General features: G+C 34.8%; 1 protein-coding gene across 1 annotated transcript; it reads right to left on the bottom strand.

Annotated features, from left to right (window-relative positions):
* Window positions 1-14389: 14389 nt before the first annotated feature.
* On the bottom strand, window positions 14390-47917 carry LOC148938451 (myrosinase 1-like; the record flags this gene model as incomplete). The annotated part of the gene is made up of 4 exons (XM_089107783.1): window positions 14390-14581; window positions 23610-23732; window positions 27787-27901; window positions 47824-47917. Coding segments are annotated over 4 exons (524 nt in total), but the record flags the coding sequence as incomplete, so codon positions are not given.
* Between the last annotated feature and the right edge of the window lie 2738 nt (window positions 47918-50655).

Genomic DNA, 50655 nt, shown 5'->3' with positions numbered 1-50655 from the left:
GATGGATTTCACCAACTCGGGGTAGAGGGATGGATTCCAGTGATAGAAGCTGCTACACCCTGCTTCAATCTCTTTTTACGTATTCAAACTGAATATTCGTATAACGATGCTTCGAGCTAGTCCTCAAAAAATTGACCACTCCAAATATTGAATCAGAGGATCTGTTTCTTAAATGTAAATAGTTACTTATTTGACACTATTTTCACATTTTTCAATTTGATATATTTTAAGACTCTCCATCCTACTCAGTTTATTCTATAATAATGAGCTATTTATGTTAGAGATTAAGAAAAATTAAATATTTATTTAATTTAATCACTTTTTTTTCAGATATATTAATTTTTGGTGTTATTGACAAATAATGTATTATTCTTAAACATTAATAAAAGTTAATTATTTTCTAATAATATTTCTTACTCATATAAACTCAACTAATTTAAATTCATCGATATAAATTGAACGTCAGATACAATATTCAAAAGTACGAGAAAAACAGATGAAGTCTTACTCTAAATTTTAAAAATCGAAATGGATTTTACGCTAAAACCATACGACCACATAATGAAAATGGCTATGAAATAAAACACGTACAAGAAGAAATTCAGGAAATATGCATTTTTTTCAGCGTGAAATCTTTTTCCATTAAAAGAAAAGTACCAACATATAAATTCTAAGTAGAAAAATAGGGTAGAAACAGATCTCTTTTCGATTTAAAGGACTTCAAACGCGAAAAAGGACTGAACTCAGTCACTAAGCTAGGAGATAAAGTAAGATCACTCGCTCAATGCAATCTAGACAAGATACCTGACATGGAAAAATGCATCAGATATCCAAAGTCCTAAACTTGCTCCTCCTCATATCAATTTTATTAAGCTTTTTTTTTTTTAAATATTCAATTATTTTTTTTCAAATGTTTTAAATATCTTTGTTCAAAAAATATTTTAAACTGCAAAAGTTTTTATTCCTTAGAATAGTCCATTCCTGAGAAAATTTTACTGTTAGATTCAACATTCGGCTGACCACACTTTTAAGTTAAGCACGTTGGAGAGCCCTGTATAGTCTTCCCTAAAAGGTAAGTTAACCCTAAAAGGTTAAAGAATTTTCCTGAAATTACACTTTCAGATCCAACAGGTCAGGGAACAAACTTTCAGGTTCAGCATGTAGGAGAACCCTATATGCTCACACTTAAAAAACGTAAGTTAACCCTAACCGCTTAAAGAATTTCTCTGAAATCACACTTTCAGGTTCAGCATATAGGAGAACCCTAAATGCTCATCCCTAAAAAAAAGGTAAGTTAACCCTAAACGCTTAAAGAATTACTCTGAAATCACAATTTCAGGTTAGGTTAGGTAGGACCCCGACCCTCACTACCCCAACCCCGAAGTAACCCCCGGCCCCAAAGGCCCCCGGGTGTTGTCTGAAACCTATGAGTTTGGGATGAGTTAATTGGCTATTTCAGACTTTTCTGAGCTAAGGTTTCTTAGTCTTTCATAGGTGAGTGTTGACTGAAACTTATGATTTGGGATATGTAATTTGACTATTTCCGACTTTTCATAACTTAGATTTCTTAGTCTTTCGTAGGTGTGTGGTGTCTGAAACCTATGATTTGGGATGTGTGGGTTGCTATTTTTTGAATTTTCTGAGCTGGATTTCTTAGCCTTTCGTAGGGGTGTGTTGACTGAAACCTATGATTTGGGATTTGTAGTTTGCTGTTTTTGACTTTTCTGAGCTAGTTTTCTTAGCCGTTCATAGGTATGTGTTATCATAAAATTATGATTTGGGATGTGGAGTTTGCTATTTAAGGATATTCTGAGCTTAGGTTTCTTAGGATTTCGTAGTTGACTGTTATCTGAAACCCTTAGTTTGGGATGATTAATGTGATATTTTTGACTTTTCTGAGTTAGGTTTCTTAGTCTTTTGTTGGTGTGTGTTGACTGAAATCTATGTTTTGGGATATGTAGTTTGCTATTTTTGAATTTTCTGAGCAGTATTTTTTAGCTTTTCGTTGGTGTTTTTTGTCTGAAACCTCTCATTAGAATGAGTGGTTTTATTTTTTTTTTTTTATGAGCTAGATTTAAGTGACTTTAGTGTGTCTTTGTTTTCAGAAAATTAATATGTTGGATTTGGCTTGTCCTGTTTTGACTTTTAAGAGATAGGATTATTAGTTCATCGTAGGCGGCTGGGGGATGAAACGTGTAGTTTTTGTAAAGTATTTTTTTCTTTAAGGATTTTCTGAGCTAATGTTTGTTAGTCTTTCAAAGGTGAATATTATCCGGAAGTTATGATTTTCGATATGGAAATTACTATTTCGGGCCTTTCGAAGGTAGATTTCTTAGTTTTTCATTGGTGTGTAATGTCTGAAACCTATGATTTGGGATGGGTGGATTTTTAATTTTGACTTTTCTGAGCTAGGTTTCGTAGCCTTTGTTAGGTGTTTGTTGTCTTAAACCATTAGTTTGGGATGACTAGTTTGCTATTTTTGACTTTTCTGAGCTAGGTTTCTTAGCCGTTCATAGGTGAGTGTTGTCTGAAACCTATGATTGGGATATATAAATTACTATTTCTGGCTTTTCTGAGTTGGATTTCTTAGTCTTTTATAGGTGTGTGTTGTCTGAAACCTATGATTGGGATATATAAATTACTATTTCGGGCTTTTCTGAGTTGGATTTCTTAGTCTTTTATAGGTGTGTGTTGTCTGAAACCTATGATTTGGGATGTGTGGGTTGCTATTTTTTGACCTTTCAGAGCTGGATTTCTTAGCCGTTCATAGGTGAGTGCTGTCTGAAACTTATGATTTGGGATGGTTAATTTGCTATTTCCGGCTTTTATTAACTAAGTTTCTTAGCCTTTCATTGGTGTGTGTTGTCAAAAAATTATGATTTGGGAATTTGCAGTTTTCTTTCAGGACTATTTAGAGCTCGAATTCTTCTTCCACCATATGTGTTTGTTATCTGAAACCAATAGTTTGGGATGAGTAGTTTGCTATTTCAGGCTTTTCGGAGCTAGATTTCTTAGCAGTTCATTGGTGTGTGCTTTGACTAAGAATTGACTAAGAATCATATTGACTAAGAATCATATTACTAAGACTAAGAATCAATTGACTAAGAATCATAGCTCTGAAAAGTCCAAATAGCAAACTACACATCCAAAATATTAATTTTCTGACAACACATACCTATGAAAGGCTAAGAAATCTAGCTCAGAAAAGACAAAAATAGCAAACCACTGATCCCAATCATAGGTTTCAGACAACACACACCTATGAAAAGCTAATAAATCCAGCTCAGAAAAGTCAAAAATAGCAAACTACATATCCCAAATCATAGGTTTCAGTCAACACACACCAACGAAAGACTTAGAAAACTAGCTCAGAAAAGACAAAAATATCAAACTACACATCACAAACTATTGTTTTCACACAACATACACCTAAGAAATACTATGAAAAATTTTCTAAGACAAGCCTGAAATAGAAACTACACATCCCAAATCATAATTTTCTGACAACACATACCTATGAAAGGCTAAGAAACCTAGCTCAGAAAAGTCGAAAATAGCAAACTACACATCCCAAATCATAGGTTTCAGTCAACACACACCTACGAAAGGCTAAGAAATCCAGCTCAGAAAAGTCCAAAAAGAAAACCACTCATCCCAAATCATAGGTTTCAGACACCACGCAACCATAAAAGACTAAGAAATCCAACTCAGAAAAGCCCGAAATAGTAATTTACATATCCCAAATCATAAGTTTCAGACAACATTCACCTACGAGTGACTAAGAATCCTAGCTCTGAAAAGTCCAAAAATCAAACTACACCTCCCAAATCATAATATTCTGAAAGCATATACCTATAAAAGGCTATGAAATCTAGCTCAGACATGCCGAAAATAGCAAATTAACCATCCCAAGTCATAGGTTCCAGTCAACACACACCTACGAAAGGCTAAGAAATCCAGCTCAGACAAGTCAAAAAATAGCAACCCACACACCCCAAATCATAGGTTTCAGACACCACACACCTACGAAAGACTAAGAAATGTGGTTATGAAAAGTCTGAAAGCTCAAATTAAATATCCCATATCATAATTTTCAGTTAATACGCACCTATGAAAGGCTAAGAAGACTAGCTCAGAAAAGTCAAAAATAGCAAATTAACCAACCAAAATCATCGCTTTCATGCAACACCTGGGGGTCGGTGGGGCCGGGGGTTACTGTGGGGTTGGGGTAGTGAGGGTCGGGGTCCTACCAAACCTCACCTGAAATTGTGATTTCAGAATAATTCTTTAAGCGTTTAGGGTTAACTTACCTTTTTAGGGATGAGCATTTAGGGTTCTCCTATGTGCTGAACCTGAAAGTGTGATTTCAGAGAAATTCTTTAAGCGTTTAGGGTTAACTTACCTTTTTTAAGGGTGAGCATTTAGGGTTCTCCTACATGCTGAACCTGAAAGTTTGTTCCCTGACCTGTTGGATCTGAAAGTGTAATTTCAGGGAAATTCTTTAACCTTTTAGGGTTAACTTACCTTTTAGGGGTGACTATTTAGGGTTCTCCAACATGCTGAACTTGAAAGTGTGTTCCCTGACATGTTGAATCTGACAGTATAATTTTCATGGCGATGGACTATTCTAAAGAATAAAAACGGTTGAGGCTTAAGATATTTATTGCTTAAACATATTTAAAAACATTTGAAAAAAATAATAATGACATATTTAAAAAAAAAAAGAAGCTTAATCCATTTGATATGAGGAGGAGCAAGTTTATGACTTTGGATATCTGATGCATTTTTCCATGTCAGGTATCTTTTCCGGTATCCATTGAGCGAAATATCTAACTTTATCTTCTGGGTCATGGACTGAATGCAGGTATTGCTCACATTTGAAGTCTTCTAAATTGAATAATGCTATGTTTTTATCACATTTTTTAGTAAGAATTTATCAGTTGGCACGTTTCCCTTAACATAAACAGCTTGCACACCGAAAAAACTGCATATTTCCTGAATTTCCTCTTGTACATGTTTTATTTCATAGCCATTTTCATTATGTGGTCGTATGGTTTTAGCGTAAAAGCCATTTCGATTTATAAAATTTAGTGTTGGACTCCATCTGTTTTTCTCGTACTTATACATATTGTGTCTGATGTTCCATTTATAGCTATGAATTTCACGTCGTTGATTGTCTGGGAGTAAGAAAGCTGCTTCGAAAATAATGCCAGTTGAGGAATATTTCAGACCAATACATTCTGTGTCAATCACACCAAACATTATTATATCTGAAAAAAAAGTGCTTAAATTAAATAATTATGTAATGTTTCTTAACCTCTAACATAAACAGCTCATTTTTATAGAATAAACTGAGAAGGAGGGGGTGTCTTCGATGATCTGAACTTGAAAACTGTGAAAATATTGGCACATAATTAGAGACTTATATTTCAGCAACCGCTCCTCTGAGTAAATATTTAAAGGGGTCAATTTTTTGAGGAATAACTCAAAGCATCTTTATACGAACATTCAGTTTGAATATGTAAAAGAAGATTGAAGCAGGGTGTAGTACCTTCTATCACTGGAATCCATCCCTCTACCCCGAGTTGGTGAAATCCATCCCCGAGCTGATGTGTTCCCCCTTTTCTAAATCACCCAATAAATCTTCAGTCCCATTTACCTTTAACAGCATTTAATCTGTATCCCCATATTAAACCTTAACCCCCCCCTCCCTGGGCCTTTGCACCTTGAACAATATGTAAAAAAAACGACAACATGAGCTTTTTGGAAATTTCTAGTACTGAACTACCGGCTACTCCTTTACCTCATTTATACCGCGGATATAGGAAATTTTATGAAAGATTGTTTGACAATATCATTCGCAGATGATACAGTTTTATTATTCCTTGATGCAAGGTGTTTCAGATTTAATTGAAAAAACTTTTTCGCTTGCTGACCAGCACACCGAAAAAACTGCATATTTCCTGAATTTCCTCTTGTACATGTTTTATTTCATAGCCATTTTCATTATGTGGTCGTATGGTTTTAGCGTAAAAGCCATTTCATTTATAAAATTTAGTGTTGGACTCCATCTGTTTTTCTCGTACTTATACATATTGTATCTGATGTTCCATTTATAGCAATGAATTTCACGTCGTTTATTGTCTAGGAGTAAGAAAGCTGCTTCGAAAATAATGCCAGTTGAGGAATATTTCAGACCGATATATTCTGTGTCAATCACACCAAATATAATTATATCTGAAAAAAAATTGCTTAAATTAAATTTCATTTCTACTTTGTGACTATTAAAAGTGCTACCCACCTCCCCAAAAAAAATCCCAGATTCTTGCCCCCTCCCCTAACTTTAGGAAAATTGTTATAGCTAAAATCGCTAAATTTCGAAGAGAAATGGTTAGACACTGAAGTAAGAAACAATTATCTTTTCAGTTTCTATTTTGTCACTATTAAAAGTGCTAACCCCCTCCCCATCCAACATCACAGAGTCACGCCCCCTCCCCTAACTTTAGGAAAATTAACCCACCATAGATCTATCGCTAATTTGCAGACAAAATTAGCTGACCGCTATTTTAGACATCCACGGAATTACGTAAAAGCACTGAAAACCTCGATTGTCTAAAACCAGCTAATGTATAAAGACAAGAAAAGTGGTGACAGCTAATTATCGGCTTCGCACAGGAGCATTATTTCAAAACAGAACACTTAATAACAACAGTGACTGAAGTCTCAGTTAGAGAAAAGATTACAATATGGAAAAGCTAAATTTTTCGAAAGGATAATTATTTCTTTTTGCGACAATTTGGTTGTAAAAACAATGATGGAGGGGGGTTAGGTTTTGAGGGTAAAAGAACACCTTTTATGTTTTCTATCGAGTATAAAGATTGTAGTGATGTTTGTATTGTATGGTGGGGGAAGGGATTTACCCGAATATACTGGAGGGTGACCACGGAAAATAATTTTATTTTGAAAATAAAAACGGAACTTACATGGTAAATTGAGGTTGCCAATGCTTCTAATTCATCAAATTTATCCATTATGTCAAAATACTTTCTGATAATTTAATCACATTGCATGTCCGTTATATACGAAATCTCAAGGGCGAATTGTTATGTAACGGGGAAATCATATGTAAAAAGCCCTCTGATTGGCTTAGAAGGAAACACGTGATCTAACTGTTTCCTGGAAACTCATAACATTTGCCTCGAGCAACAACAACAACAACAACAAATGCTGTTTCCCATTTTTGGACACCATGACATTCGCCTCGAGCATGTACATGTCCAAAACAACAACAAATGCTGTTTTCTATTTCTGGAAACTCATAACATTCGCTGAGAGCGTACACTTACAACAACAACAACAACATCGACCTTGACATTTGCCTCGGAAACAACAACAAATACTCTTTCCTAGATCATAACATTCGATGAGATCGTGCCAAAAACACACCTGGAGAAAGAGACCTTGGAGAAAGAGGTCATTGACACTGTCCCCATTAAACTATGTAAAAAAGTTGTAGGTGGCAGCAGGGGTGAGGGATCGGAGTAGCACCTCCCTCTCTACTGGGGGCATCTGCCCTCTGATCACTTTGACTAATAAAAAAGGCACTAGTTCTCTCATTTTCCAATCGAATGAGCCCTTTTTGAAGCTTCTACGACATAAGTTTCTATAAAAACATTATATGCCCTAAGGGCATAACTTAGGACTCTTGTCCTGACGGCTATGGCGGGGGAGGGCCTGTCATCCTATAAGACATAGTTTCTAGACCTTTCAACTACGTTGAACAAAATGGCCATATCAAAATGTTGACTGGAAATGTTTGGGGAAATGAAGGGCATGGGGCGGGGGAGATTCTTCCTAAAATTACTTTCGACTATTAAAAGGGAAACAGCCTTTTCAATTTCCAATCCAATGACAACTTTTTGAAGTTTTTACGACATTATATGCCCCCAGGGTATAACTTACAATCTTAGCCCTGAGGGCTGTGGGGGGTTGTCATAATCAAAAACATAATTTCCGGACCTTTCAACTACGTTCAACAAAATGACTATGTCAAAATGTTGATCGGAAGTGTTTGGGGAAATGATAGGCGTGAGGGGGGGGGTGCAATCACCCTCTGGTCACTTTTGACTATTAATAAGAATACTGGCCATCTCAATTCCACATTGAATGAGCCCTTTTTGAAATTTCAACGGCAAAGCATTCTATAAAAACCTTATATGGCCCAAGGGCATAACTTACAACCTTAGCCCTGAGGGCTGCTGGAGGGGGGGTGTCATACTCAAAAACATAATTTCCAGACCCTTCAAAAACGTCCAACAAATGACTTTGTCAAAATTTGGACCAGAAGTGTTAGGAGAAATGACAGGCGTGGGGGGCATTCGCCCTCCAATCACATCTGAATATTATTAAGAGCACTAACCCTCTCAATTCCTGAGTGAATGAGCCCATTTTGAAGTTTGACAACGCTTTCAATAAAAACCTTACATGCCTCCAGGGCATAACTTACAGCATTTGCCCTGAGGGCTCTTGGGGGTTTCTCATCCTCAAAGATATAATTTATGGACTTTTGAACTACGCTGAACAAAGTTGCTATCTCAAAATTCTGATTGAATGTGTTTGGGAAAATGGTGGGCGTGAGAGATGGTTAGTTACCCTCCAATCACGAATAAACTGCATATAAAAACCTTATATGCACCCAGACCACAACTTACAACCCTTGCCCGGAGGGTTGTGAGGGGGGGGGGTTGTCTTCCTCAAAGACCTAACTTCCAGAACTTTAAACTACGTTGAGCAAAATGGTTATCTCAAAATTTTGATTGGAAGCATTTGGGGAAATGGTGGGCGTGAGAAGGGGGTTTGTTGCCCTTCAATTACTTTCGACTTTTAAAAAGGGCACTAGCCCTTTCAATTTCCAATCGAATGAGTCCTTTTTCTACGACATCACTTTCTATAAGAACCTTATATGCCCCCAGGGCTTAACTAACAACCCTTGCCCTAAGGTTTGGGGGGGGGGGGTTGTCATCCACAAAGACCTAATTTCCAAAACTTTAAACCACGTTGAGCAAAATGGTTATCTCAAATTTTGATTGGATGTGTTTGGGGAAATGGTGGGCGTGAGAGCGGGGTTTGTTGTTCTTCAATCTCTTTTGACTATTAAAAGGAGCACAAGCTCTCTCAATTTCCAATCGAATGAGCCGGTTTTTAAGTTTCTACAACACCACTTTCTGTAAAAACCTTATATGCCCCCAGGGCATAACTTACAACCCTTACCCTGAGGACTGTGGGAGGGTTGTCATCCTTAAAGACCTAATTTCTTTAACTCTCAACTATGTTGAAAAAAAGGCTATCTCAAATTTTGATTGGATGTTTTTGGGGAAATGGTGGGCATGAGAGGGGGGGGGGGTAGTTGCCTTCCAATCACATTCTACTATTAAAAAGGGCACTAGCCCTTTCAATTTCCAATCGAATGAGCCCTTTTTGAAGTTTCTACGACAATGCTTACTATAAAAACCTTATATGCCCCAAGGGCAAAACTTACAACCCTTGCCCTGAGGAGTGTGTGTGTGTGTGTGGGGGGGGGGGGTTTCATCCTAAAAGACCTGATTTCGTTGAACGAAATGGATATTTCAAAATTTTTATTGCATGTGTTTGGGGAAATGGCTGGCGTGAGGGGGGGGGGTTTAGTTGCCCTCCAATTACTTTTGACGATTAAAAAGGGCACTAACCCTTTCAATTTTCATTTGAAGGAGCCCTTTTTGAAGTTTTTACGACAACATTTTCTATAAAAACCTTTTATGGCCCAAGGGCATGACTTACAACCTTTGCCCAGAGGGGTGTGGGTGGTTTGTCATCCTCAAAGACATAATTTCCAGAACTTTCAACTACGTTCACCAAAATAGCTATCTCAAAATTATGATTGGATGTGTTTGGGAAAATGATTGGCGTGAGAGGGGGGTTGGATGCCCTCCAATCCCTTTCGACTATTAAAAAGGGCACTAGCCCTTTCAATTTCCAATCAAATGAGTCCTTTTTAAAGTTTCTATGACGAAGCTTTCTATAAAACCTTATATGCCCCCAGGGCATAATTTAAAACCCTTGCCCTGAGGGCTCTGATAGGGTTATCATCCTCAAAGACCTAATTTCCAAAACTTTCAACTGTGTTGAACAAAATGGATATCTCAAAATTTTGACTGCACGTGTTTGTGGAAATGTTGGGCGTGAGAGGGGGTTTAGTTGCCCTCCAATCACTTTCGACTATTAAAAAGGACATAAGCCCTTTGAATTTCCAATTGAATGAGTCCTTTTTTAAGTTTCTACGACAACGCTTTCAATAAAACTTTATATACCCCCAGGGCATAAATCACAACCCTTGTTCTGAGGACTGTGGGGGGGGGGATTGTCCTCCTCAAAGACATAATTTTAAAGATCTTTCAACTACGGTGAACAAAATGGCTATCCCAAAATTTTGATTGGATTTGTTTGGTGAAATGGTGGATGTGGGAGGAGGGTTAGCTGCCCTCCAATCACTTTCGAATATTAAAAAGAGCACAAGCCCTTCCAATTTCCAATCAAATGAATCCTTTTCTAAGTTTCTATGACAACTCCTTCGATACGAAGTGCCCTGGTCTAAAACCAACAAAAAAAAATAAATGCATTGTGCCAACATCGTTCTTTACTTAGGCATCTGTGATCAGCCCTCAGCTCTTTAGCGATGTTGTCAAGCAGCGCTAGCGGGTCGATAAATCCAAAATGAGAAATAATCTTGCGGTTTTTATACCATCTGGGTAAATCTAACAAGAATTTACAATATTTAAAATAGCCTCTCCTTAACTGAAGACGGTCTTTATTCCACCTTAAAGGCTGAAAACCAGAAAAAAATAGAATTGTAGGAGAGTAAAAACTGTGGTTTACATAAACCTTGACGACTATACCTGCCTTTATCTGGTGAGATATAACTATTTGAGATACGAATACACTGCAGAACGCGTGTCAGTGATCTTTCTTCTGACAAAAAAATAAAAAAAAATCCCCATTTTAGCCTACAGGAGCTTGAAACCTCTGACATAGCGTTATACGCTGAATCTGATGGTATGATTTTCATTAAGATTCATTACTTTTAGGCAAATTTTCATAGACTCGTAACCTTTCATGGGTAACACTAAACCTAGTGAATCTTACATATTTGGTATTAACCTATTAAGCCAATTCTTTTTAATTGTACTTCTTTTCCTACCCCGGGGTAGGAAGCATGGAATTAGGTGATATAGATTTTTTTAATCAGGCAGGAAGGATGGGGTACATAGACAGGGAGTAGGGCTCACGATGGATAAGGAAGGCTTATTTATGCTGGGAAGGCATTAAAAATCGAATATTAATCGCTCATTTCATGTCTAGAAAGCTCAGGGTATCAGTTATAATTGTATATGCCCCTGTAGAACCGACTGACAGAGATACTAGAAGTGACTCAGATGAATTTTACTTACAGTTACACGAGCAAATAGACAGGGTCCCAGGTAAAACTTTGGTCTTTTTACTAGGAGATTTTAACGCTCATGTTGGTATAAATAGGGATATAGATGGTATCCTAGCCTAGATAATCTAGTGTAGGAAAAGAAAACAGTAATGGCTACAGACTTTTGCAATTTTGTAGGTATAGCAATCTAGTTATAACCAATACGGTGTTTGGTCATAAAAGGGCCCATAAGTTAACATGGTATTCACGTGATGGTAAGACAGCCAACGTCATTGATTATGTTATAGTAAAAAAAAACTGGCAGGATCAATACAAGATACTAGGGTATATAGGAATGCTGTTAGTGATGTTAAAAGCAATGATCACCATCTAGTAGTATCAAGGGTTAATTTAAAGCTGAAATTTCGGAAGGTAAACTACCTTCCGGGGAGCTATGATGTTGGTAGACCCCAGGATGAAAATTTTAGAGAAACTTTCCAGGAACAGTTGACTAAACTTTAGAGTTTAAAATTTGACAATGTGGAAGATGGTTGGAATATTCTTAGAAAAACCATCTGTGAAGTTGCTAATGGTGTCTTAGGAAAGAAAGTTAGGACTGCAGGTGGGAATATTAGTGAAAAAGCTTTATGTTTAATAGAGAAGAGAAGGGGCTTGTCCAAGACTTATCTGAGTGATAGATTATATGAAAATAAAAGAAACGTAAGGCAAGTGGAAAAACCATTAAAATATAAACTAAGTAGGTGTTAAGTAGAGGCCATGGATAGAACTGCGGAGGATCCGGAAGATGCAGCTAGACGGCATAATAGTCAATCCGGACTTGTCCCAGTTAAAGATAGGAACGGGGCCACAATTAGCGATAAGGGAAGAGTTAAAAAGAGATGGGCAGACCATTTTGAGAATCTGGTAAACCGAACTGGAGTTGCAGGAAAAGACACAGAGGAAAATGAAAAAGTTTGTGAGAATTAATGAAAAGTCCTAAAAAAACTAAAAGATAATAAGGCTCCAGGTGCTGATAATGTAGTAAATGAGTTTCTTAAATATGGTGGCTCTGAGGTTAGAGATCAGTTACTCAAGATTAGGAATGACTTTTGAAAAAAGAGAAGTACCTAACGATTTTAGGAAACCCTTAACTAAACCACTGTATAAGAAAGGTAGTAGGAGTGAGTGTGGTAATTATCGAGGCAATAGTCTGGTCTCTGTAGGTCGCAAATTACATAGTAATATGATACTTTTCAGACTGAGAGATGCTGTAGACAAATAGACGAACAGTGCGGTTTTAGAAAAGGTAGAGGATGTGTCTACCAAATGTTCACTCTTAGGTTAATATTTGAGAAGTGCCTGTGTTGTAAAAAACCTTTGGTACTCAGTTTTATAGATTATGAGCAAGCGTTCGTTTCTGTTCATAGAAGAGCTTTAGTAAAGGTATTATCCTTGTATGATACACCAGAAAAATACGTTAAAGTGATTATTGCTATGTACGAGAATAGCACTGCTTCGGTTAAGGTAGGAAATGAGGTTAGCAGCTGGTTTTGTATTAAATCAGGAGTTAAGCAGGGTTATTTTCTATCCCCTTTTACATGGATCATTTTGATTGACGTGGTCTTAAGGAGAACAGAGAAGGCAATGGGAAACCACAAAACAAATTGGGATAAAAACTCTCTATAGATTATGCTGATGATTTAAGCATCCTAGATGAGAGTGTGAGCAAAAGGAATGAACTTTTAGAAGTTTTGCGAGTTCATGGTGCTAGAATAGGTTTGAAAATAAATGGGTTAAGAAGACTAAGTCACTAAGGCTAGGAATAAGCGATGATGAAAAGGTAATGTTTGGTAACGAAAAGATTGATGAGGTTGGCAGCTTCACTTACCTTGGTAGTATTATTAGTAAAGACTGGCTGTCTTGGCCCCCTGGCTGTTAGGATTCCTATTCCAGAAAAAAATTCTATCCCACGCAAACATTTGTCATTTGTGCTTCAAGATCATGCGTAGTTCTCAAGTCTTTGCGGACTTTTATTAGTTTGAGACTAGACTTTGAAAAGGCTTATTTTGGTCGTTGCTTCCCTATCTTTTTATTGCAAACTTACTTTTACATTTCCACGCATGGGCGCCCACAGGGGGGGGGGGGCCGGGCCCCCCCCGGGCTGAATGATGCTGAACTGGAATTCAGCTTATGGGCGCCCATGTTTCCAAGAAGAATGGTTGCACCAAAACCTTTTGACTTCCTTTTATTAAATTCAAATTTCCATTTTCCACATTTTCATTTGTTAATTTGACTTTGTTTTCATCTATTTCTCCTTCAATAGCTGTTGGGAATGCTGGAAAAGCGACCAGAGGACATGGGCAAAACACAGGCAGAGATGACAAAGACCATCCCGGCTAGCGGTTGCACTCAAATAATTTAAAGTTTCTTTCGCTAGCACTTTCTCTATCATCATCTTTGTAAAAAGGTGGAAACAAAAGGGATTTTAACTAAAACCTACCAAAAAAAGTGCAATACCCGTCTATGGAGGGAAGGAACGCACTAAAAAAAACAGTACAGAAAATTACGAAAGTGTGCAAGCTGACAACCGTGATATGCAAAAATTAAACATTTAAACGCAGAACTCATATACAGAAACATTGCGTATCCGCCACCCCTGCGGGATGACGCATTTGCTCTCTAGGAAATACTTTGCCCTTTCAAAATTAGCGGTTATTATTAGCAAAATTTCCATTAAGGAAGAGTGCTTGGATATTGCCGCGTTGGTGGCGTTGGGGAATTGTTCCCAAAGCCTTCATATGTTTATTTGTATGCCCTACGGTAGTTTTGTTAATCTAATTATAAAAGCCGACTACTTTATCCAATTGAGTTTAGTAAAGGATTTTAGTGATTATCTAAATATTCCAATTAAGATACTCAACAGATTTAACACTTTTGTCACTTACCTCCTTGCTGGTTTTTGAATTCTCTCTCATAAAGCCGGTAAGCCTTGGCATGAGCACGAAGCAGATTGTGAGCAGCAATATATTCTGAAGTTCCTGATCCACTTATTCCTGGTGCAAATACGCCAATACCATATCCCAAATGTGCTACTATATATGGCTCATTTAAAGTGATCCAAAATTTTACCTGTGTTTTAAAAAGAATTGAAATATCAGTTTTGATAACCAGACCACAAAAAAAAAACAGAGTACTAACCCATAAAAAAAATTTTAACTCAAAAACTGTTTGTTCTTTTTACTTGATTAAAATTTTAAGCAAAGAAGTAACTTAATTTTGGCTTCTTTTTACTGACCCAAAATTTGTCTTCGTAATAACTGCTAAATACAATAACGAGTAAATTAGACAGGGTAAATTGGCTTCCCTTTATAACATATACTTAAATTATAATGTTTTCTGCTAACAAAAAAGGATGAAAAATTACGTCATACTCAACAGAATTTGAATTAAAGCAGACTACTAAAATGGATTTGTAGGAAAGTAATTTCTTACAGCCCTCTGATTATTTAATTTGATCTAAAATAGATTTAGATAAGTCCTATAGATTAGATAACTTATATTAGATACGCTACCGATGGTTCCAGGAGCAACAACGTTTCAGGTATGGTCTACGATGATCTAATAAGACAAGTGAATTTCAGACTAAACTCTCTACCTCCATCAAGTTTGATGGTGAATATGAATCTGCTCTCGACAATTGTATTTCAAAAATACATCTGATGTCGTAAGAAAGGTTATGGCGTATAATTTTAAAATAAAAATCTATGATTAGCCATTCCCTAGTGAGGAATGATCTTTTTATGTTCAAACACGGGATTGAACAGAAAAGAATTTACCTTACAAACACCGTTGATAAAAAAAAATCATCCCTAGTGATGATTTGCGTGACATCATTGTTTAAAAAATAATAAAACTAAGCCAAAATTTTTAGTGGAAACAATCGTGTGATCTGCTCAAACTATGCACCCAGCTTCCTCTCAGTTAGTTGGGTATTTATTTACAGATCACTTATGGAAATGTGAAATTTTTTCGCTCTGAGTGTACGAATATTACAACATGGATAGGACTACTACAAGGGGCGTTCAATAATGTATTTCTATGGTCTTGGTAGTCAGTTTTATACGACATTTCTTTCCACTACCCGTTGCCAAATATGTATTATACCGGCTGCAAAATAATCACTGCCTCGAAAGGACTGGACTTATCAAGGACTGAGCAGTCCTTGACCGTCTAGGGCCACGAAAAAAATGTCATGGAAAGTGAAATACAAAACAATTAATTATGCACAAAAGCTCCGAATATTTCGGGCCCACATCCGGGAGCCTTTCTCAACGGAAAAGAATAAAATAAAATAAATAAAATAAAAAAAACTTAACTTACATCACAATTATGTTTTATTGTGATGTAAGTTAAGTTTTTTTATTTTATTTATTTATTTTATTTTATTTTTTTCCGTTGAGAAAGGCTCCCGGATGTGGGGCCGAAATATTCGGAGCTTTTGTGCATAATTAATTGTTTTGTATTTCACTGTTTTATAGAAAATTAAAACCCGTTTTTCTTGTTTAAAAATTTTTTTTGTTTTTAATGGAAAAGCAGTGTGGTCTAAGAAATTATTCATGGAAAGTTTTTCAGAAAAGCTTAGATCTTCAGTGATAGCTGTTGGCGAACAAAACAAAATTCAACAAAGCGGAAAGGGTTTAAAAGGGTACGTGATAGTCATTCAATCATTAATCTCCACCCATGATAAGGTAAAGACATCATTGTCAACGACGACGACAACGACTCTGAAAAATAATAAAAAGAAAAAAGAGGAAAATATTGTTAGATCAAAGAAAGATTTTCTTCATATAAGATAACATATTCTCCTTCAAATAATCAAATTTATCGACTACTTAAAAATTAAAGAAATTCAACACTCAAAATGGCTATTTCAAACAGTTCGTGGTAACGAACTATAAGTGAGGAGCGACCCGGTTCAATAGGAACCGAAAATCTAAAAAACGGAATTTTGATAACAGTAGATACATCAAAGAATCAGACTTTTATGCTGATTTTGAATATATAAGTTTCATCAAGTTTAGTCTTACCCATTAAAACTAGCGAGCCGGACAACATTTGCCTTATTTTCGAAAATAGGGGGAAACAGCCCATGAAAGTGATAGAATATTAATGAAAATCAAACCATCAGATTCAGCGTAACAAAAACCCTACACTGTAGATGTTTCAAGCTCATATCTCCAAAAATGTGGAATTTTGTATTCTTTGCCAGAAGAAAGATCACAGATGCGTGTTTAATTGTTTTCGTTTTTTTTTCAGGGTTGATCATATCGATCCAGTTGTCCTAGAATATCGTGAGAGGGCTAATTTTAGCGGAAATTTAAAATTCTAGTGCCTTTTTTAAGTGACCCAAAAATTGGAGGGCAACTTGGCCCCCTCCCACATTCATTTTTTTCCCAAATTCAGCCCATCAAAATTTTTAGATAGCCCTTTTGTTCAGAATAGTCGAAAGTCTAATAAATATGTCTCTTAGGAGGATCTATAGTATTAGTTATTGGGAAGTATACGGACATTTTCAGGGGGGATTTTTTCTGGTGGGGGGGGGTCAGAGGAGGGGTTTACGTGGGAGGATCTTTCCATGGAGGTTCTTTCTTCGGGGTAAGGGACATTCTATGAAGAGGGCGTCAGATTTCCCAGCATTATTTAAAAACCATGAGAAATTATATAAAAAAAACAAGTTTTTTCAACTGAAAGTAAGGAGCAAAATTAAAACTTTTGTTGCTAGGGGGGTTCACCTTCTAGTCCATACCTTGCTCTTTGCGCTGAAGTGTTTTTTAGTACATTTAAAAGAGTTATCTATTCAAATTAAACGGCCTTTGTGATTCAGGGATTTGTGATTCGAATAATATTCGAACTTTAGCGTAAATGGCCAGGTATTAACTAGGGGACAAACCCCCTCATATACGTAATAATTTCATTTCATTTTAAGTCTTAATGTTGCTCCTTACTTTCAGTTGAAAATATTTGTTTTTTTTATTTAATCAGTATCAAGCATGGCTATAATAAGCAATTTCTTCGCAGTTTCTGTCGGATATTATATATTTTCAAATCTTTTCCAATGAAGATTCTTTCATGGATTTATCATCTACTTTTTGTTGATAATGTAGTGGTCAAAAAATCAAACAATTGAACCCCCACTGCTGCCAAATATCTATCTTATGAGAATTGTAAACTAGACAATGTGTTTAACCAATTAATATTTACAATAGTAGGACAGTGGTAAGCAATAGCAACAATCTATCAAACTATGCAAGCTATATTCAATTTATGTTGATGACTCCAAAGTCTTTTAAGGAATTTCAAGGTCAAGCGATGGGCTGTGAACATAGAGCAGACATGAATACTGATAGTCAGCTAAGGCAGTGGCCAAAGAGAATCATCTGATCAGTAAAGTAAATCATGAGATATTTAATCTACCATAATGGTTGCCCACCTCCCCCAATGCCAAACTAACATAGAGTAAACACTTGCTGCTAGAAATTTAATTTTTAGGAAAACAATTTTTGCAGCATTTGATGAAATAGTTACTCTAGCTTAAGCAAAAGTTCATGTCCGAAAAAAGCAGGTTATGAGCTCTGTTGTTTTGGCAGTGTAATTTGATCCCACATAAAATCACCGCTCAGTATAATATTACCAATGGCTCCACTCGTTACGCTGCTTATCATTTATTAACGATGAAGTCCCGCCAAAACTCGCCTTGCACTTTGTGAAGAATGCTGGTGCCATGAGATCCTTGACTACCTCTCCTTAAGGTTTTAACTTTTTGTCTATTCAATCTTGGTTGCAAAGTCAGCAGCATTTCCCTAGAGATATAATCGTTTGACAAAAAGAAAATCTTATAAAGATTGTTTTAGATTTCTCGGAGATTCAAGGCATGAGCATCGTAAGAACTGGGAATGTGAGCTTAGTGGGTATATTCACCGATGCGTTTTTAGAAAACATTAAGTTATACTGCTAAGTCAATCTGAAACCTACTGGAAGATCACCCCTAACAGCAGTGTTTTGCTGTTAGCAAACATATAAAAATTGAAGTTTACAAAAGAGATCCACATATGAAGAAATATGAATTCTATTGTATGACATATGACTTCAAAAGATATGCAAAAAAAAGACAGTTCCAAAACCTGTTTTGACTCTAAGAAACTCCCGGACAAGACATTAAAACAGGCTTTTACAATGGAGGTATACAATAGATTTGAAGCTCTATCCATACCAGAGGAAACTGAATGCGAAATAGTATGGGAAGCCATGAAAGAATGCTACCACGAAATAGCTAAATCAACCCTGGGCCTCCGTAGAAAACCTAATGACTAGTGGCTGTCCGAGCAAACTTGCCAACTAATAGATGAAAAAAAAAGATGACAATGTCTGTCATCCAACGACAAGTCCCTGATCGTCTTGTTTTCCAAAACGAGCAGTATAGAGCTCTTGACAAAGCTGTCAAGAAAAGTGCCCATACTGATAAGCGAAACCTTCTAGAGCGTATGGCAATGGAGGCAGAAGAAGCAGCAAAAAGACTCAAGAACTGTTTACAGAATCACCAATGATGGCATAGGGAAACGGCTTACAATTAGAAACGGCACTGTCAGAGATCCATTGGGGGTGTTGGTGCAAAACAGAGTGCAATCAATGAACTATGGGTTAATCATTTCGAAAGTTTACTAAATAGGCCCACCCCAAAAGAACCCTCTGACTTTCCAGAGATTCCCATCTTCTCCCTGAATATCAGCCCAGATCCACCTTGTGCCAGTGAGATACTAGAAGCAGCAAAGAAAATAAATATGGAAAATATCCGGGACTGGACCGCATATCTGCAGAGATGATACAGGCATCAATGTCCTAATGTATCTCCCTTTGGTCTTTACTCTTCCCTCAGATTTGGACAACGGCCAAAGTACCATCAGACTGGAAGCACAGAACACTTAACAGTCCTTGAGTCAAGCAAAAAGCAGCTTCAAGAATTACTTAACGAGGTCAGGGTAAAGGCAAACCATCTTGGCCTGCGGGTGAATGCTCAGAAAACCAAATGCATGGCGACTAGTGACTCTTCTCTGTCCATTAAATGTGCTGACCAAAATGTTGAGCAAGATGTCCAGTTCAAATATTTGGGAAATATCATTGAGAACACTGGCTCGATAGCGAAAGAAATACACATCAGAATAGGACAGGACAGGCACCTTCAACAAACTACGTCAAGTATAGAGATCTCAGAGGTTTTTTTAAAGCTAGGTCTTTTCAACAGCAATGTTATGCCAATTCTACTCTACGCAGCAGAAACATAGCACCTGGATCAAGAACAAGAGAGAAAGGTCCTGGCTTTTGAAAACTCGTGTCTTCGTAGAATATTGAACATCCATTTGTCACAGAAGGTGACAAACCAGTCAATCCGTGAAATACGCAACAACCTCTAATAACCGACATCATCAGAGTCAGAAGGTCGAGATATTTGAGCCACGTCCTACGTATGAATGACCATAGACTCCCTAAAGCTGCTTTTCACTGGTAACCACCAGGAGCTCATATCCAGGGAAGAACCAGAAACACAATGCGCCAGACCTACCAAAGAGATCTACGAAACCTGCACACCTCCGTTCTACCAGAATGGGAGGACATCACTGCAGCAGCAAACATGAGGGAAGATTGGCGACTCCTCCTTTATCCCCTGGGTACCTCACGAGGCACAGGCGGATCTAAGATCTAAGGTAGGGTAAAGAGCGAGGTGATGAGGAGGGGACCGCGCCTTTCATATATGGAATAATTTCTGTTCGTTTTAAGTTTTAATATCACTCCTTACTTTCAGTGGAAAATTTTTTTTTTTATTTAATATCCTTAGAGTTCAAATCACAGTAGAAAGAATACACAGTATCGACAAATGCTTTACTCTCCTTTATAAATAAGTGAAACACATTTAAAACCACACAATATTCCTACTCCGCGTTCGCGCATGCACGATTCTGATGTACACATCACAGTATGCCTATGGAAAAACCTGTTTTTTGCCGGGCAGCAACTGAACTAAGGTTGTGACGCATTTTCTCAGACAATATGCGCGTGGTATGAAATGTGTATCATATTTGGAAAAAGAAGCCGCTACAGTATAAAGTGGTTCAAAGGCTAAATAAAACTGATGAGGGATAAAAGGAATTACTTTTGTCATATCTGCCGGGTCATGTTGAGCACACATCACCCCGACCTAAAGGTCAGCACGTAGGGTTCGAAACATCAAGTAAAAGACATTATTTTGCTTTTAATGAGTATTAGTGGACTATTTGGGGGGGGGGGCTGAAAGGTTTTGAAAAAAACAGTTTAGTCGAAGGATTTTTACCTGTGCAACACCCCATTAACAGAGGAAGTATATGATAAATAATTAGCTAGCTTCCCTTTTAGTCAACATTCATCTCTAAGCCAGTGACTAAAATTCATGACAGAGCTATGAGGACAGCTTTCACTAATTGCTGAGGTTTACTTGGGATTTTGGATTCTATTACTCCACTTTTACATATTGAACAAATTGCTATTTTTAGATCACTGTGAAACTTTTCTTATCAATGGTAGTGAAAACCATGTACAGTATGATGGTTGTGATTTTGCTTATAGTACTAAAATAGCATGATCAGTTGACAGGCTAGTATTTTTTTTGTTCAAAATGGGATCTGGTGGGTAATTAAGAATGAGTTCTTTAGTTTTAACAAGGAAATGATCTTTCAGAGTGTGTCGATTGAGATTATGGTAAACAAAAAAATATATATTTATTCTGTAATATACAAGTAAGAATAATAAAAATGGGGGTGAGGTCGTGGTTAAGGGAGATTTTAACTTTGATACCCTGTCATGTGATCATATTAATTGTGAGCTGCGCTTTCAATACACTCAAGAAAAGTCGTCTGGTTTTCATTTTTGCTTCCTGTGCCTTTCTTTGTTATTACATAGTGTGAACCGTACGCATGGAAACTCTTGACCATGCTTAGGCTATAAATTTTCTTACTCACTTCTCAGTAAAAGTAATTGTTTCAAAATGTATTTCTTTATTTTGGCCAAGCCATCGAAATTGTAAATCAAATACAATAATTTTTAATTTCATTGGTTTTTGCATAAGAATCCTACGCCTATTTTCATGGGCTAAAATTAACTTGTAATTAACCAAGTGTTTTAAAAAGCGTTGGTCCAAAAGCGTTGGTCGCGTTTGTACATGTACGCAAAACTGGCTTAATCAACGAAGCCGTACTTCTGGGTATCTTCTCTGGTAATGACAAACCCGACTCAACTTAGGAGGTTATTTCTCCTCGAGAAAGATATAAGCATTGAATCTCACCATTATATCATATACTAGAAAAAAGGGTACTTGTATAGAATCTGGGTAAACACGCGAGAAGTGAAGTTTTGTTAATGCTAAGGAAATAAAACAAAATAGGATGAAAACATAATATTTCAGAAACAAATTTGGGGCATATATTTGCATATAGGGGGTGGAAGAGGGGGGGAGTTAGGCATGGCATAGATTAAATACATAACCTAACCTACTACCTTTTAGTCCCCTTAAACCGCAAAAAACTAAAATTTAAATCTTTGTCACGGGGTGAGCAACATCTTACAAACCTGTTTATCAACTAGGCCCCCTCCCACGCTCATTTTTTCCCAAAGTCACCCAATCAAAATTTTTAGATAGCCATTTTGTTCATCATGGTCGAAAATATTATAACTATGTCTTTTAGGATGACTTAATCCCTCAAAGCCCCCAGGGGAGGCTGGAAGTTATGAACTTTACCCAATGTTAACATATAGTATTGGTTATTGGGAAGTGTACAGACGTATTCAGGGGGAATTTTTTCTGGTAGTGGGGGGTGGGGTTGGGGCGGGGGCTATATGGGAAGATCTTTTCATGACGGAAGTTTTCATGTGGGAAGGGACATTGCTATGAAGGGGGCGCCGGATTTCTCATCATTATTTATAAAAAAATGTCTTTAAGATTACTCTTGTTCGGATATAGGACTTCTGAATGACAGAGTCGCTTTGCAATTATTCAATAATCTCAAATGTCGAGCTCTGCTTTCCCCTGGCTAAGGTTGTTGTTTTTTTGAAATTATTTATTTATAATAAAAAAAAAAAACTTTACTCTGAGATATAGGGTGCTTTGTAATTGTCACCCTTTGTATTCGAATTTATTTATGGAGAAGTCATTATATTCTTAATGAATATTAAAATGACTTTAAGTGCGTCTTATTTATGAATAACTAAAAAAAACTTTTTCTACAAAATGGGTTTTTAAAAGAAATGTAAAGAACTCCATTACACCAAAAATGAGCAAAAATAAAATCGAATAATCTACCAAGCGTGAAACTACCACAAATCAGCATTGATAAATAATGAAACACAAAACAAACAGAAATTTCAATAAATAACCGAGTCAAACTCAAAACGGGCAGAAATTAGCATGAGTAGGGCTCAAAACCCCAATGTTTTCCCAAGGCCAGAACATAATTTGTACTTTACTAAAAAAAATATAAATGTTTTTACTTTTATAACTTTAACAAATCAAATAATATTTTTGATTACTAAATACCAGTATATGTATATTAAACTGACAATGCATATTCATTTGTATTTTTTTCAGTAAAGTGCAAATTATATTCTGGCCTTGGGAAGGCATAGGGATTTCGAGCCCTACTCAGCGCCTCGCTCTTTACGCTAAAGTTACGCTAAAGTTTTTTTTTGTTTAAAAAACTATCAGAAATTAAATAAAAAAAACAAGTTTTTTAAACTGAAAGTAAGGAGCGACATTAAAACTTAAAACGAACAGAAATTATTCCATATATGAAAGGGGCTGTCCCTTCCTCAGCGCCTCGCTCTTTACGCTAAAGTTTGACTTGCTCACGACTCTATTTTTTTTAAACAATGAAAAACTTTAGCGTAAATTACGAGGCACTGAGGAGGGGACAGCCCCTTTCATATACGGAATAATTTCTGTTCGTTTTAAGTTTTAATGTCGCTCCTTACTTTCAGTTTAAAAAACTTGTTTTTTTATTTAATCACATGGAGTAAAATCCATATGACTTCACCCACATTTCACATGTAAACCAAAAATTAACATTTGACTACTTACTCTGTCACCAAAATAGAGAAAGCAAGCTCGGGCATATTCTTCAAACCATGTTGCTATGTCAGCACTTAACCAACCACCTCGTTCTTCTAGGGCTTGGGGTAAGTCCCAATGATAGAGTGTGGCCTGAAAATATAAAAATCTAAAAAGGAACTCGTAGCAAACTAAACATAAATGACAACACCGCTCTTTGCTCTGAAGATTATTTATTTATTATTTTCATACCCTTGCATATTTATGTCCTTGAATGAATTTAATTTAAAGAAAAAGTTTTTTTTCCAAAAAACAAGTTTTACGAAGAAAAGTAAAGAGCTAACCAAAACTAAGTCAAATAATCTTCCAAGCATAAAACTGCCACAAATCACCATTAACAGATAAATGAAACTCGAAACAAACAAAAATTGCAGTAAATAAGTTCAACTCCAAACAAGCAAAATTACATAAATAGGGCTGAGAATCCCCACACCTTCTCAAGACAAGAACATAATTTGCACTTTACAAAAAAGAAGAAAAATCAAATGACTTTGGATTGTCAGTTTAGTATACATACACCGATATTTCTTCCTAAAATTTAAAAAAAAAATTCAATAAAGTTAAAAAAAGACCTTTAGAATGTGTTTTGTTCTCAGTAATGTCGAAGATAAGCGGCAGCAAAATTAAAACGAGTAAAAAAAAAAATCAAGAACAAAGAGATATGCGGTTAAAAAAGCTGCGACAACGAGTAGTGGACTGAACTAAAATGAAAGTGAAGAACAAAGATATATGCAGCTAAAAGATATCCCAAAGTGAGAACAAAGAAATATGCAGTTAGAAGATAAGCGGCCGCGAGAGTTACAACCAATAGCAAGAAAGTAAGTATTAGAATCCGTCAAAAATGAAGTGAAGAACAAAGAATGGTCCTGTTCGAATACAAGCGACATCGAAAATCAGAGTGTGTCATAAATGACAGTGAAGAAGAAAGAAATGTTACGTTGGTAGAACAATGCCATCAAAATCTTTGACGTCAAAACAATATGGTGTAAAACCCAATACCAACCTAGAGAGATGCCCAAATCTAAGCAACTATTGATTACAAGTGATTGGGACCCTTCAAAATTATTGAAGGGTTTGACTTTTGACAAATGACAAGGGCAACATGAATAGGGCTGAGAATCCCCATACCTTCTCAAGACAAGAACATAGTTTGCAATTTACCAAAAAAAAAACAAAAAAAAACAAATGACTTTGGATTGTCAGTTTAGTATACATACACCGATATTTATTCCTTGAAGTTAAAAAAAATTATTCAATAAAGGTAAAAAAAAAAGACCCTTAGAATGTGTTTTGTTTTCAGTAATGCCAAAGATAAGCGGCAGCAAAAATTAAAACGAGTAAAAAACAAAAATCAAGAACAAAGAAATATGCGGTTACAAAAGATGCGACAACGAGGAGTAGACCTAATTAAAATTAAAGTGAACAACAAATAAATATGAATTTAAAAGATAACCAAAAGCTAGAAAAAATAAATATTCAGTTAGAAGATAAGCGGCAGTGATCAAAATGAAGTGAAGAACAAAGAATGGTCCTGTTTGAATAAAAGCGAAATCGAAAATCAGACTGAGTAAAAACTGATAGTGAAGTAGAAAGAAATATTACGTTGGTAGAACAATGCCATCAAAATCTTTGACGTCAAAACAAAATGGTGTAAAACCCAATACCAACCTACAGATATGCCCAAATCTAAGCAACTGTTGATTACAAGTGATTGGGACCCTTCAAAATTATTTGTATTTCCCTCGGAGCCCTTCATTTTTCCCGAGGAAAGAGTAGAGAACAAAGTTGACTCACTTGGACATTGTTACTTTCAACAATAAGCAATATATACAAGCCTGCCACATGCTGAGTGCCAAGGCCCAACCTCAAAATTGGAAAAATAGTTTGTTTTGTTTATTTTCTCAAAACTTACGTATTGACATTTCTGGCCACAAAAATGATCTAAACAGCTCACAATTTTAAGGGAGATTTTCCAATTTTCCCAGGATGGTTGTATCGAACCATATGACATCGTGACGTCAAGAAGAGACTCGCATGGTCTTCATTTGGAACACAAGCGACAATAAGAGTCAATATATACAAGCCTTTTGCGTAGCTGCGACGGGGCCCGGCCTTGAAATCCGCTACATACAATTTGTTAAGTTTAAAACCGTTACACTGAAGGGATTTCTACTGGATGCGTTTTGAAACAGTTTGTGGTAACGAAATGTAAATAAGGAGCGATCTGGCTCAGTAGCAGCCCAAACTCTAAAAAGCGGAAATTTGATAACAACTGATACATCAAAAGAATTAGTTTTTTATACTGATTTTGAATATATAAGTTTCATCAAGTTTAGTCTTACCCATCAAAAGTTACGAGCCTGAGAAAATGTGCCTTTTCTCGAAGAAAGGGGGTAACAACCCCTAAAAGTCGTAAAATCTTAATGAAATTCACGCGATAATATTCAGCGTATCAGAGAACTATACTGTAGAGGTTTCAAGCTGCTATCTGCAAAAATGTGGAGTTTTGTATTTTTTGCCAGAATGCGTGTTTAATTGTTTTTTTTTGTGTTATTTTCTTTCTTTTTCTCAGGGGTGATCGTATCAACACAGTGGTCCTAGAATATCGCGAGAGGGCTCATTCGAATGGAAATTAAAAGTTCTAGTGCCCATTTTAAGTGACAAGGAATTAGAGTGCAACTAGGCCCCGATTTTTACTTTCAGGTTTTTCAACTGAAAGTAAGGAGCAAAGCAAAATTAAAACTCAAAACGAACAGATACTATTACGTATATGAGGGAGTTCGTCTCCTCCTCAATACCTCGCTCTTGACTCTAAAGTAGTTTTAGTAATTTCAAAAGAGCTATTTATTCTAATTAAACGGCCTTTAGGATTCAAGGGTCATTCCTAAAGAATTGGAACAAAATTCGAACTTTAGCATAAAGAACGAGGTCTTGACAAGGGGGAAAACACCCTAATATTACTTATATGAGGAAGTTCACTCCCTCTTTAAGCTAAAGTTCGAACTTTGTTAAATAATGGACAATATAAAATATAATTTGTTTGTGTTATTTTTTGGGCAATTTTAACATTTAGCTTTATCTCAAGCAGCTGATTCCGTATAAGAAAGGCGCTTTCCCCTCCTCAACGCCCCGCTCTTTACGCTAAAAATTTTTTTTATTATTTTAAAAAACAATAAACTTAATACGAACACAAAATATCACGTATTTGAGGGGGGTTGCCCCTCCTCAATAGCTCGCTCTTATGCTAAAATTTTTTAACTTTTAAAAGAAGTTATTATTCTAATTAAACAGCCTTTGTGATTCAGGAGTCATTCTTAAATAACTGGTCTGCATTAATTCAAAAATGCTCAGAAATTAAATAAAAAAAGGGTTTTTTAACTTAAAGTAAACAGCGACGTTAAAACTTAAAACAAACAGAAATGATTCCGTATAAGAAAGGCGCTTTCCCCTCCTCACCGCCCCGCTCTTTACGCTAAAAATTTTTTTGATTATTTTAAAAAGTAGAGTTGTGAGAAAGAGTCATGCTTTCGCGTAAAGTGCGGGGCGTTGAGGAGGGGACAGTCCCTTCTATATTCAGAATAATTTCTGTTCGTTTTAAGGTTTAATATTGCTCCTTACTTTCTGTTAAAAAAAAAACTTTTTATTTTATTTAATTTGGAAAAAGGGTGAGCGGCTAGTTGACCTCCGATCTCTTTTGACTTTTAAAAAGTAAACTAAAACTTTCAGCTCCCAATCAAATGAACCCCTTCTGAAGTTTATACGAGCAGCCCTTTTATAAAATCATATATGCCCCCAGGGCATAACTTACAATGCCTGCCCCTGGGCCTTTGGGGAGGTTTTGTCCACCTCATGGTTTTTGTTATATAATCCTTGAACTAAGATTACACTATTTTTTTTAGATGCAATTGAGGATAAAACGGAGTGGGGCCTATTTGCCCTCCGATCACTTTTGACTCCTAAAAAGAGCACTTTATACGACATCCCCTTCCATCTGAAGTGCCTCTGGAAAAATTTATAAATAAATAAATAATAACACATTGGAGCCATATGGCCTTTACTATAGGCAACGCTATAGCATTGCATCTGAAAAAGAACTATTGAACCTAAACTCTGAGGGCTTTTTTTTAAACTAAATTTTGTAACTTACCACAGGCTCAATATTATTCCTCTTTAATTCATCTATCAAATTGCTATAGTATGAAATACCTTCTTCATTTGGCGTCTCACCGATACCATCTGGAAATACCCTTGTCCATGCAATGCTAAAACAAATATATTTTTATTAAGAATTTGAGATAAAATCTCCTCAGCTATAGACTAAATAGGCTGGAAGTAAATATAAGACAGCAAAAATCTCTGACAACACTCTTTTCTGCCAAGGATAGAAGGGCAGAGCTTTTATCTTTCCATCTTGGGAATAAAAAGGGCACTAATTCAGCACTGTTCTGATCTTAAGCTACTGTGTCATTCCATTCAGAGCGTTAATTTGGCTATCCTGTGCTTTAAAGAAGCTGTCATTATCAAGTATGTAAATGCAAAATAATGGTGATTGTTGAAAAAAAGTTATATCAGCACGATTAACCGATTTTGTTGTTGCATGCATAACACTCAAAACATCTTTTATTAGAGGAACGATTCCTATGGGAACCGGCGGTTGCCACCCTGGAAAATACCTCCCTTCCGTAAAATATCCCTCCCCCGGTGAAAAAAAGCAAACACAGAAAATCCCCCCCCCCGAAAAATACCCCATTCCCCGCGGAAAATACCCCCCGCGTCTGCATGGTATCATCATATAAGTTTCGACTTAAAAAAATAATACTAGAACTCTCAATTACTGATCGAACAAGCTTCCTTCAAAGTTTCTGCAACCAAAAGGTGGCGCTAGTAGCGATAAGGAAGGGGAAGTCCCCCTTCTATAAAGAATAAATTCTGTTCATTTTGGAGGTTGATGTTACTCTTTACTTACATAATAACATCGTAGATCAGAAGTATTCCCATAAATCAAGAGGGATTGAATATCAATTTCATATTTTGATGTATTCTTTTTTATTTTTTTTTGTCCCCCCCCCGAAAGGAAACAAAAGTCGTAGATATGGTTTTGTGAATTATACATCAGTTTCCCTCTTCAGCCTCCTCTTGTCTGTTCTTTAGAACTAATTCTGTATTTATGCGAAGGCTCAATTACAGTTGGGAATAAAATGCACCCTTTGAGGCATCTCTCTCCCTCCCTAACTGCAAAACAATGAGGGAACCCCTTCGTAGAGGTTTAAAGCCCCCATATGCAAATATTTAGAATTGTAAAACATTAGTAAATTTACTGTGAAATTTATTTAGAACTTAGAAATATTTTGGCTAGTTAGAGAGGGAGGGGTATGCAGCAGAGGGTTTAGTTTAATACCAAAACATCCCGGCTCTCAAATAGCCTTAAAATAAATTCAGAATTAGTTCTAAGAAAGAGACAAGGGGAGATTGGAGGTAGAAATTGATTTATAATCCCCAAGAGGATATTAAGGACTTTTATTTGGGGGGTTATTTTTTCGTGGGGGGGACTTTAAAAATCAAACCAAATATATGAAATTGACATTTAGTCCCTTTAAGTGTCTTTGAGCATTTCTGGTCTACGCTGTTACTATGATAGTAAAGAGTACCCACCAGTGGGCAGAATTTATTCCGTATAGGAGAGGGGATTCCCCTTCTTCATCCCCATGTCCATCTCAAACCCATAGAAACTTCGGAGAAAGCTCATTCGATAATAAATTGAGAGTTTTAGTCCTTTTTTATAAGTAAAAAAATGATTAGAAACCAACCAGCCACTTTCAGGGGCCAACCAGGGGCATTTTCAGGGAGTTTTTTTTCTCGGGGACGGAGGGGGAGGTATTTCGGGGATATTTTACGGGTGGTATTTTCCACAAGAGGGGTGTATTTTCCGTGGGTTTAATTTTTTTTTTTGGGGGGGGGGGATTTTTCGGGGGGATAAACGCCCAGACCTGGTTACTATAGATATTTTTAACTCTATACTTACAGTTTACTACCATAAGCTGTTTGATTTATTTCTACAGAGAAGTTTTCTATGGACATCAGTTATGGAGACAATTTCTCCCGGGAAACAAAAATACAAGAAATATAACACATAACTAGAAAAATTATTAACGTCACCGTTTAAATCTGGGTAGAAACAAAAATCCTGGTAGCACATTTTAACCCTATGTCCCTTAAGAAATCCCTGGCAGCATTCATGATGCTCTCCCTCCCATTCTCTCTCTATCTTTGTTCTTGTAGGCTTGTGAATATAGCCTAAAATGTTAAAGATTTTCTGAAATAATAATAAAACACACACAATGCTTCCTATGTAAAAATGGTCAGAAATCATATCATAATTATCTGAAAGCAGAACTGGTAGTCAGAAGGGAGATATCATCTTTTCACCTTTTATCAGCATAAGGAAAGGAAATTTCGTTAGTCGCTATTGAGTGTAAATTATTCAGGGTAAATTATATAAAGGTAAATTAATAAAGGGTAAATTATTCGGAATTCGTAGAAGGTGTAGTGACATAACCTATTCAAAAGAATTCAAAAGAATCATTAGGGCCGTTCTTTTACTCATCTTTGTGCTAAGATCTTACATCTTTTGACAAAGAACGCTTAAAAGTGAAATCTTAGCTATAAGATCTTACATCTTATAGCGTTCTTTTGCAAACGTCATCTGCTCTGATCAGCGGTCTAAGAACAATGATGAGTATATCATCAAAGTTCTCTCATCATTGTTCTATATGGAAGAAAGATGGCGTCCTTCACACTTTTTCCTGACATCAGTGAGCTGTAAGATCTTAGAACAAAGATGAGTTAAAAGAACGGAAATCTCTGCAGAAAGATGTGACATCTTAGATGTAAGATCTTAGTGCAAAAGAACGGACCTATTGCAGAACAAAATTTCAGATCGTTTACAGTTATTGCTCTTAATATTAAACTTTTGCATCAAAAAACGAGATGGCCTTCTAAATAAAAATATACACGCGGAAACTTCAATCTTAGAGATGTCCAAGAAACTCGTCCTGGAATTTTTTTTTATATTATAGCCATAGTTCAGTAGCCTGGGAGAGACAGGTACAATTATGTTACGGTGAAATAGATTACCTATTATTAAAAATTAAAACCAATAATTTTGAATAAAGATTTCGCAATCAATATTTTAACTCATCAAAATGTGCTCAACTGGTTTTAAATTGAACTCTGAAACAAATAGTCTCCTGATTTAAGTTACTTGAGATATAGTTTTTACCTGTAGGAAGTCGTTTGAGATATGAAGGTACTCAGTTTTCTTTTCACGCAAAACTGAAACTTAAGTTTCTAACGAAACTAATAAAATTGATATTTTTTAACTGTAAGAAATTGTTTGAAATATAAAAGTACATTTTTTCTCAAAAGTAAAACTTAAATTTCTAACGAAATTAGTAAAACCGATCACATTTTAATCGTCATTACGACGTCCCTCTGGGAGAAATATAGAAGCCCAACACTTTTAAGTGGTTCAAATGTGCTTAACTGGTTTGATTTTGAACTGTGAGGTTTTAGTTTTCTGATTTTAGTTACTTGAGATATAGTTTTTAACTATAGGATGTCGTGGGAAATATGAAGGTTTATTTTTTTTTCCAAAACTGAAACCTAAGTTTCTAACGAAAGTAATAAAATCGATTATATTTTAAACATTGTTAGGAAGGTCCTATGAGTGAATTAATACAAGCCCCCAAACGCCTTAAACTGATTCATAAAAAACTAAAGCAGAAAAATGTAAGCAGTAAAAATAGACAAATTAAATAAATTTAAAAATAATTGAAAAAATGCAAAAAGATTAAAGAGTAAAAAAAAATTTTAAATAATAAAAGAAAAAGCCTGTTGCGAGCCTGACAAAAACACATTTTGAAGCACTCATTTACATATTTTTCATCGTATTTGAACGGCAACAACATATTTGAAGCGGAAATTAGACATATTTTCACCATGTTTCTAGCAATTATAAATTTTTAAGGACAAATTTACGTGTTTTTTCATCATGTATCTCAATTTGTTCTGTAAAGTTACCAAGAACAGTGAAAATTAAATGAGATTTGAATCGGTTTGATCAATAGAATTACAAATAAAATTGAAAATGAAATTGAGTTATGGATCAGTTTGATCAGTAAAAGTACCAAGAACAAATAAAATAAAAATGGATTTTAATCTGTTTGGTCGATAAGAATACCAAGAACAGTAAAGATAAAATGAGATTTGAAACAGTTTGATTGGTAAAAACACAAGAAACAATGAAATTGAAAAAGCATTTTTATTGATTTGATCGAAAAAAGTAACAAGAACAGTGGAAAAGAAATACGATTTGAGTTAGTTTGGTCTATAAAAGTGGCAAGAACAGTGAAAAAGGATTGAGATTTGAATCAGTTTGATCGATAAAGGTACCAAGAAGCGTAAAAATTATATGGTATATGTATTGGTTTGACTAATAAAAGTACCAAGACCAGTGAAAAAAAAGGGATTTTAACTAATTTGATTGATAAAAGTCAGTTTGATCAAAAAAAGTTGCAAGAACAGTGAAAAAAAAAATGAGATTAGGATCAGTCTGATCGATAAAAGCACCAAGAAGAGTGAAAATGCAATTGTATCTTAATTAGTTTGACCAGTAAAAGTACTAAGAATAGTGAAAACAAAAGGGGGTATTAATCAGTATTATTGGTAAAGAAGCAAGGACAGTAAAAATGAAATAGAGTTTGAATAAGTTTTGCCTGTAAAATTATAAAGAACAAATAAAATGAAAGGTGATTTTAACCAGTTTGATCGTTAAAAATACCTAGAACAGTGAACATAAAATGGTATTTGAATCATCTTGATCAGTAAAAGTACCAAGAGCAATGAATATGAAATTGTTCGGTAAGAGTACCAAGAAGAGTAAAAGTTAAATAGGATTTGAATAGGGTAGATCAATAAAGTACCAAGATCAGTGAAAATTAAATAAGGTTTGAGTAGCTTTGATCAGTAAAAGCAGCAAGAAAAGTGAAAATGAAATTGGATTTGACTAGGTTTGATCGGTAAAATTACAAAGAATACCAAAAATGAAATAAAATTTGAATCGGTTGAAAGATAAAAGTACCAAGAACAGTGAAAATAAAATGGGATTTTAACTGGTTTGATCGGTAAAAGTACCTGGAATAGTCAAAATGAAATTGGACTTTGAAGAATTTTGAACCATAAAAGAGCAAGTAGAATAAAAATGATATGAAATTTGAATCGGTATGATCAATGAAAGTACCAACAATAGTGAAAATGAAATGGGATTTGAATAGGCGTAATCGATAAAAATACCAAGAACAGTGAGAATGAAACAAGGTTTGAATCAGTTTGATCAATAAACATAGTAAGAATAGTGAAAAAGAAATGAAACTTGAACAGAGTGGATCGATAAAAGTACTAAGAATAGTGAAAATAAAATGGGATTGGAATCAATTGGATCGGTAAAAGCACCAAGAACAGTGAAAATGAAACGATATTTGAATCAGTTTGATTAGTAAAAGTATTAGGAACAAAGGAAATGAAATGGGATTTGAATCAGTTTGATCGGTAAAGGTGCCAAGAACAGTAAATTGAAAATGATATTTAAATCAGTTTGATGAGTAAAAGTACTAAAAAAGATGAAAATCAAAGGAGATTTAAATCAGCTTGATCGATAAATTTACCAAGAACAGTGAAAATGAAATGACATTTGAATCAGTTTGAGAGGTAAAAGTACCAAGAACAGTGAAAATGAAATGGGATTTGAATAGTTTGATCGGTAAAAGTACCAAGAACAGTGAAAATGAAATGAGATTTGAACTGATTTTATCAGTAAAAGTACCAATAACAGTTAAGACTTAAAAGGGAAATAGAATCAGTTTCATCAGTAAAAGTAACAAGATCAGTGAAACGGAACTAAGATTTGAATTGGTTTGATCCGTAAAATAACAATGAAAATTAAATGGATTTTGAATCAGTTTGATCAGTAAAAGTAGTAAAAACAATGAAAATTAAATGGGATTTGAATCACTTTGATCAGTTAAGGTAAATAATTTCTGAGAACACACTGGATAATCATGATAAAACTAAAAAATAGTAAAAAAGAGAAAAACGAGGATTATATAAGCCAGTAAACCCTTTCACCGTTACATGGAAAGGGTCGTCAAATTTTAGTTATGCTTTGTTTTAAGGTTTGGAATTTTTTTAGTATCTTTGGATTTTTATTAGTAATTTTAATTTTATTATCGATTCACAGATGACGGTCAAGCGGAGGCCTTGACCGAAATATTCGCATTTTAGTCCACATTTTTCACTGGCTTGTATAATCCTCGTTTTTTTCCGTTTTTTCGTTTTATCAGTAAAAGTACAAAAACAAGGAACATGAAGAGGGATTTTAATCGGTTTTATCGGTAAAAGTAGCAAGAACAGTGAAAATGAAATGGAGCTTGAATCAGATTGATCAGAAAAAGTACCAAGAACAAAGAAAATAAAAGGGGGATTTCATTCAGTTGGATTGATACAAATAACATTAAAAATAAAATAAGATTTGAATCAGTTTGACTGGTAAAAGTACCAAGAACAAAGACTATGAAAGAGCATTTCAATTCACCTGATCGAAAAAAGTAGCAAAATCAGTGAAAAAAATTCTGAAATTTGTATCAGTTTGATTGATTAAAGTACCAAGAAGAGTGAAAATGAAATGGTATTTGTATTGATTTGACTAGTCAAAGATCCAATAACAGTGAAAATGAAAGGTGATTTTAAACAGTACGATCGGTAGAAGTCAGTTTAATTGATAAAAGTAGCAAAGACAATGAAAAAGAAATGAGATCTGAATCAGTTAATCAATAAAAGCACGAAGAAGAGTGAAAATGAAATGTACTTGAAATATTTTGACTAGTAAAAGTAACAAGAAAAGTAAAAATGAAAAGGGATACTAATCAGTTTGATCGGTAAAAGTAGCAAGAACAGTGAAAATTAAATTTATTTTAAATCAGTTTTATCAGTAAATTACCAAGAACAACGAAAATGAAAGGAAATTTTAATCAGTTTGATCGGTAAAAATACCAAGAACAGTGAAAATAAATGGGGTTTTTAATCAGCTTGATCGTTAAAAGTACCAAGAGCAATGAAAATGAAAGGAAATTTTATTCGATTTGATTGATTAAGGTGGCAAGAACAATGAAAAAAATGAGATTTGAATCAGTTTAATCTGCAAAGTACTAAGAAGAGTGAGAATGAAATGGAACTCTAATATGATTGTTCAGTAAAAGTACCAAGAACAGAGACAATGAAAAGGGATTTAAATGTTTTGGCCAGTAGAAGGTCCAAGAACAGTAAAACGAAACGATATTTGAATAAGTCTTATTTGTAAAAGTGCCAAGATCAGTGAAACCCAAATTAACTTGTGCCAATCTCTTTTCTTTTTCATTGTTCTTGCCACTTTCATCAATCAAACTGATTAAAATTTTCCTTTATTTTCATTGCCCTTGCTACTTTTACTGATCAAGCTGGTTCAATTCCCATTTTATTTTGAGTTTTTTTGATATTTTTACCTATCAAACTGACTAAAATTTCCTTTCATTTTCATTGTTCTTGTACTTTTACAGGTAAAACTAATTTAAATCAATTTCGTTTTCTCTGTTCTTGCTACTTTTACCTATAAATCTGATTAATATCTCGATTCATTTGAACTGTTCTTGTTACTTTGATTTGGCAAACTAATTCAAATACTATTTCAATTTCACTCTTTTGGGTACGTTTATCGATCAAACTGATACAATTCTCATTTATTTTCACTGTTCTTGCAACTTTTATTGATCAAACAGACTTTTACCGACCAAACTACTCAAAATCCCCTTTCATTCTCACTGTTTTTGATACTTTTACTGATCAAATCAATTGAAATAATATTTAACTTTCACTCTTCTTGGTACTTTTATCGATCAAACTGATTCAAATTTCTTTTCTTTTTCTTTGTTCTTGCTACTTTTATTCATCAAACTGATTCAAATCTTATTTCTTTTTCACTGTTCTTTCTAACTTTTTCGATCAAAGCAAATGAAATCCTCTTTCCTTTTCATTGTTCTTAGTACTTTTACAGATTCAACCGATTCAAATCCCCTTGATTTTTACTGTTTTTGGTATTTATTGATCACATTGATTAAAATCCCATTTCATTGTCTTTGTTCTTGGTACTTCTATGATCAAACTGATTCAAACTCCATTTCCTTATCACTGCTCTTGCTACTTTTATCTATGAAACTGATTAAAATGCTCGTTTATTCCCTGTTCTTGGTACTTAAACTGATTGAGGTGATCAAAACCCCATTTTATTTTCACTGTTCTTGATATTATTACCGATCAAACTGACACAAATGCCATTACTTTTCCATTGCACTTGAAACTTTTACCAATCTGACTCAAAGATCATTTAATTTTCACTATTCTTGTAAATTCCATTCAACGACGCTATTCAATTTTCATTTCAGTTTCACTGTTCCTGGTACTTTTTTACGATCAACTCTATTTGAATTTCATTTTAATTTTCACTGTTCTTGCTATTTCTATTGATCAAACTGAATCATTCCGAATTTCATTTTCGCTGTTCTTTGTATCTTTATCGGTCAAGCCAATTCAAATCCCATTTCATTTTCACTGTCGTTGGAGCTTTTACAGATCAAACTGATAGAAATCTAATTTCATTTTTACTCTGCTTGGTACTTTTATCGATCAAACCTACTAAAATTCCCATTTCATTTTCACTGTTCTGGGTACTTTTACCGATAAAACCGATTAAAGGCACCTTTTATTTCCACTGTTCTTGTGTAAAAGTATACCACTGTTCTTCGTATATTTCTGTATATAACTTATATATTCAGTGAGTTATATATATTTATAAGTAGTAGGTTAAATATTTCAGTGAGTTATATATTTCTGTATATAACTTATATATTCAGTGAGTTATATATATTTATAAGTAGTAGGTTAAATATTTTAGTGAGTTATCTATTTCTGTATATAACTTATATATTCAGTGAGTTATATATATTTATAAGTAGTAGGTTAAATATTTCAGTGAGTTATATATTTCTGTATATAACTTATATATTCAGTGAGTTATATATATTTATAAGTAGTAGGTTAAATATTTCAGTGAGTTCTATATTTCTGTATTTAACTTATATATTCAGTGAGTTATATATATTTATAAGTAGTAGGTTAAATATTTCAGTGAGTTATATATTTCTGTATATAGCTTATATATTCAGTGAGTTATATATATTTATAAGTAGTAGGTTAAATATTTCAGTGAGTTATATATTTCTGTATATAACTTATATATTCAGTGAGTTATATATATTTATAAGTAGTAGGTTAAATATTTCAGTGAGTTCTATATTTCTGTATATGACTTATATTTTCAGTGAGTTATATATATTTATAAGTAGTAGGTTAAATATTTCAGTGAGTTATATATCTCTGTATATAACTTATATATTCAGTGAGTTATATATATTTATAAGTAGTAGGTTAAATATTTCAGTGAGTTCTATATTTCTGTATATAACTTATATATTCAGTGAGTTATATATATTTATAAGCAGTAGGTTAAATGTTTCAGTGAGTTATATATTTCTGTATATAACTTATATATTCAGTGAGCTATATATATTTATAAGTAGTAGGTTAAATATTTCAATGAGTTCTATATTTCTGTATATAACTTATATATTCAGTGATTTATATATTTTTATAAGTAGTTTGCGTGTTTGTGTACCTCCATAGTAGGCACGGACCAAGGGGGAACCTTGTCCCTGGGGGTCCATAGTAGAATCTGGGACACCCTCGCCCGGGGTCATAATTACAGGCGGAGGAGGAAGAAGGCCCGTCCAATGTACACTCAAAAGGGCCCACTGGTTTGTCCACAAGTCCCATGAGTTACAAACCTAGTCCCAGTAATGGGTTAAATTGCATGGTGATGCAGAACACCATCGCGGGAGGATCCTCTATAGGAGGACAACTGTGACAGGGCGTAAGATCCAGATCTATGGACAACGGCCTCTGCAAAGGGTTGCCTCGACCTTTTCGGGGTACCTGCAAGACTGGGGACCTTGCGGTCAACTCTATTCCCACTTGAGGAGTGGCACCCCTCGAGGAAATTATAGCCTAGTAAACGACACAGCATTCGCACGGGATTCTGACTAATGGAAAATTCTTCTGGGCTTGGTATGTTTTGATGGGTGTCTTTGGGCTAAAAAACCTGTTGCTAACTAATTTATCTATTATGGGTTGCCTCCCCGTAGTAGTATAATATTTGTAGGCATGAATATATAATGAGTCGGAGGTAATAGGCTTGAGAATGTCAGTGCAGGATTTCGACTCTTATTGATAGAAGAGCATCAAGTGCTGAAAACCATGTTGTGACCAAGATGGGCCCAAGATTGCACACAGCCCCAATTCATGGAGGTCCCAGGGACTTTTTGCTTTCCAGTTCTAAGCTGGCTTAAGCACTTTAGGGTAGAGTTGAGAAGACATATGATCCCTATACTACACTGTTATCCAGGATTATTACGTTTCCTGAAGCGAAAATAATTTCAATGATTTAAAGAACATGAAAATTGGAGCATGGAATATTACGACGTTAAAAAATGACGTATCGTATCGACATTTTGACTGACGAATTCAAACGATTCGAACTGGATTTATTAGGAGTTTCAGAAACTCATATCCCAGGGGTAGGAAGCATGAAATTAGGTGATATAGAATTTTTTTACTCAGGCAGGAAGGATGGGGTACATAGACAGGGAGTAGGGCTGATGATGAATAAGGAAGCTACTAAGTCTTGTTTAGCCTGGGAAGGTATTAATAATAGAACACTAATTGCTAATTTTATGACTAGAAAGTTCAGGGTATCAGTTATAGTAGTATACGCCCCTGTAGAACCGACTGACGGAGATACTAGGGACTCAGATGAATTTTACTTACAGTCACAGGAGTAAATAGACAAGGTCCCGGGTAGAAATATAATGTTATTACTGGGAGATTTTAACTCCCAGGTTGGTAGAAATAGGGATAGATGGTATCCCAGCTTGGGTAAATTTGGTGTAGGAAAAGAAAACAGTAATGGATACAGACTTTTGCAATTTTGTAGGTATAACAATCTAGTTATAACCAATGGGGTGTTTGGTCATAAAATGGCTCATAAGTTAACATGGTATTCACGTGATGGTAAGACAGCAGACCTTACTGATTATGCCTCTATGGACTGATAATACCTATGATAGATAGAGAAAACTGATGCAGGCAAGGGTACCGCAATTGATATTAAAAGTCAAGATCACAGTTTTGCAGTTCTGAGTAATGACTTCTAACTTAAATTCTCGACAGTTAACAATGCCCTAAGAAGTTAGAAGGTTAATAGGTTACGGGATAAGAATTTGAGGCAAAATTTTGAGGAATAGTTGAAATACTTGAGAGTTTAAAATTTGATAATGTGGAAATGGTTGGAATAATTTTAGAAAAATAATTTGTGAAATTGCTGAAGGTGTATTAGGGAAGAAAGCTAGAACTGCAGCTAAGAATATTAGTGAAAAAGCTTTATGTTTAAAAGAAAGGAGGAAGGACTTGTACAAGAATTATCTGAGCGATAGATCATATGAAAACAAAAGGAATGTAAAGAAAGTGGAGAAAGCACTAAAATATGAACTAAGGAGGTGTGAAATGGAGGCTATGGATAAAATTGCCGAGGACCTGGAAGATGCAGCTAGACGGCATAATAGTAAAATATTCTACTGGCACGTTAACAAATTGAGAGGGAGTAGTCAATCCGGACTTGTCCCAGTTAAAGATAGGAACGGGGCCACCATTAGCGATAATGAATGAGCAAAAGAGGTATGGGCTAAATATTTTGAGAACTTGCTTAACTAAAATAGAGCTGCAGGACAAAATATACAGGAAACTTAAGAACTTCGTAATACTTTAGAAGTGATGAAAGATTTGTTTTGTGAGAAGAAATTAGCAACAGTACTAAAAGCATTAAAGAATAATAAGGCTCCAGGTGCTGATAGGGTGGTAAATGAATTTCTTAAAAATGGTGGATCTGAGGTCAGAAATAAGTTACTGAAGATTATAAAAACTATTATTGAAAAAGGGAACATGCCTAGTCAATTTCAAAAAGCATCAATCATGTCACTGTATAATGAAGATGATAAGAATAAGTGTGACAATCATTAATCCACTGACTTGGGTCGTCCATGTACTAATTTAATTAACACTAAGATACTTTTGAGAACTTCAGATGCCACTAGAAATTTCCAAATAAAAGTATAACGTAGCCTTAGAAAAGATAGAAAATGCGTCAACCAAATTTTCACTCTTAGACTAATAATTGAGAAGTGTCTGAGTGTTCAAACACCTTTGGTCCTGAGTTTTATAGATTACGAGCTAGCGTTCGATTCTGTTGATAGAAGAGTTTTAGTAAAGGTTTTATCCTTGTATGGTATACCAGACAAATACATTAAAGTGATTAGTGCTATGTACGAGAATAACACTGCTGTGGTTAAGGTAGGAAATGAGGTTAGCAGCTGGTTTTGTATCAAATCAGGAGTTAAGCAGGGCTGTGTTCTATCCCCCTTTATATGGACTATTTTGATGTACTTTGTTTTAAGGAGCACAGGAAAGGCAATGGGAGATCACGGAATTAAATGGGGAGGGAAAAGTATTCTGGACTTAGACTATGCTTACGACCTCCGAATCTTAAAGGAAACTTTGTGCAAAATAAATGAACGCTTAGAGGTTTTGTGGGTTCAGGTTTCAAAAATAGGTTTGGAAATTAAGTTTAGAAAGACCAAATCGCTGAGGCTAAAAACATGGCAAGAAGAAAAAGTGATGTTGGGTTACGAAAAGATAGATCTGGTGGGCAGCTTTACTTACCTTGGTTGTATTCTTAGTAAAGATGGTGGGAGCAATGAAGATGTTAAAAATAGAATAGCCAAGGCTCAGGGTGTTTTTTCACAGTTAAAAAAAGTCTGGAAGAATATGAAGATAAGTCTGCAAACCAAGATTAGAATATTAGAAGCTACAGTGATGACAGTGGTCAAATATGGCTCTGAAGCATGGACGCTTCGAAAGGCGGATGAAGATTTGCTAAATGTTTTCCAGAGAAATTGCTTAAGGATTGTTCTGGGTACCCGGCTGACTGGCTGTATTTCAAACAATAGGCAATACGAAAAATGTGGTTCAATACCGCTCTCTAGGGCTATAATGAAAGAAAGGTTGAGGTGGTTAGGGCACGTTGCGCGGATGAAGGATTCCAGATTGCCAAAGATTGTTCTTTTCGGCCAACCATCTAGGGCTAAACGGAAAGCAGGTCGTCCCCGTTTGGGGTGGGAGGACGTCATAAAGAAAGATTTAAAAGAAATGGGAACTTCGTGGGCGGGTGTAAAAAGGGAGGCTTTGAATAGATTGGGATAGAGGAGGATCGTGCGTAGCTGTGTTGGCCTCAGGCGGCTTGGTGCTGCGGTGATCTGTTAGTAGTAGTAGTAGTAGTAGTTCTTGCTACTTTAACAGATGAAACTGATTCAAACCCCGTTTCATTTTCAGACTTATTGATAGTTTTATTGTTTTTAACGATTCAAATGTCACTTCATTTTTGCGTTCTTGGTACTTTTACCGATCAAACCTATTCAAATCTCACTTCATTTTCCCTCTTCTTGGTACTTTTATTGATCAAAATGATTCAAAACTCTATATCATTTCATTATTATTGGTATTTTTACCGATGAAAGTGAATTAAAATCCCCTCTCATTTTCACTGTTCTTGCTACTTTACTGATCAAACCTACTCAAATCTTATTTCATTTTCACTGATCTTGGCGATCTTACTGATCAAACTTATTCAAATCCTATTTTATTTTCACAGTTCTTGGTACTTTTACACATCAATTTCACTCTCCCTCTTCTTGGTACTTTTGCCGATCAAACTGATTCAAATCGTATTTCTTTTTATTGTTCTTGCTACTTTTAACGATCAGATTGATTAAAATCCCCTTATTGATTACAGACGGGGATTAAAATACCTGTCTATTTTTTTGGGACATATACCGATCAAGTGCCATTTTATTTTTACTGCTCTTGGTATTTTTACCGATCAAACTGATTAAGATCCTCTTTCATTGTCTTTGTTCTTGCTACCTTCACCGATTAAACTGATTAATACACCCTCTCATTTTCACTCCTCTTGGTTATGTTACTGGTCAAACTAATTCAAATATCCTTTCTTTTATACTTTGTTTGGTACTTATATCGATCATCGAACTGATTCAAATCTCATTTCTGTTTCACTGTTCTTACTATATTTATCGATCAAACTGACTTTTACCAAACAAACTATTTAAATTCCTTCTTTCATTTTCATTATTCTTGGTATTTTTATTGGTCAAACCAATTCAGATATCATTTATTTCTCACTTTTCTTGTAATTGTATCGATCAAACTGATTCAAATCTCGTTCCTTTTTCACTGTTCTTACTACTTTTTTGATAAAATCAATTGAAATCTCCTTTCATTTTCATTGTTCTTGGTACTTTTACAAATCAAGATGATTCAAATACCGTTGTATCTTTACTGTTCTTTGTATTCTTATAGATCAAAAGGATTAAAATAAACTTTCATTTTCATTGTTCCTGGCACTTTTACATATCAAATTGATTCATTTTTTTTTTCATTTTCACTTTTCTTGTTACTTCTACTGGCCATAACGATTGAATCTTCATATCAGTCTCATTGTTACTTGTACTCTTACTAATCAAATCAAAAAGCATTATGAAAAAAAATATACGAAAGTTTCCTTCAAAATTTGTTCTTACTAGAAACTAGATGAAAATATGCAAATATCTGCTTCAAGATGTGTTTTTTGCTCGAAACGAGATTTTCTCTCTTTTCTTTTCTTCGTATTTTACTTTTTTTTTATGTTTTATTTAATTTTTTGCAATTTTTAATAATTTGTTGTTGTTCTTCAAAACACGGTGAAAATATACAAAATCGTTCTTCAAAATGCGCTTTTTTTGCTTGAAAATAGATGCCATTTCATTTCCATTGCTCTTGAAAATTTTACCTATCGAACAGATTCAAAGATAACTTAATTTTCACTATTCTTGAAAATTCCACTGAACAATCCTATTCAATTTTCATTTCATTTTCACTGTACCTGGTACTTTTTTACGATCAACTCTATTTAAATTTTATTTTAATTTTCACTATTCTTGCTATTTTTATTGATCAAACTGATTCAATCCTAATTTCATTTTCGCTGTTATTTGTATCTTTATCTGTCAAGCCAATTCAAATCCCATTTCATTTTCACTGTTGTTGGTACTTTTACAGATCAAAGTGATACAAATCTAATTTCATTTTTACTCTGCTTGGTACTTTTATCGATCAAACTTACTAAAATTCCCATTTCATTTTCACTGTTCTTGGTGCTTTTACCGATAAAACCGATTAAAGACACCTTTTATTTCCACTGTTCTTGCTACTTTAACTGATGAAACTGATTCAAATTCCCGTTTCATTTTCAAACTTATTGATAGTTTTATCGTTTTTAACGATTCTAATGTCACTTCATGTTTGTGTTCTTGGTACTTTTACTGATCAAACCTATTCAAATCTCACTTCATTTTCCCTCGTCTTGGTACTTTTACTGATCATAATGATTCAATTTTCTTCCATTTTCACTTTTATTTGTACTTTTACTGGCCATACCGATTGAAATCTTCATATCAGGTTCACTGTTATTTGTACTTCCACTAATCAAATCAAAAAGCATTATGAAACAATAAACAAAAATGTCCTTCAAAATTTATTCTTGCTAGAAACTAGATGAAAATATGCAAATATCTACTTCAACATATTCTTTTTTGCTCGAATTGAGATTTTCTCTTTTTTTCGTTTTTTCCTTTTTTTAACTTTTATTAAAATTTCTGTAATTTAAAATAATTTGCTGTTGTTCTTCAAAACACGAAGAAAATATGCAAAATCATTCTTCAAAATGTGTTTTTTTTTTTTTGCTCGAAAATAGATTCTTTTCTTTTTTTTTATTTTACTTTTTTATTTTTATTTTCTTACAAAACAGTTAAAATTGTTTGGGGTCTTTGTCAGTTTTCTCATAGGGCCTTCGTAACAAAGTTTAAAATATAAAGGATCTTCCTAATTTCGTGAGAAATTTAGGTTCAGTTTTGAGAAAAAAATACCTTCATATTTCAAAAGATATCCTATAATTAAAACTATATCTCAGTTCACTACACTCAGAAAACTGATTATTTAAAAGTTCAAAATAAAACCAGCTACTCACATTTGAACCAGTTGAAAGAGTTTAGCCTTGTATCATTTCGCTCATAGGGCCATCGTAATATTGTTTAAAATATAATCAGTTCTTCTAATTTCGTTAGAAACTTAAATTTCAGTTTTGAGAAAAAAAAGAACCTTCATATTTTAAACAAAATCCTACAGTTAAAACCTATATCTCAAATAACAAAAAAAAAAAATAAACTTCCTATCTCAGAGCTCAAAATAAGTACCGGGTAAAGCACATTTGAGCCTGTTGAAAAAGTTTGAGCTTGTATCACTCCTCTAATAGGTTTGTCATAACATTGTTTAAAATTTAATCACCTTATAAATATAGTTTAATATAATTTAATCATTTTATCTCAAATTAACAAAAAAAATAAACTTCCTATCTCAAAACTCAAAATAAGAACCGGTAAAGCACATTTGAACCTGTTAAAAAAGTTTGAACTTGTATCACTCCTCTCATAGGTTCGTCATGACATTGTTTAAAATTTAATGAACTCTGTTGATTCCGGTAGAAACTTGAGCTTTAGTTTTGAGAAAAAAAATGTGTATTCGTATTTCAAATGACATTCTACAGTCAAAACCCATATCTCCAGTAACTAAAACCAGGAAACTAGTTATTTCAAAGTTCAAAATAAAACCAGCTACTCACATTTGAACCAGTTAAAAGACTTTAGCCTTGTATCATTTTGCTAATAGGGCCATCGTAACATTGTTTAAAATATAATCACTTCTTCTAATTTTGTTTGAAACTTAAATTTCAGTTTTGAGAAAAAAATTACCTTCATATCTTAAACAAAATCCTACAGTTAAAACCTGTATCTCAGATAACAAAAAAATAAAAAAAAACTTCCTATCTCAGAGCTCAAAATAAGAACCGGGTAAAGCACATTTGAACCTGTTAAAAAAGTTTGAACTTGTATCACTCCTCTCATAGGTTCATCATAACATTGTTTAAAATTTAATCAACTTTGTTGATTTCGGTAGAAACTTAAGCTTCAGTTTTGAGAACAAAAAATGTATCTTCGAATCTCAAATGACATCTTACAGTCAAAACCCATATCTCAAGTAACTAAAACCAGGAAACTAGTTATTTCAAAGTTCAAAATAAAACCAGCTACTCATATTTGAGCCAGTTAAAAAGAGTTTAGCCTTGTATCATTTCGCTCATAGGGCCTTCGTAACATTGTTTAAAATATAATCAGTTCTCCTAATTTTGTTAGAAACTTAAATTTCATTTTTGAGAAAAAAAAAAGTACCTTCATATCTTAAAAAAAATTCTACAGTTAAAACCTATAACTCAGATAACAAAAAAAAATGAACTTCCTGTATCAGAGCTCAAAATAAGAACCGGGTAAAGCACATTTGAACCTGTTAAAAAAGTTTGAGCTTGTATCACCCCTCTCATAGGTTCGTCATAACATTGTTTAAAATTTAATCAACTTTGTAGATTTCGGTAGAAACTTAAGCTTCAGTTTTGAGAAAAAAAAATGTATCTTCGTATCTCAAATGACGTCCTACAGTCAAAACCCATATCTCAAGTAACTAAAACCAGGAAACAAGTTATCTCTCAAAGTTCAAAATAAAACCAGATAATCACATTTGAACCAGTTATAAGTGTTTGGGCTTGTATCATTTCTTTCATAGGGCCATCGTAATATTGTTTAATATATAATCGATTTTACAAATTTCGTTAAAAACTTGAGTTTCATTTTTGAGATAAAAAGAAGTACTTTCATATCTCAAATGACCTCCTATAGTTAAAACCTATATCTCAAGTAATTAAAATTAGGAGACTAGTTGGCTTGTATCGTTTTTCTCATAGGACAGTCGTAACATTGTTTAAAATATAATCAGTTCTATTAATTTCGTTAGAAACTAAGGTTTTAGTTTTAAGAAAAACTAAGGCGCAGTTTAGGTTTCAGTTTTCTGTTTTGAGTTTAATCTCAAACGATATCTTAAAGTTTAAAAACTATATCTCAAGTAAATAGGATAAGAAAAATAGTTATCCCAAAATTCAAAATAAAACCAGTTAATAAAATTTGAACCAGTTAAAAGTGTTTTGGCTTGTATCTTTTTTTATCATATTGGACAGTTGTAACGTTGTCTAGAAATATAATCAATTTTGTTAAATTCGTTAGATACTTCAGTTTCAATTTTGAGAGAAAAATAATTTACCTTTATATCTCAAAGGACTTCCTACAGTTAAAACCTATATCTCAAGTAACTAAAATCAGGAAAATAGTTGTCTAACAGTTAAAACTAAAACCAACTAAGTACTTTTTGATCAGTTAAAATATCTATTGCCGTTACTTCTTTTAAACTATTGATTTAAATTTTTAATTTTAGGGAGTCTGTGTCACCGTAGCGTATTTGTACCAGTCCCTTCCAGGCCACTGAACTTTAGCTATAATTAAAACAAAAACTTCCAGCTAAGTTTCTTGGATATCTCTAAGATTGAAGTCCCCTAAGGTATATTTTTGTTTAAGATGATATCTCTTTTTTTGTTGCAAAATTTTAAATTATTTGAAAACTTTATCTACAATGATTCATTGGCATTCCTTCGAATCAATTATATCATTGAACCTTCTATAATTGCCGAAAAATATACCCAAACACTCAGATAGCGACTGATAAAACTTCCTTTCCTTGAACCGATAAAAGGTGAAGAGTTGATTTCTCCCTTCTGACTACCTATTCCGCTTTTAAGTAATTATAATGAGATTTCTGACCATTCTTCCATTGGATATTTGAGTGTTTTCATGTTTGAGAAACTTCTGTTTCATAAAAAGTATTGACAATCCCGATGATAGGACCACCGGAGTATAGGTTTAGGCGGAAGATCACCGTGTTGTTTATGTCTATAGATAAAAGCACCATAGCATTTGTAATGGCTAGAGTCAGGGTGCTATAGAATTCGATATGGCCGCAGCAGGGGCACCAGAGTATTTCACATTCTTATTCAATTTAACGTGCTTACTATACCCAAAAGTTCACCAAATCTTATCAATGTATGTATGACCACCCGGAGTATTGCATACCCGTGAGGCACTGGCCGCTCGTGTCCAGACCTGTAGAAGCCCAAGGGGTGGTGAAGTTATCGCTGTCTGGGGCCCCAACTAATAGATTGAAGTACTGCACTACTTGTATCAACTACTACAATTATACACTTAAGGGCTAGGCACATGTAGCTGATTTTGGGAACCAATTTCAGCAAGGGTATATTCTAGGTCGAGTGATTATAATTAATGATGCTAAAAGGCGGGGCTTAGTGATTAACCATCATTAATTTCGATTGATTTACGATAATCATTAAATACGATTAATTACATGCCTAAAGCTCTTAAGCCCTAGTACATTCCTTATCTAGAACGTAATTAATGATGATTAATCACCGAAAAACCTTCAATAAGCCCCGCCTCTTAGCATCATTAATTAGAGTCACTCGACGTGGAATACACCATTGCTGAAATCGGTTGCCGAAATCAGCTACGTGTGCCTAGCCCTTTAGTCCAAAAAAGTCTTCCCAAAAAGTAAGGGAATTAGCCACTAATGTGTCCCCTCCCTGTCCTACCTTTGTATGAATTCTCAAGGAAAGTTACGAAAATTTGACTTAAAAATGCACTTTTGGAGTTATCAGGCTCACCCTTCCTCCACAAACACAATAATACATCGGTCCTCCTCCATAATAGGTAATGTGCAACTACACATTATACCATAATTGTCACTTTAATTCCTTCTGCATTTTCGTGTAACACCAAAAAACTAATCCCAATAAAATAAAATATATCACCTGAATCTGTAATATGAAACATTGAGATTAGCAATAAGTTGAACATCCTCTTTATACTTATGGTAGCTATCGCAAGCAACTTTTCCGTTAGAATCTCAGTCATTTGTCCATACATCCCAGATGCTTAAACCTTTACCTTAAAAGAGGTATGAGGAACTGAAAACTGGTATTAACACGACACTGGAACGTGTAGTGAACACATTCCAATGTCTAAGACTCTTAGCTTAAAAAAGAAATAAGGAGCTAAAAAATCAGAAAGAACTGCGTACAAAAATTCAATGACCTTTTAAAATGTCAAGGCATATTTTTTTTGTATCTTCATTCTAAGGATTACTTCATATTCAGATTTACTGATAATAACTGAGTAATCGCTTGTGATATTCAGCTCTTTGGTTATTTTAATACCCAAGCACTTAATTGGCAGCAAACAACAACTGTAATGTGAAAGTCAATTTTAAGTAAGGCCCTCTTTTTGAATGTTAATTAGGAGTTTTTCCACAAAACAAGTTATTTGCAGAAAAGTAAAGAGCTTTACTAAACAAATAACAAATAAATGAAACCCAAGACGAGCAGAAATTTCACTAATAACCGAGTAAAGCTCAAAACACGCCAAAATAAAAATTAGCAGTGCTGACAACCCCAATGCTTTCTCAAGACCAGAACAAGAATAAAATGACTGTGGATTGTCATTTTAATATTATATATATTAAAAGACTTCTACGCTTTAGAAGTCTATGGGCGAAAGCACAGCTGAGATATTTTTGGAACACAAACTGTCTTCAATCTATCAGGTACTTCGATATAACTTCGTTAAGATCCAATCTTTCCAATACTTTGCTTAACGTACTTGAAACAGTAATCGGCCTGTAACTTCCACACTCATTTTGATTTGTTTAAATTGTAAGAGCAGAAGTTTTAATAGTAGTAGCCCAAAAGTTTCAACTTAATACACCCACTTACATGGGTGCCGGCAAGGGGGGGGGGGCCCCGGAGGTCCATGGCGCCCCTGAGACTTCTGGACTATAAAGAAGCCAAAGGAAAGAGAGCAGACTAGGGAAAAACCATGGAAAAAATGTTTGTGCCCCATTGTTGGCTGCCTGCCAATATATTTTTACCCATAATAAGGAAAATATAAGTTCTAATCTGTGACTGAGTAACCCCTAACCAGTTTTCCACAGAAAAAATATCTATATAACTTGGTTGGAGTAAAAAAATACAAAAAAACCACAAATTCTTCATAGTAATGAATCAGAGGCAACGCTATAATGAATCAGAGGCAAGGCAACGCCTATAGTAAAGGCCATACGGCTCCAATGTTATATTTTTTTTTCCCCAGAGGAACTTCATATGGAAGGGGTCGTCGTAGAAACTTCAAACGGGGCTCATTCAATTGGAAATCGAGAGTTCTAGTGTCCTTTTTAATAGTCGAAAATGATTGGAGGGCGAATAGCCCCCCCACCCCCACGCCCATTATTACGCCAAACACATCCAATCAAAATTTTGAGATACCCATTTTGTTCAGCGTAGTTGATTTCCACATAGAAAATATATTTTTGAGGAGGACACTCCCCCACAACCCTCAGGGCAAGGGTTTTAAGCTATGCCCTCGGGGCATATAAGGCTTTTATAGAAGGCGTTGTCGTAGAAACTTCAAAACAGACTCATCCGATTGTAAATTCAAAGGGATAGTGCCCATTTTAATAGTCCAAAGTCTTTAGAGGGCAACTAGACCCCACACGCCCATCATTTACCCAAAAACATCTAATCAAAATTTTTAGATAGACATTTTGCTCAGAGTAGTTTATTTTCAGATATAAAATATGTTTTTGAGGAGGACAATCCCCGGTAACTCTTTGGGCAAGAGTTTTAAGTTAGGCCCTGGGGGCATATAAAGTTTTTGTAGAAGGCGTTGCCGTAAAAACTCCAAAAAAGGCTCATTGGATTGGAAATTCAAAGGGCTAGTTTCCTTTGTCCTCGTAATTGTCGAAAGTGATTGGAGGGCAACTAGCCCCCTCCCCACGCCCATCATTCCCCGAAACACATCCAATCAAAATTTCGAGATAGCCATTTTGTTCAGCGTAGTTGATTTTCACATAGAAAATATGTTTTTGAGGAGGACACTCCCCCACAACCCTTAGGGCAAGGGTTTTAAGTTATGCCCTGGGGGCATATAAAGTTTTGTAGAAGGCAATGTCGTAGAAACTTCAAAAAAGGCTCATTCAATTGGATATTCAAAGGCCTAGTTCTCTTTTTATTAGTCAAAAGTGATTTGAGGGCAACTAACCCACCTCTCATGCCCACCTTTTCCCAAAACACATCCAATCAAAATTTTGAGACAGCCATTTTATTAAACGTAGTTTTAAGGTCCGGAAATTAGGTCTTTGAGAAAGACAACTCTCTCACAGCCCTCAGGGCAAGAGTTGCCAGTTAAGGATTCTTCGAATCCTTCATATTATTTCTTATGGAAGGGATACTCGTATAAACTTTAGAGAGGGCTCATTTGATTGAAAATTGAAAGTTCTTGTTCACTTTTTAAGAGTCAAAAGAGATTGGAGGGCAACTAGCTCCCCCTCCTCCACGCCCTAAATGCATCAGATAAAAATTTTGTTAAAAATAGTTGAAAGGTTAAGTAACAAAACTCTGGCGTCGACAAAAACCCCCAGGGCCTGGGGGCAGGAAGGGATTCTTGTATAAACTTCAGAGAGGGCTCATTTAATGGGAAATCGGAAGTTCTAGTCCAGCTCTTACGAGTCAAAATCGATCGAAGGGCAAATACCCCCCACACCCTTTTTCCCCATCCCTCCCTTTGAACTAATTCTGTTTATACCTGAA

The sequence above is a fragment of the Artemia sp. Qi Xiang Cuo genome, unplaced genomic scaffold, assembly GCF_049724085.1.
Source record: "Artemia sp. Qi Xiang Cuo unplaced genomic scaffold, ASM4972408v1 HiC_scaffold_3268, whole genome shotgun sequence".
Classification (NCBI taxonomy): domain Eukaryota; kingdom Metazoa; phylum Arthropoda; class Branchiopoda; order Anostraca; family Artemiidae; genus Artemia; species Artemia sp. Qi Xiang Cuo.
Note: the sequence above shows the minus strand (reverse complement) of the source record. Positions and strands in the feature narration are given on the sequence as shown.